Below are 68,043 nucleotides of genomic sequence, written 5' to 3'. Positions count from 1 at the left end.
GCTCAGTAAAATGGGGTGCTTCCATATAATAACCAAGTATTTAATAATGTGTTATATGTTGAAAATGTGAATAAGATCTCATATCACTAACATAGTGGATTGTAGATTTATATATAATGTTTGGTGAGTAATCTTTCTGATATCATATTGTTTTAAGAAATAGCGAACATTATATATACAAGTCAACACTCATTATTCGTGTGTTTCTAAGCCCGAACCCATTTGTGCCCCGTGAGTGTGTCTATATGAGTGGACCCCTAGGGATGATGTCACAAATTGTCACTGCTTAATATGATATTTGAGTTGAATATGGTTCTTGGATATGATGTAGCTCACATATGAGGGTAAGTGTTGGAAATCTTTCACATTGAATGAAGATCCCAAATCACTAAAATAATGGGTTGTAGATTTGCATATAGTATTTGGTGGATAATCCTCTTAATTACCATATATATATATATATATATATATATATATATATATATATATATATATATATATATATATATATATATATATATATATATATATATATATATATATATATATATATATATATATATATATATATATATATATATATATATATATATATATATATATATATATATATATATATATATATAGGGGAGGGATCCATTGAGAAGGGGTTGAAAATGAGAAGGGTAATAAGGACTCTAAACCCTTGATTTCACTAAAATAAAAAAAATCTATAGTCACGATTGAGCCAAAAACTTACAAATGTAAAAGTAACTATGTTACACAGGAAGGTAACTATGAAATAATTTTTAAAAAACAAAATCAAACAAAAATCCTTCTCACCCTTTTCTATTTTTAAAATCCTTCTTATTTAATCTTTTATATATATATATATATATATATATATATATATGTATATATATATATATATGTATATATATATATATATATATATACATATATACATATATAGATACATATATATATATATACATATATATATATATATATATATACATATATATATATATATATATATATATATATATATATATATATATATATATATATATAGAGAGAGAGAGAGAGAGAGAGAGTGGAAAAGAATCATGTAAAAACCTCTAAATTTTGTAATTTGATGGGTTAAGAAGATGATTATTTTATTTTATTTTATAAATTTATTTTATTTTATTTATTTATCTATTTACTTATTTACTTATTTGTTATTTATCATTATTTACTTTTTATTTATTTATTTATTTATTTTTATTATATTTAATTTATTTACTTTTTATATGATTATTTATTATTTTAATAGTTTATTTATTTTATTTATTGATTTTTATACTTTGTTTTATTATTATTTTTTATTTTATTGTTTATATTATTTATTTATTTTATTTTCTGTAGTTATTTATTTATTCTTTATTATTTATTATTTTTTATTATTTTAATTTTTTTGTTATTTATTTATTTTTATATTTTTTTACTTTTTAATTATTATTTTTATTTATTTTTTATATTTTATTTTTTTCTTTTTTTCTTTTTTTACTTATTTATTTATTTATTTTTATTTATTTATTTATTTAGTTATTTATTTTTATTTTTAGTATTAGTTTTTCTTATTGTAGGAATATTTATGTACCAATGAATAACAATTATGTATTACTTATAAAAAATATATGTACCTCTTAAAATAATAATATGTACCCCTAAAATACAAACAATAATAATTATGTAAATATGTAAATAGTAATACATAATGAATAACAATTATGTATTACTTTTTGAATGATACATAATTGTTTTTAACCGATACGTAAATATGTATCCTTAAAATAATAATATGTACACCTAAAACAATAATAATTGTTTCGGTGATGAAACGAGGAAGTGCAAAAGACACTTAAATACCTGGAGATAGGTGTAATCGGGTACAACTCTCAATATGCTGAAAGTGTTTATGATCCTTCCGCTGATGAGACCTCAAATCCTGCAATACAACGTTAGCCTTGTCCGGGGGTGATTTCCCGGAAAACCCCTCCGACGCTCAAGTCAGATCGGGAGACAGAAAGTAATGAAAATATGATAATGAATGAATACAAGATTAACGGATTGTAGGATGAGTTCAGATCAATTGAAGGAATATTTGGTTCAGTATAGATTGTACGTAGGAGGGTGAATATTTATTGTGGTGTAACGATAGCAATATAAAAGCTTAGTTTTTTGTGCAAATGATGTACGCGACATGTATTTATCATGGTAGAATAGAGGTTAAATGGTGAATAATGTGGGAATCATGGGGATGATGGGTGAGTGGTAGATTATGGTGAGTAATGGGTAGTTATTTTAAGAAGTTATTGGACCGAGTTGGGTGGTTAGGGTTTGACTAAATAAATTACGGGTTTATTTATTTGACCCCATAACAATAATAATAATAATAATAATAATAATAATAATAATAATAATAATAACATTTACACCTAAAATAAATATATGTATCCTTAAAGAAATAATAATATGTACCCGTAAAATGCAACTATATGAGGTACATAATTGTTCTTGAATGGAACAGAGTAATTGTTTGTCATTTGTACGTAAATATTCCATAATATATGTACACTCTATTAAAAATATATGTACCCCATATTATTAATAAAATAAAAAAATACTAAATAAATGAATAAAAATAAATTTTAAAATAATAAAAAAATAAATAATAAATAAATAAATAACATAATAAGTACAAAAAATAATTATAAAATAAAATAAAATAATAATATAAAAAAATAAATATATAAAAAATAATATTATTAATAAAAAATATAATTAAAAAATATATATACAAAAATGATAATAAAATAAAAAAATAAAAAAATAAAAAATAAAAAATAAATTTAAAGAAAAATAAAAACAAAATAAATTAAAATAAAAATTAAAAAATAATAAATAATAAAACAATTAATAAATAATAATAAAAAAATCAGTAAAATATAAATAAGAAATAAAAATATATAAATAAATAAAATAATAAAATACTAAAATAAATAAAGTAAAATAAAATAAAAATTAAAAAATAATAAAAATTTTAAAAAATAAATAAAAAAGTAAAAAATATAAATAAACAAATAAATAATTAAAAAACTCAACATAAATAAATAAAAAATATTTTAAAAAAGTAAAAAACTAACAAAAAAATATAAATTAAAAAAAATTTGAAAAATAAATAAAAAGTACACACGTCATTTTTAAATAAAATATGTGTGTGTGTGTGGAAACGGGTAGTGAACCTCATCAAGTGTATATACAAGTCAACACGCATTACATGTAAGTACAGGTGTTCAGAATCAGGTAGCTGGCATTTCTGGTACTCGAAAAGCCGGGTATCCGATTAATCGGGTACCTATTCTAATTGCCATTGTCCCGATCCGATTTAACCGGATACCCGGATAAATTAGGTCGAGACATCGGGTATTCGAATTTATTTCTGGCAGTTATAATGAAGACATGAAACTGAAAAAGAAGTTGATTTAAATAGGCATAAATAGAGCCAAGAAAAATTAACAAGCTCTTTTTCCTTTATTTTGTTCCAAAAAGTCCCTATTTACAAGTCGCCATCATCATCCGATCTAATTGCTCCCGCTCATAGAAAACTAAGGATAGGATTAGGGAGCGAAACACGGCTACAAGTGTTGTCTTCAAATGCATCTATGCATGCATTGTCATACAACTACAGTTCGATAAATAAATTACTAAGTCTAATTCAGTTATCAAAGTATCACAAATAAAATACCCGGGTCCCAGAAAATAATTCATTAAAACAATAATTTAACCAAAATTTGATGCACAACCCGAAGAATACATGGAGGAAAAAGGTAAGAACTGAAGCTGAAATGGCTTAATTTTAAGGGTTTAAAAGTATGAATTTCAAGAATTTGTAATCTGATTTCAGTTTTACTGAATTGGTGCCTTCTTTAGTAAAAGCTCAGTGAAATGGTGTCTGATCTGCATTGATCTGCAATCAGCATATTATCTGCCAGATGTTGGTAGCACTGGAAAAGGCGTTCAACTATCCATGGGTTACCATTAAATATCGGGAGAAAATATTGAAAATATAATGTAAATACAAATAAACAAACCGATTTATATTTCCCTTGTGTGGATGGCAATGGAACTCTTTGCTTTGTAAATCACCAAATGGACACCATAAAGATAAGGTTGCGACAATTAGAGAAGTCGCTCGGAAACTTGATATGAGTAGAAGGCGTTCATGCACTTTTCTATTGTGATATTTCTCCCACAAAAAGTGCTTGGGTGATAAAATGAAATTCACAATGAGATACAATCTACACAACAAAATTCTAGCATAAGGAAATTGCAATAGTAATTACAAGTGTTGTAGTGAATTATGAACTTTGATGATATTAAGAGTTAATTACTCTCTCAATATTATTTCATGAAAGGAAGAACAAGAATAAGAGTATTCTTAAGAGATAAATCATAAATCATATGAAATTGGGATGGAATGTCCCTTGGCATGCAACCTCTATTTATAGAGCTATGCATCAAACAATACTTCATTTTGAAACAAAAATGTTTCACCAAGCAAAGCTTACGAATCAAAGTAATGTTTCACCAAGCAAAGCTTATGAATCAAAGTAATGATTCATTAAACAAAACTTATGAATCAAAGTAATGATTCATCAAACAAAACTTATGAATCAAAGTAATGATTCATCAAACAAAACTTATGAATCAAAGTAATGATTCATCAAATTCTTTGAGACATTTAATTTGGACTTATAATATATTTATTTAGTCCCACTACTATACTAAGTATGTAGTATATACAAATCTAGGTCTGTATATTCTAAATGTTCAACAATCCTCCCCCATTTAGAGTATAACAAACCTCCTTCTTCCTTTACACATTAAGTATATAATTCCGTTTCATGCATCAACGCTAATGTCCCTACAGATTGAATTAACGCCTAGTATAAAACACTTCACAAGCGATCGAACTAGAATGATGTCCCTATGGATAGAATCAACTAGCCCATCCAACCACTTGAAGGTTAAATACACACAAAACCAATAACACATTGTCATTTACCTTGACACATTATATAGGGCCATGTCCATATCTATTCATAAGTTTATCATAGTCGGATATGCCAATCTTGACTACTTGAAGCGGCCAAAACTTTAAACTTATATAGGTAAGTTCTCACTACGTAAAACATATTCCTGTGATAGGATACCACCAAGAACTCTTCAACCCTTAACCTTGAGAACTTAAGCGACTACCTCGTCATCACGGTCTAAAGCAACTATGGGTCATTCATCTTTGTTGCTTTCAAAGACTTTAAAGGACTTTACCACATTGAATTCAAGACACAATGCTACTTGTGTGTGAATTGGGCCTTTCCTTTAAACTTTATAGACATAAACCGATCTCAATTGATGCTTGTTCAATTGAAACCTTACTCATGGCTTTAGTGAAAAAATCAACCAAATTAAACTTGGTGTTCACATAGTCAAGAGTTATGACCCCATGAATGATAAGATCTTGCACTAAACTATGTCTAAGAGTAATGTGTCTCGACTTACCATTATATACTTGACTATAAGCTCTTCCCAAAGCCGTTGTACAATCCGAATGAATTGCCACCGGTGAAATTGGCTTTGGCAACAAAGGTATCTCAAACATGAGATTCCTTAACCATTCCGCTTCATTTGCCGCTGAGGCGAGTGCAATGAATTCCGCAGACATAGTGGAATCTGCTATTACCATTTGTTTCTTGGAAGCCCATGAAATGACACCTCCCCATAAATAAACACCCAACCACTAGTTGAAGAATTATCCTCTTCATTAGTGATCCAACTAGCATCGGAATAACCTTCCAAAATAGGAGGTTCACCACTATAAGTTATACCATAATTTATGGTTCCTTTCAAGTATCGTAATACTCTCCTTATCGCCAACCAATGTTGGGGACCCGGGTTACTAGTAAATCTACTCAATCTACTCAATTTACTAGTAAATCTTGTAGTATAGTGGTAAGTATTCCCGCCTGTCACGTGGGTGACCCGGGTCCGATCCCCGGCAACGGCGCCAAATTTTGATAGGTCGTTTTGCTACCAAAAATAATTCCTAATTCACCTAACTAGTATAGTTGGGAAAGTAGGGTCGAACCACTGTGGAAGGACAAATAAAGTCACAATTTGAACTAAGTTCACTATTGCTAACGATCAAATGTTGGAGTTTTGTTTATCTAAGTAGAACGCAAAAACAAGAGATGAATAAAATTCAATAATTAAAAACCTAGGGCTAAAAGGATTCACTATGCATCGATCATGATTCATGAACAACAATTGGGATAGGAATGAATATAGGCGAAGGAAGATGTTTCTCTCGCAAACAAATTCGACAATCAAACAATAAAACAAGTTATCGTGATTAAAGCTTAATTGTTCAAAGAAGGAAATCTTTCACTCAAACTCGCAACTCTCGCTTATAGAATTGAGCAAATAAAACTTGCAAATTGGCCAAACATGCAATCAATTTAAAACCCATCAATTGAATCGCCTAGACAAACCAAATTTTAATCCTAAAATCAAACAAGAATCATGACCTTTTGCATAGTTTCACCAAACTCTAGAAATAAAACTACTCACTAAGCATATTAAAATTAACAAGAGATTCAACAATTAAATTCATGGAGAAAATCAAATTCAAATTTAATGGAGAAACAAACATTCAGAGATAACAATGATAAACAAGAACAAGAGATTAGAATTAAAACTAATACCTTCAATATAATTAAAATTACAATGTCCAAGTGTTGATTAACAATCCCCCATGGCAAGTAATATGAGAAATCCCTTCAATATCAAACCCTCAAAACAGAGAAAAAAAACTGTCTCCAATATTTCCCTCTAAAGCTATTTATATCCTCCTTAAAAGAGAAAAAGAGATGAATAAGAATTGAAAACAGAAATCAGAATTACTCCATTCTCCATTTCTCCATCAAAACTTATCAAAACTTCCTCATTTCTCCATTCTTCAACACAACAGAAATCAGAATTACTCCAGTACCCACAAAGATTAAGTGTTTTAACATTAAAAAATGAGAATTGAAAACAGAAATTGATGGGTGAGGTTTGGAAGTGATAGTGTGAATCTGCACATGAAATTATTTGTGATTTTGCTTCAAATTAATGTCTGTTTAAGCTATTTCCTTCAAGATATTGATATTTTCTGCAAGTTTCTTCCAATGTTTACCATCGAATTGTGAATAAAGGCACATTTTAAATTGTGGTTCTTCAACACAATAAAACCTCAAAATACATTGAAATCACTACCAAATTAAAGAAAACCAAAGAAATGGAGTACCTAGAGTCTCGACTGAAGTGGAGAAGACGATTGGCGATGGCGATGGCTAGCGATGGAGGTCGATGGCTGTCGGCTGTCGCAGAGGCGCAGAGGATTAGATGTTAGAGGAGAAAGAAAAATTAGGGTTACTGCCTTTAGGCTTATAAGTTATAATATTGCGGTTGCATCAATTTCAGAATGATATTTTTCATAATATTAGAATAAAGAAATCAGAAATTTAAAATATAAAATTTAAAAGTTTACGGTCCAGGTACGAGTCCGAGTCCGGGTCCGGGTCTTCACCTTAGAACCGGGACCCGGACCTGTCAGATTTTTTTTGGATCCAGACCCGGGTTCGGATCCGATGGGTCTCAAAAATTAAGACCCAGACCCTTAAAAAAGGGGCGGGTCCGGGGCGGGTCCAACAGGGTCCTGGACCCATGACCATCCCTAGTCCCACTACTATACTAAGTATGTAGTACATACAAATCTAGGTCTATATACTCTAAATGTTCAACAGAAAATACCATTTGAGTGAGAAGAGTTGAAGTGAAGAAAGGGAAGCAGAGAATCAAAGATGAGAGACGGAGAGAAACGGCGGGTTCAATTGGAAAAGGATGGTAAATAGACTTGTAGTTACTACTAGAAAATCATAATGCGAAATTTAGTTAGGATTTAGTTTGGTGAATACTGAATTTATATTAATTTATCAATGAGAGGAACATTTCTATTTATACATGAGATTAGGACTAAAAATACGAAAACAAAAAATTAACCTAAACCTAAACAATAGGAAATAACATAACCTTAATATCCTAAATATTAACAAAGACCTTAACTTCCTAAAAATATAATATTCTGAAATAATAATATCTTTATTTTAATTTACTTTTTATTTTCCTACATGGCATTGTTGGGTCTACTGGCAGAAAAAAAAAATCTCACTTTTAATAAATAATTTTTCCTCTATAATTTAATAAACGGGTTTGCAGGTACCGGAATAATATTATTTTGCGGCCCATGACCCGACCCGATTAAGACGGGTTGGGTAAATTATGCCTTATGAGCATTCCATTATTTTTGAGAGAAATTTTGTATAGATATAATCTGTGTTACGCGTCAACATAATAATAACAATTATTTTTCACTTATTATACCTAATTATACTTGTTAAATAAACTTACTTAAAAATTACCTAATTGTACTTGTTAAATAAAATTACTTAAAAATTAATTCACGCTTGTGTGATAAGATTCAGACTTGCGGAGTTAGCTTCAGCTTCACTCCATCCGATTAGTTACAAAAACTTTTCTTATTTTTTCTCGAGTTTAGGGGACTTTTTGGCCCGCGCTCTCCTTTATGGGTATGAATTGTTGCCATTCTTCCTTCTTCAAATCTTCACCATAGTTTTTTATGAGCGAAATATATTGAATATAATCGGAGTTAGGAGTGAAAATAAAAGAAATTCCGGCTTGAAAAAAAAAACAGGTAATAAAGTGCTATAAAATGAGTAAGTGCAGTCTTATCTGACAGATGGTCCGAACTTAATGAAGATTCTTCTTAACAGAAGGAGTAGGTAATGTAAAGGCAACACTTTGAGTTGTAAATGGGGCTCATTTTATTTTTACTCTTATTTACTCTTAACTTGTGTTTTGAATACATACCTACACGTTATCCTACATTTTCTGAGCGTAACTCACTATATGTCATGGCCCGTTACGTAGCCGTCGTCTACGCCAGTCGATACTAGGGCTGCACACGGTCCGTTCTGGTCTGGTTTGACAGAAAAATCAGACCAGACCAGAAATTCCGGTCTGGAAATTTTTCAGACCAGACCAGACCAATCAAGAGACCAGACCAGACCAGACCAGACCGTTCTAGAACGGTCTGGTCTGGTCTGGTCTACGGTTTTTTTTTTTTTTTTTTCTATTTTTTTAATTGAGTGAGAATCTAAGATAAACGATAATCTGTAAACAAAATACATCATCAACATATTAACATTCAACATATCAAACGAGTAATACCAACATATTAACATTCAACATATCAAACGAGTAATACCAACATATTAACATTCAACATTCAACATAATTAGCAATTTAACATTCAGAATTTCAGAATGTTGATTCTTCCAATACTAGAAATCTACAATCAAACAAAATGGTGATTCTTCCAAATTCCAATCAAACCCTAAAACTGAAAATTAAGCAATTACACATGTTAAACATAAAACAGAAGTCAACAAACGGTTAGATTTAATATCAGTTGCTATATCATGTTCACGGGAATTGACTGTGAAATATATGTGAATTATATTCTTGTATGATTGCTTAGTAATTGTCAAGATTGCTTAGATTTAATATCAGTAATACCAACATAGTCAAGATTGCTTAGTCAAGTTGTAACACAGGCCACCAATTATTAACATAAAATGCCAAATTGTCAATGGAGGATGAAATGGAGGATGCCAAACAAAAACCCTAAAAATTAAAAACTGATAAAAAAACCCTAAAAATCAAAAAAATCAACCAATATACTTACATTACGAGATTCTACACTTGATTCCGTGGTGAATGGTGAGATTGGAGAATGAAGATTGGAGGACTGTCGACTTTGAAGCTTGAAGGAGGCGTCTTTGAAGGAAGCAGAGGCGTCTGGCGTCTTTGAAGAGAGGTCGATGGGTTGAAGCTTGAAGAGTTGAAGGAAGCTAGGCGTCTTTGAAGGAGGTCGATGGGTTGAAGCTTGAAGAGTTGAAGGAAGCGAGGCGAGGCTGTGCAGGAGGCGAGGTCGAGGAAGAGAGGAGAATGGGAGAAGGCGAGGAATGAGAGAGGAGGCGAGGAATGGGAGAGGCAGCCAGCAGGAATCACGACTAGTTGCCCTAATCCCCTAAAATTTGATTTTATTACGATTTTCCGGTCCGGTCTGGTCTGAAAATTTTAAAACCGGGACCGGACCGTTTCGGATTACGGTCTGAAAAAAAAAACCAGATCAGACCATTTAGACCGTAGACCAGACCAAATATTAAATTTACGGTTTGGTCCGGTTTGGTTTACGGTTTAGACCAAATCGTGTTCAGCCCTAGTCGATACCAATTTTCCTTTCCATTGGGATAAAGAGCTCACCCATCACCAATCGCTTGGTGGGTTGCCTGTGGACGAGTCTATAAGTCTCATGATGTGCAAATTTTAAATTAACCGCAAGCGCACGGTGTACGTGTAGCAATACGGGTCGAACTCAAGAAAGTGAGTTAACTATTTTGTTTGATTTATGACTACGAGACACGGATCGACAAATGGTTGGGTTGAGAACTAATACTACAATGCAACTGGAACTAATAATTAAAACTAAAACAAAGATTGATGCGAGGATAATAATAATTAGATGAATTCTGGGGCGTTCAGATTTACCTAATTCTAACATGGTAGTCAATTACTCTCATAATTGTATGAAATTGAGTCTTTGGCGTAATTAAACGTGATCTAATTAATCTCAAGCTTCCGCTCTATTGATCAATATCGATTTAAGACCTTACTAGTATTAATCCTCAAACTTCCGTTTTATTGGCTAAACTAATAGGAATTTAACTTAAATATACCTCAATCCTAAATAAATCCTAATCTCAAACTTTCGTTTTATTGAAAAGGTTAATAAAGATGTTTAAATTAAAATTCATTAAACATAGGTTTAATCTTAGACCCAAATTTCACACAATTAATCGATAGAATATCATTCCATGTTTTGAATTAGGATTTTTACCCTAACCCTAGAGGAGAAAACTACTCACTATACATAATAACTAAAATGAAATTAATAATAAGCAAAACCCTAATTTAGATGATGAACCTGATGAAAATAATGAATTAAAGACAATTTAATGAATAATTAAAGAACAAGATAGAGAAACTTACAAATTGGAACATAAACAAACTATAGATTGCATAAATAAATGAAAATTGCAATGAAAAACATAAAAAACTAAGCTTAATAAACTAAAAATGAAAACGAGAGTATTAAGGCATCTAACACACTAAAAGCACAAAAAAAGAAATTAACTATGCCTATTTATATTCTAAGGTTACTTGGAGAACAATCTCCCCAAAAATAACTAATTTCTAATAATAAAATAAAGCTAAAATAAATAAAACCACTAAAATAGTGAAAGAAAAACCGTTATATTTTGATATCAACAGCTTGGAGACGAGTCGTGGCTTTCAGACAACGATTCGTCGCTTTGCTTCTGACTGGCAACCTTTAAACAGTCGTCATTTCTTGCTCGATTGTCGGAATTGGACATATAATATACCGTTGGAAAGCTCTTAAAGTCTACTTTCCAATGCCACAAGTATTTATATCAAAAGTCATGACCAAAAGAGTGAGCATATATCAAATTTCACCTCAAAACTTTTGCATTTTAAACACTTTTCAACTCTTTTGCTCATTTTCATTGTAAAAAATCTTGAAACGAGAAATAATCTCCTTAGTAAACTCCGTCATCATTAAAACCATAAGAATTATGCTTGAAAACGATCAAAACCGCTCAAAATCAACATGAATTACCAAAATGGGTAAAGTAGCATAAATTTTTAAAATAAGCACGAAATTACTAACAATAATCATCATTAATGAGTATAAAATGATATGAATAAGTGCAAATAATTGCACTTATCATCTCAAGTCGAGGTGGACAAATTACGGGCTAACTAAAACTCAAGTCATCCAAACAGAGAAGGTTCAGAGCATATTTGATATGTTCGACTGTGACCCCACAAAATTGGGGGTCTCAATAATAAATTATGTAGTATTCGTCAAGTGTTTAAAGTACAAAGTTATTAGTAAAATATCATAATTTTTCTAAATTGCACAGGGCCTTAATTAAATGTATTCGTGAATTTCTGCTCCGCCTTTGCGTCTAAATCATTGTTACCCAAAATGACATTCACTTTGGAAGGGAGAATGATAACGAAATCAAGTAACACTATCTGGCTTGACTCAGAACGATTATATTGAGTACGAGATGAATTATATAAAAAAATTATATTGGAAAACAAAATAAGTTATAATGATTTTTTTTGCTTTAAGAAATTATCTTTTTTTTTCTTTAATTTGTAAATGAAAGCCAAATACTTTTTAAAAAAAAAAAAAAGTCTTTTACATCGGAATGCTAATTTGAACGATTTTAATTGCGTTTCGTGGTGATTTAGGACAAACGTTCTCGGTTCGTGGAACATGACTACGTTCCACGTTCCATGTAACTATGATCCAAATTAAAACTTACCATGAAGAATTGGTTTTAAAATCGGTTCATTTGAATGTACTTTTTTCTATTTAAAATCTATGCATAAACGATCGTATATATACTTCATTCGTTTCAATTTACTTGTAACGTTTGTTTTTTTCACGTAGTTCAATGTACTAATTCAATTCTTAATATCTCTAATTATGTATAATAAAAAATTATAAAAATTTGATATTAATAATCTTTACAATGAGACGAATCAAATAAGATCTCATTTGATTATGTTTTAACTTATAGATTAAAACCAAATCACAAATTAAAAGTGATGAATAAATAGTGTCATTTTATCTAATGTTGCTAATAGAACTACATTATGTTAAATTATATATATATATATATATATATATATATATATATATATATATATATATATATATATATATATATATATATATATATATATATATATATATATGAAAACATTTATTAAGCAATACAATTTTAAAAAAAATTCATAATAGATGTCTAATCTTTCATTTATTAAGCTACTTCTTACCTTTATCATATCTAGAGGTCAAATATAATGTAATCTATACTATATATATCACCACCCACACATGATACATTTTATCTTAAAATAGCACACATCATGAGCATCTTGATATCTTTTAACACATCTTCAACCAAGGTTAATGTCACACACGTATAGGAGCAAATAACAATATTATTGATAAGCTCTATGCTAATCTAAACCCTTAAGTTTTTGAAATTGCAATTGAGCTTTTATGCTTTCTTTGTCAATTATTCCATCCCTTATACTTGATGATAAAAATTAATTTTAAACTCAACCTTTAAACACACTTAAAATGAAATAAAATTTTAAGTTCTTCTAAAATATTAGTTTACTTCAAAACTCTAATTTCAATCATTTTTACAAAAAAAAAAATTCAATTTTATTCTTTATAAGACAATAAATTTAATCCAACGAATGTGAAATGGGTCTTAAGTTCCCTTGATTAAGAATGAATTATTGTTCTTTGTGTAGAAATATGAATACCCAACACTGCAATTTAAGTTGAAGTTGAAATTTTTTTGAAAATAATTAAAGTGATTTACAAATTAAGATAGATGTAAGAAAAAAAACTAAAAATTTGCTTGATAAAATTTATACTATTTTTAAAAAAAATCCAAAAATCTTACTTAGAAAATAATGATAGAGATGTCAAAAAAAAATTTACTAAAAATGAGTTGCTTGAAAAAAATGAAAACTTGTATTCTTTTTATTATAACAAACCCCAAAATCTCAATATTAAAAGAAAACAACATAAAAATTTAAGTTATACCCTTAAATTCAATTTAAAAATATATACCTAGATTTTGTTTTCAAAATCAAAGTAAAAAACTCAACATATATATAGATTAATAAAATGGAATTTAACACACATTAAAAATAATTTCACCAATGCCCTATGGATTTGTTTTGTTCTCAATTGGTACATTTGTTTTATCGCCATTAACACCTTTTGATAAACCCATATTTACATCACCATGGAAATCTTTAATATTTTCATAGTTTTTTCATCAAATTTAATACCCAATATCCAAATCTTGTAGATAAAATATGATAAAAAAACTTGGACATTGAAGACTATTGTAGAAGACAAAAAGAAGCATCAATGGAAAGAATATGAGGAAAAATCAAATATGGGTTAAATTAAGCAAATCAATTAAATAAAATTAAAGTTAAAAAACTACCTAAAATAACTTGAGTAGAATTAGGCTGAAAAATAATGATAGAGATGTCAGAAAAATACGATAAATGAGTTGCTTGGAAAAAAAAATTAAAACTTGTATTCTTTATATTATAACAAATCCCAGAATTTCAATATTAAAAGAAAAAAACAAAAAAAATTAAGTTATACCCTTAAATTCAATTTAACAATATATACCCCGATTTTATTTTCAAAATCAAAGTAAAAAACTCAACATTTATATAGGTTAATAAAATGGAATTTAACACACTAAAAATAATTTCACCAATTCCTATGGGTTTGTTTTGTTCTCAATTGGTACATTTGTTTTATCATCATTAACACCTTTAATAAACCCATATTTACATCACCATGAAGATTTTTAATAATTTCATAGTTTTTTCATCAAATTTAACACCCAATATCAAGATATTGTAGATAAAATATGATAAAAAAACTTGGACATTGAAGACTATTGTAGAAGCGAAAAAAAAGCATCAATGGAAAGAATATGAGGAAAAATCAAATATGGGTTAAATTAAGCAAATCAATTAAATCAAATTAAAGTTAAAAAACTACCTAAATTAGGCGGGAAAATAATTCTTAAAATTGTGATACTTGTCACATTCTTCTATTGCTTTAGTAGAATTTATGATAATTCATCAAATTTAACAACTAATATACAGATATTGTAGATAAAATATGAGAAAAAAAATTAGACATTGAAGACTATTGTATAAGAGTAAAGAAGCATTAAGGGAAAGAATATGAAGAAAATCAAATATGGGTTTAATTAAGCAAATCAATTGAATAAAATTAAAGTTAAAAAACTACCTAAAATAATCAAAGTAAAATTAGGCGGGCAAATAACTCTTAAAATTATGACACTTGTCACATTCTTGTATTACTTTAGAAAAATTTATGATTGCTCTAAGATAAAATTTATTCATTATATGCATTTTTCAAATATATTAAACTTTCTTAATAATTTCTTATTTTCATTAGAATGCAGGTCAAAAATTTGCAAATCAGTCATCCTTAGATGATTAAGATACTAGTTAATTAAACGTATTACTTGATTGTGTATTTTTTTGAAGTATGTTCGTTGATGGTGAATTATAGTGGTAATTGATTTTAAAAGTTGATGTTTATGTTACATGTACTTTTTTTTGTCTCATGATGTAATGATGTTAATTTTATATGTATATTTGTAACAAATGACATCATATATTGTGTGACTATACTATTTTTGGAATGGTGAAATTTGAATAATAAGAATATTAATTATGTTGGTGTTAAACATAAACTCTTTGCATGCAACTCGAACATGAATTTGAATGAGTTAAAACTTCATAAAAGTTCTAGGATTGAAATTGACTCAACAACAATTAGTGTAAATATAAATTTAAAGTATGATATGAATGGATAATTCTTAGCCTATCCTATTAAGGATGAGGAGGCATTAGAAGCTATATGGGAGGATTCAAAGTGTACCTCCATTCCCACTTAGTTGTTGTAACTTGTATGTAGAAAAGGTACCATTAGAGAATGAGTTTATTTTGGGAGCATTTAAAGCTTATTTTGAGAATTTTTAATCCCTTTGTTTTTTAATAAAGTTCACACAAGAAATATTCATGTAAATTAAGAAAAATTAGAATATTTTAAATAGTGAATATATTAATTTATTGAATAATAAATTTGATAGAGGAAAAGTGTGGACTATAAACATAAAAAAAATACTAAAGAAAGTTAATGAAAAAATATGGGGACTACATCTAATAAAAAAATATTTTTATAAAGTTAGTGAAAAACATATAAGGACAATGTTAAAGTGAAGTTAGTGAAAATATGTGGCGACTGTAAGCATTATTAAAATGTTAAAATAAGGATGAACAAGGTTGTTTTGTCCAAAATTTGTAGTATATATAAAAAGATTCTTTATGGGAACAACAAATGAAACACTCAAAAATGACAAATAAGAACTTCTTTAAGAAACATAGGGAGAATTAAACTAAAAATTTGAAGAAAATAAGTTTTTCTTCTAAAAAATTCCCTAAATAATCTTAGACAAATATTATTTCCCAAAATAAGTGTCTCCAAATCCAAGCCTATGGTATGGTAATGTTCGTTGTTTCTAACAACGGACGATTACATAAATTGAGTTAAAAAAAATTGGCCAAGTAATCGCCCGCTCTTACAGGGCAATTGGGTTGAACTTTGTTGACTTTTTGGACTACCGTTGACTGTGGATATTAATGGCCCGCTGTTACTAATAACGGGTGATTGTTATTTTTGGCTGATGTTGTTGATTCAGCTTAAGTAATGACTCGCTGTTAGTAACATCGAACATAACCAAACTTTAGCATTGGACTAAAAGGCTCATATTTTGAAAAAATAAGTTTTTTCAAAGCTTATTTTGGAAATATATTTTTTCCAAATAAGCTTCTTTATTTTAAATTTTCGTATTAAATGAACTTATTTTCAATTTTTCAAATTTTGTGCAGGAGATTTATTGAAAGCCTTGTAAGAGTTAGGAAAATTTGAAAAAAATAAGACCATTTATTAACTTTAGTCAAAAAATAAGATTCGTTCAAACTTTATTCCCAAAATAAGCGTCTTTAACCCCAAAATTAGGCTTGATACATAATCGCTGTTACTAACAACGAGCTTAATGTTGCTGGAATTTTTAAGTCAACAGGTTGTCGCTGCTACTAACAGCGAAATAAGGTTTGACTGGTTAAAGGGGAAGTCACTGTTAGTAACAGCGAGTTATTGCGGCCCTAAATACAACAGTCTTCTTTCTCCTTCCTCATTTTACCCACAATTCAAATCGGTGCCCTAAAGACACGAAACTCTCCCTCTTCTTTCCACCATTAAAATTAATTTCAATCCTTCAACTAATCTCATCAAATTCCAAGTTCCTACTAGTAATTAGTTCAGTCATCTGATCACATTCACTCAGGTAATAATTTTTTAGTTTTTTTTTTTCTTTTTTCGAAAATTTAGTGTTTATATTTCTTCATCAACTTTCACATAAATGCAAGTTCATAAACTTGCAAATTACTACTTATTGGTGATCTACAGCTTATTAAGGAACCTTTTTATTATAAATTTTTTAGTTGTTTTTGTTTTTAAAAAGTGTGTCATTTGTAGTTGTCATTTATACTTAAAATCTATGAATATGTCAAATGTAGTTGTTATTTTCCATAATCTTCATAATGAGGTTGTTTGTTCATGAATTTAAAGTAGAAAATGTTTGAAATTAATGTAGAAAATGTTTGAATGCAAACCCTGATTTTGTAAATTATATATATATTTACGCAATCAATAATCTATGTGCTTTGTTTTTAAATGTTGTTAAAGTTGTGAACTCTAGTTGTGAGGGTTGTTGAACAATGTACTTGCTTTCTTATGAACTTGATGGTGATGTTGATTTTGTATGTATTGTTGTAGAAATGACTTCATTTCGTGTGACTGTTGTATGTTTTTGAAATGGTTCAATTCGATCAAGTAGTAGCAATGTTAAGTATGTTGGGGGAAGACGTAAACTATTTGCATGCAACTCAAACATGGATTTGAATGAATTTAAACATCTTATATGCTCTAAGATTGGGATTGACACTACAAGAAGTACTGTTAATGTAAGTTTTAAATACAATATGAGTGGACAATTGTTAGCTCTTCCGGTTGAGGATAAGGAGGCTATAGATGCAATGTGGGAGTATTCAAGGTCTTCCTCTATTCCTTCGTTGGAGTTATACGTAGAAGAGGTACCCTTAGAATCAAAATGTCAATGTTGTAGCAACAACTACAGTCTTGAACGTAACTTCTTCTGCTCCTTCTCCTACGCCTTTCTCTACCCAAGAAACCCAAAATTCCATTTTGCCATCGTCTTCTTCACCTTCAAATGAACCTAATCAACTTGAACTTCAACTTTCAAATGATGATACACTTAACTTATAAGATACAAATGAGCCTTCGGATGATGTTAATAGTGAGAGTAATGAAATCGTAGAAGCTCCTTTTGAGGACGATGTGGGTGTTGATGAGGAGGCTCTAGCTAATGACATGACCCTAGGCAACATTCCAACACCTTATGCACTAGTTCCCCCTCTAGATGAACACGTTGAGGACAACTCTTAGAGGTCTTGGGCATGTAATACAACCTACACCGATAAAGAAGAGTTTCAAAAGGGTATGATGCTTGATAACGAGGATGCCTTGTTGGACGTTGTTAGATTGTATCATATTCGTAGGAACGTTGAGTACCGAACTGAGATTTCAAATCAAACTGTGCTTACCTTGAAGTGTAAGAGGGGGTGTGCTTAGAGGCTAAGGGATAGGAAGAGCTCTTATTCATGTACATGAGACATTGTCGCATATAAAGGAAAGCATGGGGGTTGTGTATTTAGTATTGAAAATGTGTTAACTGAACACATTCATTTGATATCTTCCGTGATTAACAATGTTATTAGAAATTGTGTTGCTGAAGACCCATCAATTAAGGTCTCTGCGGTGCGAAAAAAGGTAAAAGACCAATTTGGTGTCGAAGTGACCTATAAGTGGGCATGGTGTGCTAAAAAGCAAACCCTTCTCTCCATCTATGGGACATGAGAAGACTCTTATCGTCTCCTTCCACGCTTCTTAAAAGCAATGCAAGTTTCTAACCCTGGGACTGTAGTTGAGTGGTTCTTTAAGGAAGATAATGATGTTGGTGTGTACGTCCGTCCTAGTATTAGAACTTTCCAACGTGTTTTCTGGGCTTTTAAACCTAGTATTGAGGGGTTCAAGTATTGCAAACCCCTTATTGCCATTGACGGAGCACACATGTATGGTAAGTATCGCCATACATTATTGGCTGCGATTGCTCAAGATGGGAATAAGGGAATCTTCCCGCTTGCCTTTGCTTTGGTAGAGAAAGAATACATAGCTGCGTGGTCTTGGTTTATGGCGTGTATTCGTAAGCATGTGATGCATAGTCCAGGTTTATGTGTTATTTCTGATAGACATGCAGGTATACTAGCAACCATGGAGCAGCCGGAATGGCAACCTCCAAATGCCCATCATAGGTTTTACTTGCGGCATTTGTTAAGTAACTTCAACCGTCAAATGGGTAATGTGAAGCTGAAGAAGATGTATGGTAGGACTGCAGAGCAAAGACAACCAAATAAGGTCATCGAAGGATTGAAGGCTATTGGTGTTGCCAAACGAGAAGCTCTTTTTTAGATTGATCAAGTTGGTGATATGTGTAAATGGTCAATATGTCATGATGGAGGTTATAGGTAGGGATGGCAACGGGTCGGATCTGGACCGAGTCCAGGTGGACCCGGATCCATATCCGTTTTCAGGAATAGGATCCAGATCCGGACCCGGATCCGCGGGTCCAGTTTTGCAAGACCCAGATTCGGGTCCAAAACGGGTCTGACTTGTTTTTGCTTTTTTTTTTTTTGTATTTTTGAATGTGTTGAGATTGCAATAAAGGAATGTGCTTTCACATGTTTGGATGGCATATTAAGGGTGTGAGGGAAATGGAGAAAATGGAGAGATTTACAAGAAAGAAAAGACTACAGGTAGTCTTGCATCCAGCAGTTTTTTAAAAATCAGAACATAAATCCTAGCTAGTCCATCAGATACGACTTGGCAGCAACATGTCAAAAAAGTATATTAGAGTTTGCAGTTGTGTCTGTGACAGCAAGACCTTGGCCAAAGAAGGAGCAATGGAAGGATAACAAAATCACTTCGATGCAAGACATCATGGTCCCACGGAGGAAGATCTAAATATTAACAGCTCCCTACTTTTCCTTCGCTCATCTTTTTTTATCCAAAGGAATAGATTTTCTACTTTCCTAAGATCCACCTCCTTGCTGGTCCCTTCTTTTTCCACCAAATTAAGACATTAAACATAATTAGCAACATGGGTATTTACAAAAAATGATGAAAATGGGTATTTACCATTAGAAAACCCTAAGTCTTTGCAGAAAAGGATATAACACAATCAAAAGGGTTTCTACAAGATCAAGTGAATCAGCTTGCAAATTCAACAATTCAACAATTCAAGATCAAGAAGATATTACCATTGAACTCAACAATTCAACATAAATCAACCACTCAACATAAATCAAAAATTACCATTGAACTCAACATAAATCAACCACTAAACTCAAATAAATAAAAAACTACTCAACAATTCAACATAAATCAAAAGTATTGTAGGAAAAAAAAATCAAAATTAGAGTTTATTACCCTCAAATTCGCCAGCCGCGTGTGAGGAGAGAGGAGGAGTAAGCGGTGGCCGCCTCCGGTGGCTGTCGACAGGCAATGAGGGCGCCTATGGGCTGTGGCTATCGAGTCTGGGAGGGAAATGGCAAATGGGATGCGTCGTGACTTCGTGAGGAATGAGGATTGAGGGAAATGGCAGTGAGGAATGAGGCGAGAGGCAGTGACTGTGAGTGTGAGGGAGGGGAATGGGGTTTTAAATTTTAATATATATTTAATATAAAAAAAAACGGGTCCTCCAGATCCGCAGGTCCGGGTCTGGGTATTTTTCTCAGATCCAGATCCGGACCCGTGAAATTTAAACGGATCTGGATCCGACGGGTCCAAATTTTTAGGACCCAGATCCGTGAAAACGGATACGGATCCACGGATCCGGGTAGGGTCCATTACCCATTGCCATCCCTAGTTATAGGTATGGTGTTACTAATACCAACTTAGCCGATGTAACACCCCGAGATTTTAATGATGTAATTATTTAATATTTTAATAGTTTTAAAGATTTTACAAATTATATTCAATTATTTCTGAATTAGTTTTAATAAATTTCTTGCATACATGAATTTAAATGTTAACTTATATATATATATATATATATATATATATATATATATATATATATATATATATATATATATATATATATATATATATATATATATATATATATATATATATATATATATATATATATATATATATATATATATATATTAAAAATATAGTTACGAGTTCTTAAATAAAGAGGTTCGAATCAAAATGATTAATTTATTAAAATGTGTGAGCCCACGAAGGTGAGTCTCTTAGTTGGGTCTCGCAAGAAAATGAATCGAGATAAAAATAAATAAATAAATAAACCTAATAATAAATAAACATAATAATAATAATAATAATAATAATAATAATAATAATAATAATAATAATAATAATAATAAAAAGTATAAAAACCCGTGAAAACCCTAAATGCTCAAGAAGCCGTCACTCCCATCCCCTCTCTTCTCTTCTCTCTTTCTCGCACTCCTTCCTCCCTCCCTGTGAGCAGTCGGTAGCCTCCACGAGCAGTAACAGTAGGCACGCCTCCCTCTACGAGCAGCAGCCGGCAACACCAACCCATTTCCCCTCCCACGAGCAGCAGCCCTGACCTTCTTCTACCCGCACACGCCAGTAGCACCACCACAAGGGCTGTGTCGCCTCTATGCACACCCCAGCCGTGCAAACCACCATCACAAGTCCCTTGTTTTCGCTGCCCTTCTCTAACACTATAATTGTGAGCCATTTGTTCTTTGATTTCTAAGTATTTCTTTGATAAATTGATGTTTACTTGATTATTGAGTTACTACTTTGAATAGTTGAAATGAGTATCGGTTAAAAATGTCATCTTTATCATGTCTAGGGCTCGATTTGGAGATGAAATTACTTATGGTGTGTGTGTATGCTACATTTGGTAGTGAGATGGTTGATTGGATTATGTCCGGTTGATTTAGTAGTCCCCTAGGTGAGGTCCGACGGGACCACCGTAAAGGGGGTATGAGCATGCTTAGGTCATTGGGCACCGGATGGTCGATACCGCCCCTAGATAGAGGTGTTACCATGCGGGCCTTGCAAACCCCAATATGGTGGCCTCTTTACAAGTTTAGTACCCCAGTGTGTTAGTTTTTCCCGAAGGTAAGACCCGAGAGGGTCAGCTGGAGGGGGCATGTGCTCATACTTTGTCACGGGCGCCGGATGGCCGATAACGCCCTTGGCCGTGTCACTATGCCATGAATAGAGAAAGGATCCACTACCTTTGAATATACTCGAGAGATTAGTAGTTTGAAAGAGAAATTATGAGTAAATAGATGTGTTTAGACAGATGAGTAGACTCGTTATTGCCATACTATATCGTTGTTTATAGTTTTGTTAAATGACTTCAATTGTTATAAGTTCATTAATTACTTACGTGTATGTGTTTGTTGTTGTTTGCTCATGACTCTCTATGATGTTCTTTCTATGACACATCTGACTATGGTCATTATGTTGAGCAGCAGGAGGATCATAGCTTGACATGATAGGTATAGGAGCTTCTTTTGCTTTGCATTGGGGGAAAGAACGGAGTACGGTCGTAACAATTGTGTACAAATTGTCTAATGCTTTTAGCTTCTATATTACTTGTAAAGTTTTCTTTTGGGATTGTATAATTTCTTTTGTATGGAGCCATGTAACTCCTTGTATGATCCATAGTTTCCCTGCGTAGTTTTTGGATGTACAGTAGTAAGAATACTCCTTTAGTATCCGTCAGATCGATGTGTTAACACTGGAACCACGATCCTCGTTAGAGTTGATGATTTGAGAAGCCGACGATGATTCTTTCCGTCGTGACGTATTCTTGAAGGCATTAAAGGCCTTAGATTATTTTAGTTATGTTATCCATTTATATATCCTTGTTACATCCTCAGTTTTCAGCAAAGATGCTGCCGAAATTTCCACCTACTCGCCTTTTTAATTAATCTTTAGTGTTATTCTGATTATTCTCCCTTTTCTTTTATGTAACACCCGAACCTCCCTTCCTTCACGATTTCTGAATCCGTTTAAGGGGTTGAAAATTCAAGGGTGTTACAGCCGAAGTATTTAATAACGTGATGAAGGGTGTATGTTTCTTGCCTATAACTACACTTGTGGAGTTTACCTTCTACCGTGTTAATGATTATTTTTTTAAAAGACGCGAGAATGCAAAAGTATGGCTAATTGGGGGAAGTAAGTACACTTTACACGCCACAAGAATTATCACCCGTAACACTGAGAAGACAAACTTCCATGAGATCGTTGCATTTGACTACAGACGAGGCCTTTTTCATGTTAAGACTGGACGTGGTAATAGAGGATCCGCCAAGGGTGGTAAAATACAAAGTGTGGATTTGAGAGAGAGGAAATGCACTTGTAACAAACCCTCTATATATCACTTACCTTGTTCTCATGTTCTTGCCATTTGTATTAAAAGACACTTATCGTATAAGCGTTTTGTGGACTCCTGCTACACTACCCAGAGCTATGTTAATACATATGAATCCATATTCATGCCGTTGATTGATAAGAGGTCATGGCCTCAATACACCGGTGTTGAGGTGATACATGATCCAGATCACATTCGTGGACTAGGAAGACCTAAGTCAAGGAGGATCACCAACGAGATGGACGAAGGGTTAAGGAGACGCAATGCTTGTCGACGGTGTGGTAGTGAAGGTTACATCACTAGAACTTGCACGTCAAGGTAAACAATATCATTATTTGAGTATAGAAACATAAAGACTATGGAAACAAATAAATAACATAAGTAAACAATTTGAGTATTTCTTAAATCTTTACATATAATCATAACTACAACTAAGTTATTATTGAATTACAGTAGAGATGGATGCAGTAGCTCCAGGCCCTCGCGACCCTAGTGTGCTGAAGATGCAGTCGGATCACAGGAGGAGTGTACTATGGGATCTCCAGGTTAGTTAACTTAATTTTTTGAATGTATATGCCTTAATACTTTAAATTTATTCTAATATAATCTTTGCGTTTAGGTGTCCGACACAGAGACCATATACATCAGACATCCCGACTCTGCTCCATGGTAGATTGACGCACGGATCATTCCCTTCATTCAATGAGCGAGGTTGTACGACTTCCACCTCATCGCTTATGGGAGAGTGGATCGGGCTTTAGTCACGACTTTAGTTGAGCGGTGGCGCCAAGAAACACATACCTTCTACCTACCTCTAGGTGAAGTTACTATCACTCGACTTGACGTAGCTATGCTTACACGGCTTCCCATCGAGGGACATGCCGTCTGTACCGTTGGACCCCAACTAGATAGTTGGCGAGATATAGTTCATAGGGTCTTAGGAGTCCGACCTCCCCCAGAGGTATCCAAAGGGAGTGGGTTGCGCATAACATGGCTTGCGCAGAATTTCTCGCACCTCCCTGAAGGTGCTGATGAGGCTACCATTGAGAAGATATGCTAAGGCGTATCTCTTATATCTAATTGGTGCTGTCTTGTTCTCCGACGAGACTGGCAATAATGTACAGCTTTTGCACTTGACATTGCTTGATGCGCCATAGGAGGTCATTTTCGGCTGCAGCTGGGGTTCCGCTGCCCTAGGTTATCTACACAGGAGACTATGTGACACTTCACGGAAGAACGTGAAGGAGATCGCTGGGCCCTTATTTATTCTCCAGGTAATACTAACTTTACATTTTTTGTTTCTTAATTTGTTCTTATGTTTCGTTTACTTACTTATATATGTAATTCATAGCTTTGGGCGTGGGAGCATATTCTCATTGGCCAACCAATAAGGATTGTGGAACGTGGTGGATTTGCGCCACCAATTCTTCCACCATAGATGTGCCATATGGATCGCGATGGTCTTTTGATAGACGTTCAAGGACTCACACAGGATCTGGCGTGGGCTTCTATCGCGATCAATTGGATCTACTTCGAGCTGACCAGGTAAAGGCTTCACTTACTAGTCTTGTAATTATCATGTTGCGTAATTTATTAATTACATTTTCACGTGTAGTTTCGATGGTACCCTTACCCCGCTGAGGCATACGCTGCATTGCCTCAGCACTCAAGGATATTGTTAGGGGCGTGGAGAACATATGTACTTTTGATATGCTTCGACATAGTCGAATTCCATCTCCTTGAGCACATAATGCGCCAATTTGGGATGGTACATGGCATCCCGCCGCCTTGTGACACAAAGGCGGAGCTCCATCACAGCTCACGCAAGGGTCGGGAACCCAAGAACTGGTTAGAGATCAACTAGCGCCATATCGCTTGTTGGGATCACAGGCTAGAGCTGCTGGACCAAGGTGTGTCGATCGATACTGTAGGCGCACCGGCGGATAACATGCCGTGGTTTCTCTCCATCACGAGGTATCATCGCAGCCGCCCAGTACACTCCCGCAGCACCGACAATGACACAGTTTGTAAGTATTCTTCCATGTTGATTATTATCCATAGAACTTACATATTGTAGATCTCATTAACTCCAAATTGAATGCAGGCGTAGGACATTGCAGTTGTCATCAGCTTCAGCCAGGAGGAGCCTGTACGGGAGATTGCCCAATGCATACTACTAGGGACACGGTTTCAGCACTTCATTCCAGAAGTAGCTGTGCCTGACACTACTATGGACGCTTAGGGGTCATCTCCTCATCATGCCGACGTTCATCTTGAGGAGGTAGACTTAACGTGCCCCGACTATGGTGCCGGGTCCTCACAGGGTTCGGGATCATCCCAGTATCAATCACCTCCCCTACCCGAGCGTCATGCGACCTCCTCTTACTATCGTAGGAGGCGTCATAGACCGTCATAGTTAGAGAGGGTACAAGAGGGAGATTAGCATTAGTATACTGTTTTTTATATTAAACATTAGTAACGTTTTGTATATATTGAATATTTGTAACATATGGACTGTTGTGTATATTTTATTATATATATGTAGATATGTATATGTTTATCGTATCATCACATGTTTATTATTTTGGGAATAAAATTTGAACGAATCTTATTTTTTTGACTAAAATTAATAAAAGGTCTTATTTTTTTTCAAATTTTCTAAGAGTTAGATCATCAACGAGGCCCAATTCTATAACTGGGCTTATTCTGATAAATCAACCTACTACATACCAAACCGAACTTAAACGTTGAAAGCTCTTTGTTACTAACACTTGTTTTTGGTTTTAATGGCGTCGCCGGAAATGATCCGGTGGTACGCAATCACATTTACTTTTTGTGTACTTCTTCTTATCTATCCGTCGATCTCTATCTATTGTGATGAAGATGATTGCTATGATTTACTTGGGTATTTTACTCACCTTCCATTTTCTTTTCCAAAATTGATAATTGGAATTGAGGTTTTGGGTTTCTGATTTTTGTGGCATTTTTTTAGGGTTTCTCAGAATGCGAATGCTTCGGAGATTAAGAAAGCTTACTACAAGCTTTCTTTGAAACAGTTGAGTATAATTTCAGTTGTAATTGTTTCAATTTACTCTTTCTATTGGCTTGTTTATTTTTAATTGTGAATAATTTTGTCAAATCATCGATCTGGTTCTAATCAAAGCTAACTTGTTATAAAATTTTAATTGTAGTCATCCTGACAAAAATCCGGACCCTGAATCAAAAAAGTTGTTTGTAAAGATTGCTAATGCGTACGAGGTATGATAAATAATTTGGTCTTTTTCCTTTTGTGCTAGATTGAGCTTGATATGTTATGCATTTAAGATCAAGAATGCCTATTTCTGAAGTATGAAGGTTCTAATCCAAAAGATGTGTTAAATTACCATAGGCTTTTATTTTTAATTGTTTTTCCTCATTAAATGAAAGCTATGTCATTTGACTCTTTGAGTAGTTCTCCTGTGTCAATGAAGGAGTAGGGATTTGTATCAAGTGCAATGAGGAAAGTAAGTTCTTTGGGTAATTGTTTCTTTGGGTAGAGAATCACATTTGATGCCTGGTAGTGCATAATACAGCGTCCTTGTGTGTAAGGACGTGTGCACGTTCTGGTTGCTGAAATACTGTTGTTGGACTTTGGAGAATGAAACATTGTTTTAGAGGCAGGGATGGCTGAGATTGGTTTAAATCTGATTGTTGATTTTTTAATGGTTTGAGAATAGAGTTTTTGGCTCGTTAGAGATGATCTAAAATTTCCCTTTTCTATCCACATGTGTTTTAAGTCCTTTTGAGAAATCCCCTCTTATCAACCAAACCTACTCACCTACTTGTAGTTTGTCTTTGGAGCATAGACTTCCTTTGTTCTGCAGTACCCACAAGTCCCAACTCCCACAAATCTGTGGAAATTTGGGCCCTCCACTTGAACTTCTTTCTTTTTCACTCCTCATAATAGGGCTCTCCCTTATTTAAGATTTCTTCCTCCACTAAAATTTCAACTAGAGTTTGAATAAGAAATCACCTCAAGCTTGCGCACCTTTCTCTAGAATACATGAGTGTAGAAGAATAAATAAGAGAATTTGAAGATTTGAGTCGTGTGTGCCTTACAAGAAAATGAGAGCTTTAAATTGCTGTTTCGTTAGAGGCATTTCTAAGAACATTATAAAGAAGGTAGAACTAATTCACATGTTGCTTTTAGTATTGTGTTTAAACTAGCTTCTAAGTTTGAGGCACAAAACAAAAATCAAATGCATACACTAGTTGTCTCTTCTCTTTAGTTTATCTTGCTAAGGTTCCCTTTGTTGTATGATCTAATTAACATATAATGAGCGTGATCTAGATCATCTTGATTAACTTACGTCTATACTCTGGTATATTTATATCGTAGGCTTTAGCCAAAATCCTATGTTGAATAACATTGAATACTGGCTTTGGAAATATGAGGAGAGGAACTGTTTTTTTTTTTTTTTTTTTTTTTTTTTTTTTTTTTTTTTTAAGAATCAAAGTTACTGGGTTATGAATGAGTTAAATTTAATGGGGTCTAAACTTGAACGAATCTGGGGAGGATTGATTTGTGTAGAAATTAGAGTAGTGACTGTGTTATATGGAGGCTTGCCACTTTCATACATTTCATATTAGAATTAAATCACACACCAATCGGTGCTACACATGTTCAGTTAATGCTAATTGCTTTCACTTTTAAATTCTTATATTTAGTCTATATGTTGTCTTGGAATGATGAAAATGAATTGTTACAGTCCTTTTCATCGGTTAGCACTCTACCGATATCAACATGCTACTGTTTGTATGCTTTTAAGATTGAATATAATAGCCTAACTACTTGCATATATTCGGAAGTAGTAGGTTAGCATAAAAGGCTTTATTTAGAAACTTGATTGTTTTTTTTTTTTTTTTAATTTTTTTTATAATTTGCATAGGTGAAGATTAACTTTTCGTTTTGAAGAAATGAAATTGTTCAATTTAACATGATACCTTATGAACATGAAGCACATATGATTAATGATATGACTCATGAGATTGAAGACTTTGTCATTTCTTTTGTTATTACTAGCTAAAAAGTGAACAAAATAATTTATTTGGAAGCATGTGAGAGAATGCTAACGAGTTGGAATACAAATTGAAACAGAATCAATAAGTTTTCATTAATATTAAGCTCTATCAGCTGTTTGGGTAGTAAACTGAGTATTCTTGGTGCTCACAAGTCATAGCTATCTTTTCTCTGTGCTTGGTCTTCTTTATTTTAAGTTTTAAATGCTGCTGAAACTGCTATTGAGAGCTTGTGTAAGGCCCTGGAAGAATGATACGTCTTTTGAAGATTCTATCACCTTTAATTACCTGTGATATTGACGGAATGACTTTGGTGTTTGCCTTCATCTCTGCAGATTTTGAAGGATGATGAAACGCGTTCACAATATGATTATGCAATAGCACATCCAGAAGAGGTAATTTGTGAAGTATACTATTTCTGAAAGTATAAAGTGCAAAATTTAATGCTTAATCGATAGTTGTGTTGTGGAGAAGGTATATGGCTAATACATGTAATGACTCACTGTTTTGCTCTGTCTGTTTCTTATGATTACATTATGTGTTCACATGATTGTGTATTGTTATGCACACATGGTTAAAACTTAAAAGTAGCCACGGACCTCTAGTACTTGTTCACTGGTTAACTTGAATCATGAATTGCAATGCTTTGCCATGTATTGCTATGCATACATGGTTAAAACCTAGAAGTAGCCAACGGAATTCTAGTAAACTTAATGTATGAATTACAATGCTATGTCATATCTGGTCTAACCACACTTATGGTTGTGCTCAATTGCAGCTACTTCATGCTTATGGAAAATAGTATTTCTACATAGTGATTTTATTATAATTTTACTAGATAAATTATTGTGCACATGTTATTCCTAGTAAATATTTTTAAAAATTTGTTAAATATATTTGATAAAAATTTTCATATTTTTAATTATATTATATTACTAAAAAAAAGTCGGAAAATTACGGTAATGACAATAAAAAATTATGTTTATAAAGAACAAGTATTTATAATTATAAAATTATTAGTTGCATTTGATCATATTTCATATTTGATATTGTAACATAATATAAATATGTTTTCTTTTTTCTATCTTTACACCTTTGGCTTTCCTTTTAAATCAATCAATCAATAATTTAATTTGTTTTATTTTTTCTTTAAAAAAATTAAACAAAAAATTTAACCAATGTTAACATGGCTACTTAATTTATGTTTTAGAATATAGTATAATGTTACTCATAAAAATCGAAAATTTATGATAATGACAGCAAAACATGTTTATAAAGAACAAATATCTATAATTAATTGGGTGCAGTTGATCATATTTTGTATTTTGATATTGTAACATAATATTAATATGTTTAATATTATTAATCCAATTTTTTTTCTAATGTTTTGCTTAATATTCTATTTTCCTTTTTCTATGTTTACACCTTTAACTTTACTTTTTTATTTATTCTTTAAAAATAAACTATAAATAACCAATAGCCACATGGTTAGTTGGTTTCTGTCTTATAATATAGTATGATGATGATACTATGTGCTTACTTCTTGTTCTAGGTCTTCTATAATACAGCAAGATACTATCGAGCTTATTATGGTCACAAAACTGTGAGAATCACATTTCATTCCTTTGCCAATTTGCTGAGGCTAAGTTTTTTCAATGAATATTTATGTAGTAACTTTAGGTTTGATGCGCTACTTTTGAATGACAGGATACCCGTGCTGTTCTTATTGGTCTTCTTCTTATTCTCTCTGGATTTCAGTATGTAAACCAGTGGACAAGGTACACACAGGTATTTGTGATGATTTGATTTCCATTGGTTATTATATATTTTACTTTTTAGTGCTCAATTTAATGTAGCTTAATTGGTTTCATTTTTTTGAGCCTTCTTTTTTTTGTAGAAGTTTGAAAATGCTGTAAATACTTAAAATTGAAAAGAAAAACATATTTTATACATTCTATGGAATGTAGATTTCTTTGAGGTACGTAATTATTTTTTATCATGCTAATGCTTTCAGGTCTACTTAGTATTATCTTTATGGTAAGTCTAACTAGACATTTTTTGATCTACTACAGTGTTTCTTATATTACCTAATCAAATATCTCAATATCAGTCATGAGGCATCCAAAATTTGTACACATACTCCAGTGATTTTTGACAGCCTTTTAGATGCATTCTTCATTCAAGATTTATCACAACCATTATTTTTTTTTTCTTAAGTAACCAAATATCCTCTTGGTGTCCATTGTTGATGAATGAAAAAATTATTGTTAGTTTCGGATTATGATGAACTATATTAAAAGAACTTATCATGTGCACTTATTTATCAAGGGTCAATTGGAAACACTCTCATTGTTTTTACAATTGTAAGGTTGCATACATCCCGCGGCTCACCAAGGTGGGAGCCACTTAGTGGCATAAGGGTAATGTAATAATGCAATGTAATGTAATTAAATATTTTTCTTTAAGCTAGCTTTTATTGGTCCAGGTGTTTGGGTACTGCACAGAGTTCAAGAAGATATTTTCAATTTCTTTTAATGAAATTTGAAGTTAATTTCATATTTTTTGTTTCCATGTATCTTCTATCAACTTTTTTCGACTGTCCTTAGAGAGCACATACCTTGTCAGAAGTTGTGCTGTTTTTCGTGGAGCATTAGTTGTGTATGATTAATTTGTTTACATTATTACATAATAAATTTTTTTGTGTATATGATTTCATAGATCTCTTTTTGACAGGCTATAGAAATGGTGAAGAAGACACCTGCTTACAAAAATAAATTGCGGGCATTAGAGCTTGAACGCTCAGGAGGAGTAACTAATAAGAAAAAGAATAACAAGATGGATAAGTGAGTACATCCTTATTCTGTTCAATTTCTTTTGCTTTATAGATCTGATGGAGTTTTACCTATGATGATAAGAATGGAATATATTGCAGGAAAATACAGGAGGATCTGAGTGAAGAACTTGAGTTGCAGATTAAGGGAGCTGAAAAGCCATCTGTATGGGGCTTACTTGGTGTTCGTTTTGTACTTCTGCCATACACTCTCAGCAAGGTCAACTATATCTATCCAGCTTGCGAATAGAATCAATCAAAGGTTTCTTTTAAGTTTACTGATTTATTAATTTTCTTGATTGCAACATTATTTGGTCCCACAGCTTCTTTTATGGAATGGCTGTTGGTTGTGGAGATATAAAGTTAAGAAAGCTCCATATTCTTGGGAAGATGCCTCCTACCTCACACAGAGATCACTTGGTGCGTCTGCAGATGCCTGGAGAAATCTAGGTAATTTGTTGCTAGCTTATACGACATGACGTACTATAAACTGATGAGGTGTTTGGTTTTCCAATATATCTCAATAAAGTCTGCCACTGTAAGGATAGTTGATTGCTGTCCTATGAAAATCAAACTTCCCAGTGAAATCATAAACCACCCCTATGTTTTTACAAGGGTAAAGTTGCATACATTGCTCAAGCCTCACCTAAGTGAGAGTGTAGGTGATAGCCAATTGAATGACATTAGGGGTGAGGGCGGGGATGATATTGGCACTTTATTTTTACATATTGTAGAAACGGTTAGAGACGGTTAGATATAACAAGAGGGGGTGAAATGTTGTTTGATAAGTTTAAGTATTTTTGCCTTGTTTTTGCGGAATTAGATTGTGAAATTAAAACTTAAACTTGATGCGAAAAATAGAAAGAGACAACACAATTTTTACGTGGAAACCTTCTAGGCCTAAATAGAAGGAAAAGCTATGATCCCCGGGATTTCAAATTCTCTACTATGCTTTAGGCAATTAGTTACAATTACATAAAATAAATAAACAAATATAGGCCAACTTCTCTTTCTCCTTCTCTTGCTTCACACGAAGCTTCTCTCTTCTCCTCTAGACTTCCCCCAGTCTAATTACAACAATTCTCTTAAAAATCTTTACAAAGGCCAAATACCTAAGGATAAAATTAATGAGTTGCACAAGAAAATATTTTTAAGTTAATTGGCAATTTTTAGAGCAAAAATATTTCTTGTTAATTTTTCAATCTCACGCATGGACACGCAAAACAACCGGTTAAAAAATCACTCCTTTTATATAGGAGCTTTACGTAGCTATGTGAAAGAAATAACTACCCATTACATCCTTAATCTTAAAATCAAGGAAGAGTAAGTGGAATTTGATTTGCAAGTAAAAAAGCCATGGATTATTTTTCTAAAATTAGGCAAGTTAGTTTTTCTTAATTAAGCCCATAATTCAAGCCTATTTATGTAGAGAAAAATTAGGAGAAGTTTTCTCCATCTCTTAAAAAATGTGCCAATTAATTTTAAGGAAGTTATAAAATATTTTGCCAACTAACTTAACAAATTAATGATGCAACAAATTAATCTCACTTATACATCAACTAAAAAATTAGAAAAATATTTTCTACATAATTTTTAGCTGACGTAAATTCTTCCAAACTTGAGTCTTGGGAACAAGGCATTGTCTCTATTCATCAACAAGTATCGTCAGATTATCAACTTAGGAACAGTTAACCTCCTGTCTACATTTGACATTTTAAGGATTTTCCTTATCTAATTTCCTTAGATATATTTGACATATACAATGTTTATAGGCCAAGTCATAGGCACTAACAACGATCTCTAATAAGACCGGATATCGACCTGCACACAATCTCTAAAATACAATCGTTTATATTAAGTGTAGTTATCATCAAAACCTAAAAGAGCCAACACATACATCGCTTAAGCCTCACCTCGGTGAGAGTATTGGTGATAGCCAATTGAATGACATTGGGGTAATGTAACGTTTTACCACATATATACTGCTTAAATAAGACAGTTTGTGTTGCTCTTCTATAGATGAAGCCACCAAGGATGATCTTATTCAAAGACAACTGTGGGTAAAACCGAACATGGAGAGCTACTTATCGGAGATGCGGAGAGAATCAAAGCGTCGAAGATAGATGATTTTGTACCATTGATGACAATTTTGTTTCAGAATTTGCTGAAATGAATTCTTTTCATTTACTGATGAAATTTATACCCAGTTGGCCAGTTGCAACTCTTGAGTGTAGATCTAGAGCATGTATTCAATTTTATTTATATATAGGGTTGTTCCATTGAGGAAATGTAGAAGGGCTCAAAGGACATTTATAGGCTTTTAATTCACAAGTTATACACAATTAGGTTTCCGATTTTGATCGAAGCACGCTATACACAGACATTTAATATGCTGAGAATGAGATCAACTTTTTATTTTATAGTCAAGTTACGCCTTGCGAGTGGACAATGGACATGCCGAAGTCTTAACAATATTAATTCTTTTCCATTTAATTACTGATCTTTATATTCCCATAGAAGTATTGAATAATATTAATACACTATTTAAACCAAGTTTTTTTGATGAAATACTTAAACAAGTTTTGTTTTGAAAAGATAGTAAAGTTAGTGTATAGAGATACTACATAGGACTGGAGTATGAATGAAGAACGATAATGAAATACATAATTTTTGTGTACAACTGCTACCACAATAGCAATTTTTTTCGATTACTGGATGCCAGTTTACCAAAAGCTATGTGCCAAGCAATTAAATTTATATTCTTTATTAGTAGTGTAATACTTTTTTTTCTTACTTTTGCTAAACTTTTTATTTTTAAATTTTTACATTTAATTTGATTTTCATTTTGGTTTTTGAATTTTCTATGTTATGTTTGGAAATGGTGATTTCATTTGAAAATATAAATTTGATTAAAATATAGTGTTTGACAAATAAAGAATATTTAAATTTGCATTTGAGTTAAATTTACGATAGTTATAAAAGTGGTTAAACAATGTGAATTTGATAATGACCTCTCTAATTTTGTCATTTTCAAATTTTTTATTATAAATTTATAATTATAATCTATAATTTGAAATAAAATATATATTTCTAAATGCAATTATAATTTCATCTACATAAATTTTTGACATGAGATATTAATATTTTCGGATATTTCATGATATACCACCACTGAGTTTCTTCGAAATTCACCATATACCACACGAAATTTTCTAATTCACGATATACCATTGAGTTTATGTCCAATAGCACAGAATACCATTAATGACAACTGCCGTTAGTGTGCCGTTTGTGGTAAATTAATAATTCACCATATACCATTTACTTTTTTTATTTTCATCAAATACCATTTTTTTTAAAAATATACCCGTTGGAATTATGATAAACATAGTGCAAAATTTTTATAGAATGTACAGTAACACATGCTACTCTCTTTATAGAAAACTCTGACAATCAAACAAGAGAAAACTCTGTCACTCATCAGCAACCAAAGTGCAAATCTAGCTTAAGCAAATGAATGCATAGCTGATACCTATTAACTGTAGGAGTTAACAAGTCGACGCAATTTCTATAAGAGAGCAAAATTTGGAAAACAGAATCCAATAGAGTATCAATTAGGAAGAGATAATAATGAAGCTTTCCATCTCCGGGCCCAAATTTGAGCTCCTTCAGGAATGTGTCATTCTCCATGACATCCAGGGCATTAAAAACATCGTAGTCCTTGGTCTTTGCTATAATGAGAGCATCATTCATGAGCTGAATCAATGGGGTTTTTGTAGCCACATTGTAGTAAGAATAGGCAGCCTTCAGAGTAGAATAATTTGCATTGCCAAGGATAGTAGAAGGGAGAGTGTAAAAGCTGACAAAATCCGTGATCTCATGGGTCAGAGGACTTTCAACAACATAGCCATCAACTACTTTGTCTTTAGGTAGAAGCCAATGCTCAACATCTTTTTCATCAAAGTCGGGTGCCACAACAAACTGCTTTAAATAACCCCTCAGAAGTCGAGTAACTGCTGGAACATCACGCAGTTCCATCTTCCTAAAATCTGGTGTAACCGTAGAATCGGGTAACTTATAGAGCTTAATAGTACGACTCATAGTCATTCTCGGGCCAAGCCTTGAAAATCCAACATCAATCAACTTCTTAGGATTAAGAGACCTATGCCAATAATGACAGCTTGTTATAGGTGTTGGAATGACAATACCGGCAGTGTAAGCAGCCTGCCATATATTTTCCAGATGAACCCTTCTAGTCACCTTCTTAATCATGACAGGTGCAAGCCTCTTTGACCTGAGCTTCTTATGAACACACAAGATATTAACCTCAGCCATGGTAACAACCTCATCACGAACACGTATCCTTGCTGGCACACCTGTAATAAAAGCAACCAGCTTTTTCGAGGTAAAGTTGAATCACCAAGATCCTTGAATTGTCCAACAGGCCTTGAATCACTAAGAACAATTAAGAGTTCCCCTACTCCCCAAACAAAACACTCATGCAAATTATGTAGGAATGTACAGTAACACATGCTACTCTCTTTATAGAATTATACTAGATTTGCACTAACCACATTAAGTTAGATCTATTATAATTATTAATGCAATAAAAAATAAGATGAAAGATCAAATCTTTAATAAGCAGAAATGGAATTGAGCACTTGCACTACTACTTCACATGCAATTACACAAGTGTCCGGAAAAGACGTGATCTTTATCAACAATTACTAAAAAGAATTAAATTTTTAATCACAAACTTACATTTTTTACACCATAAAATTAAATCAAAGTTACAAATCTAAGAACCCAATTGTACCCTTCCTTCAAGATTCAATAACTTTGAACTCTTTAAGAGTCAATCCCCAAAAATCCAAAATACAAATCAACTAACCAAAAATTAAAAGTCTCAGATTTCAAATAATCATGAGATACAAAATTTTCAATCTAGGTAAAATGCACAAGATTGAAATCACATAAAGAAATGAATATAGCAGCAAAATTTCAAAGAGAGGATGAAGATTTAGAGAGGTTTTACCTATAATTACAATGGTGATTGGAGTAGATCTTAAGCGGGAACAGAGAGATATGTAGAGAAAGGAAGGGAAGGGGAGATATGTTAAAGTGGAAGTATAAGCGGGAGTAATTTACCGCAAACGGCGCCTGTTGAATGCGTAAGGGCATACTGGTAATTTACCACAAACGGCACACTGACGGCAGTTGTCATTAATGGTATCCTGTGCTAACGGATGTAAACTCAATGGTATATCGTGAATTAGAAAATTTCGTATGGTATATGGTGAATTTCGAAGAAACTCAGTGGTATATCATGAAATATCTAAAATATTTTTGTTTTCTGCTAACATTAGTAACGTACGTCGAACAGTGACCACACTGTTGACGACGCAACACAACCACAGTCTATGCGGTTACTTTTTTATTTTTTTCAACAAAGCTTCCCACCGCAACAGCAACTTTCTGTTAATTCGACGATCGGAAATTGCACTCTTGATCAACTGAATCTCCACTTTCTCTCTCCTCCTTTCGCATGCATCTCAAGCTTTGTCAATGGCGTCTTCGCAGGTCTTTTTCTTAATTCTACTCTTCTGTCTTTCAAATTCTATCTCCTCGTAATTTCGATCCTCTTTTGACATTTTTCTGTGTCTGAATTTTGTGTGAAGGTAGGATTTTTGGTTCCGTTGAATAAGAGATTGGAGAAGGAGAACTCGTTGCCTGAATGTCCTATTTCTGAAGGTGATAATGTTATAGGGCGTCATATTGTTTCAGTTACTGATAAGAGACTAAGTCGCAAGCACATTATTCTGTCTGCTTCATCTTCTGATGGCTCTGCTGATTTGTTTGTGGTAAAATTTCTCAACTTATTATTTTTTTCAAGTTTTTGTTTGTTTCATGCTTGCATAATGTTCCATTTAGCGCGTGTTTTTGCTTGTGAGTCAAATTTGAAGTGTTATTTGTGATTAAATTATTGTTTAATAGTTTGAGAGTTTTGCGTTCTAGAATTGGAAAAACTACTATCACTTTTTAAAATTTTGGTTTGTTTTGCACAGAGTTGATAATTGATTTGCCTCTCATATGAGTAAATTTCAGTGAAAAGATTTTGTTGTTATCCACCCAGAAATTTCTTGTAAGTTCGTTTTTAATTTTGAGAAAGTTTTTGATGTGTGATGTTTTCAGGTCATTTCCAACTTTCAAGGACTTTGTTAATGTACTTTTATTTTCCCTAATATGGCATGTCTTAGAGTCTTGATAAATCCTTGTTGTGTTAGGATTAGGCATCATTAGTTTATTACTATAAATTAATCAAAAGTGTATAGTTTGAGCAACATTGTTTCTCATCAGCTTGGAATCTTTGATTAATGTCACGACAGAAAGGAATGAATCCTGTGGTGGTTAATTCCGGCGGCCAGAGAAATATACTTCATTTTGGAGAAAAAGCTACCTTAAAAAATGGTGATGTGTTGGAGTTGATTCCAGGGAGTCACTATTTCAAGTACGTAGCTTTGTGTAGTCTGAGAAATTCTGATGTTAGCAAAGGGAACACAGGTGGTTGTGAAAATTCAGATGTTAGAGTTGGTCGGAAGAGAGCACGAGAACATTTGAACTCTCAGGTCTCTGTGGAACACTCAATGGTACTACCTCCTAATCAAATTTCTACAAGTTACTCAGTATACATGTTCACTTCCTTTCTTTGTTTCTCAGTTTCTTCACGTGGATGTGTATTTCTTTAATTTTCTTTGACAGTTGAAAGTTGCCGCCACCTTATCCTTGCCTTAGTGGCTGGGAAAAAAATGACAAAAGGCAAAAATAATTTTTACTTTGGGAAAGATAAATAAGAAAGGAAGAAAGCTATGGTCATTTGTTTTTTTTCTTGGACTTTTAAGTTTAAGTTTTGGCATTTGGGTAATCAATTTTGGCTTGTTTCTGACTCCTCCCCCTTCTGAATAATAGATAGTGCTTTTTTGTCAGCAAATATAATGTTTTGGGCTTTGTTTTCTTAGGTTTTGCTGTCTTCAGATGCTTTGGCATAATAGTAATTGTCATGGAATAGCTTGATCTATGCAAAAGATAGATGCTATGATGAACAATCTTTGAATTTCTCCACTTGCACTTATCATGCCCATGTAGTGGTTGCCTGTTACATGCTATTTTGTTCTGCTTATATGAGCAGGTTGAGCATGGAGGCGGGAGAAAAGTAAAACCAAGTATAAATAATGCAAATGCTGTATCAAAAGAGCAAAGTCTTTCAGTCTCCAAGAATATTGAGGAGCAGCTAGGCCATTTTCATGTAGCTGATGATAAACTGCCTTTAACATTTCGCCTTATGAAAGTGAGAGGGTTGCCAGAATGGGCTAACACCTCCTGCGTATCTATAGATGATGTCATTGAGGTAATATTTGATTGTGAACTTCATACTTCTCTATATGTTTGTCTTGCTATCCCTTTGGCGCAAGCTACACTGTTTAAAGGATTCCAGAAAAGCATTAAAGACGTGCCATCTCTGGAATTTTTTATGATCAAGCTTAACATTTAGGTGTGAATTTTCGTTATTTTCCAATGTTTGAAGAAATAAAGTGAACCTTGGAAAAAGGCCCTCAATATTTTCTGTGTTTTAGTGAGATTATCTTTCAAAGATGTTGATAACTTGGGAAGGAATAGTTAGTTCAACTCAACAATTAACACTTTATGAATTGAATGCTGTTCGTGTATTACAAGCGACAAAAAAAAAAAGAAGAGAATTCTGGCATTCCGTGCTTAGAAAATAAATGAACTAGTCAGTGGCCGATCATCCTTCCTTGAGGTTTGAGAAGCACTTCAAAGACTTGAACTTGGTAAAATAAAATAGTTGAATATTTCTATATTTCTGATTTCTACTTGGGAGAACTTCATTGTTAGATGAAAGTGTACTATTGTTTTCCCTTCTGTTCATTAAACTTGACTACCATGCTTCTTGCATCATACGATCACTTCCCGGAATGGGCTCGTTATAGGAAAGAATTACTTCACAAGGGCTGTTCCCTTCATTCTATGCATGGAGGAGCATTTGAAAATTTATTCAGCTATGTCAGTTCACGATTCATTTTTGCTACTGTTTCAGTATCTTAGCATGCAAGAGACTGGATCATGAAGTTGGATAATATTCTTTCTGAGCTAATATGAGTTGATCATTGTTATTACCTGCAGGGGGATGTGCTTGTTGCTGTACTTTCGAATTACATGGTGGATATAGACTGGTTGCTATCTGGTAATTGCTTCGAGAAGTTAACATCAGTGTAGTTTCTCAATTATCGTGTTTGAAGGATAAGACTTAAATAATTTGTCAAGAAAGTTTGTGATTAGTTTAAGTTGTTATAGGTAGGACTAGGATGGGATCAATAGAGCATATGCTGTGTGAAGAACTGTGACTTTGGATTGGTTCTGCTTCTCTATATTCTTTAGTCAACAATTCATGAGTTTCATTAGATAATTCTTCCACAGCTTTTATTTTTTTGGGTAGCTATCTCATGTGGGTTTTAAGAAGGGTGGGTAATAGTTCAGCTTCCCCGTCTTTTCAGTGACAATAGATTCTCTGTTGTGTTACAGTCTGCATTTTCCTTTTTTTTTATATACAGATCAAATTCTTAAAGCCCTCATGTTGTTGTGAAATTGAGTATGGTTAAGCAATTCATGCCTTTTGGAATAAGTATTTCATAAGATTTATTTTAAAACACTGGAGCTTCCATTAGAGAATGATATGTTACTGCAGCTAATCTGTCACCTGGCACTTGTATATCGACATAGTGAAAATTGTAGTTTAGGCTCATCTTACTGTTGTAAGTGCTTACAGCCACTTGTTATAACAAGCTGAGGTAATCAATGGTATATTTGCATATTTTAAATTTTTTAATAGCTTGATATCTGGTTTACAATAGAAGTTTTTGTTGTTCGATTTAAAATGCAAAATGAACACCTGTAAAATGACCATACTGCAGTCATGATTGCAATTGCAGCTTTTACTATACTTGTCACCCAATTAGCTTTTGTATATCTCCATATTTAAGCGAAATGTTTCTTTATCTGCAGGCTGGGCTTAATGTTAATATTATGGCATTAGTCCTTATTCCTTAGATACACTTGTTTTGGCTGTTGTATATCTTAGCTTGACTATTTACTTCATCTATCTTTTGATTTCTACTGTAGCTTGTCCATTGCTTAGAAAGGTTCCTCACGTGCTGGTTGTACATGGGGAAAGTGATGGAACTGTTGAATACATGAAGGTTTGTTGCATAGATTAATCCTTCAAAATAAGTATCTTTTTCATGCCCTGGATCTTGAATTTAAGTATCTAATAGACCGTCTTACTCTGAATCAGTTAGCTGTCATTATTTTGTAGAGAAACAAGCCTAGCAACTGGATATTGCATAAACCACCTTTGCCTATCTCATATGGGACACATCATTCAAAGGCTATGCTTCTTGTGTATTCTCGAGGAGTGAGGGTCATTGTGCATACAGCGAACTTGATTAATGTTGATTGGAATAATAAAAGTCAAGGCTTGTGGATGCAAGATTTTCCTTGGAAAGATCAAAATGGGACAAACAAGGGATGCCCATTTGAAAGTGACCTTATTTACTATCTCCAGGCTTTAAAGGTATTGATGTTTGGTGCATTTAGCATGCTTCATGAAAGATTTATTTAACTTGCATAAATACTTATCTGTGATTTATGTGTCCATCTTTGACCACTCACCCTCTTAGTTTACATGTTTTATAAATTTGGACAACGGACTATCAAGCAATTGGGTTATTTCTTAATTTGCTTGATATCCTTGTCCGATTTCTTCTCATTTTGCCTTGCAAAGCATCATGCAAACGTGCGGTAACAGAATAGTGATGCGGTCACAGGAGTGATGCGACTATCGTAACGCCTAAATATCGGCCAAAAGCATGAGTTATCTCTTGATAGGGGCCAAAAAGTGATTTTTTTTTGAAATCCTTTACAGTATGACCGAGGTGATGTAGTGCAACCTTGTTTTTGCACTATGTTACCTCAGTTCATTCTTATTGACCAAGAAGGAAAAAACACGGTGTCATGTAGGGTTGGATGGTTTTTGTGGGGGTACAATGTAGGTGGATGGAAATTGAAAGGAGGGACCATGTGAGTGGTTGATATTTGAAGGGATGGACCATGTGTGTGAGTGGTGTTAGAAGGGGTGGGGTCATGGAAAATATATCACCAAAAATAGACAAAAGGAAAGCGGAATGAACTTTACAATACAGTGAAATATTCTGGTTGTAAGTAGCAATGCTCGAACCTAGGATCTAGAGGCTGGAAAAGTTCTTCCTGCTACTAGTCCAGCAAGAAGAATATCTCGAGTTGATTGTTCATTGTTCATTATACTATTTTAGTAAGGGTTGGGTTTGGGTTTGCATTGGGCTTGTGTACGTAGGGTTGGGTTTAGAATTGTTTATTCAGGTCATCGGGTCGATTTCAGATCAGACGTTTTGGATTGGTTTAAAATCAGGTCCTTTGATCTACGTTGATTTTTACGTAATTTCAAATTCACTTTGAAGACAGGTTAAAGTCGGATATGATTATAATGTCAGGTGAATGTTAGATCGTCGTAATTCTTTTGAACACCACTAGTTGGGTCTATTTTGGGTCTGATACTCGAGTCATGTTGCGTGGTGTTAGACTGCATTTAGATTAGTTAGGATCAACTTGGATCAGGTATGTTTGGATCAATTAATACTTGAATTATTTCAAACTAATTATATGAATTTTAAGTTAATGATTGTAAAAATTGAATACTATATAACAATAAATTAAGTAGAAATACATTTTAAGTGGATTTATGTTACTCGTACATAGCACAAGTCAGACCCGACACCCAACCTTGTTATCTCTATCTATTACCTTGGATTTTGACGCAAATGAACAATACTATCTCTATAATTTATTCATTTCAAGTTTCAGAATAACAATGCCATAACCTTAATATTAGTTCCAATGGTTGTCCATAAGGATTCTTTTTTTTTTGTTTTTCGTATGCTATGATTTTCTACCATCTCAATTTGTAAGTCTAGATCATTCATATCCTTTTCCACTCATGTCCTCCAAGTCATCTTCATTCTTCCTAGTCCTCCTTTTAAGTCTTTCGAGCTCTAGCTTTCTATCGTCCTTACTAGTTTGCTAATATCCCGTCTTCGCTTATGCCCAAACTATCTTGAACGATTCTCTTTCATCTCTTCCTCAATATTTGCAACTCATAAACCCATTCTTATATCTTCGTTTCGAATTCTATCCTTCAAGGTATGCCCACTCATTCATGGAAGAATTTGCGTTTCCGCTACTTCGATACTTCTCATTCTGATGCATATAGTAGCGCCAGTCTAATGGTCGTTCGATAGAACTTACCACCTCTTAACTTTAAGGGCACCCTTCAATTACATAATATTTCTGTAGTCACTCTCCATTTGCCACCCATACTTAATTCAATGGGTCATATGTTGGATGTCTCCATTACTCTGAAATATAAACCCAATTTATTTGAAAAATCCACTTGAAGCGGTTTCTTTCTCTTCTAGCTTTAGAGGGCCTCTCATTATCTCGTTTGTGCTAAAATTACACTCCATATACTCTGTCTTGCTCTAGCTTAATTTGAAACCTCGTGACTGACTACAACTCTCATCTCAAATAAAGGTTTATTTTCAATTCTTTGTTTATTCAAATAAATAAAGTCCATATTATACTTAAAATTTTAATCAAAGATTTAAATATTGTCGTGTGCCCGTGTCCATGTCTATGAACAAATTTTGGGACGATGTCACCATGTCTTGGCTCTCCTGGCAATGGAAAATTGTGCTCTTGGACATGTGCTATACATGAACTTGGATGTTTGTCCGGTGACGAAAGATTTCATTGTTTTATGGTATAGTTCAGTTCATGCCGTTTTGGATTGGTTTAGGTTGAATCAAATTTGTTTCTGTCTAGTTCGGGTCGACTACAATGTCATTTTCAGGTCTTTCCGTATTGGGTCAACTATAGATCATCACTTTTCAGGTTCCATTTGGGTCTCAGGTTATGTCTTCTCTGCCAAGTCTTGTTAGACGTATTTTAACTCCTTTTAGCTTTCTTATAACCTTTTCTTATTCCTTTGAGTCTAGTATCTTATATACCTCCTTATAACACTTTGCTTTAAAAAATGAGCTTTTGCTTTAACCTTAGCACCTTTGAGTTTGTGGGTGTCTGTTCTTTCAGCATTGCTGTGCTCTACCATACCTATGAATCAAGACATCCACCTGTATCTGCTTTCTTTGCCAAAAAGAATGTATGCGACCTAAAGCTATCCTTATTATCAGATGTGTTAACTGTGAGCAAGTCATATGATTAAGTAAAATCAAAGTGGTCTTTGTTTATCATTTGTTCTTTCGTATCCTATTCCCCCATGGTTCTTATAGAGGTCGGTGTGACCTACCCTCATTTGTATTAAACATTTTTTCAATCTCTTGTTCACATTTCTCATTCAATCATATAAAAATATATCTGCTGACTATATCTTTCCGTGACTTATTTTTTCAGTTGCCTGAATTTTCTGTCGATTTTCCAGCCCTTGGTAGATTGAAAATCGATTATTCCTTCTTTAAGAAGTTTGATTACGGAACTGCAGCGGTACAGTGACTCTATTTCAACCTTTTAGCCTTTTGGTTCTAAATTATTACAAGTTTTTATTTTTTTTGAATGCCTGCTAATGTCCAGAGCTGCTATACTTGATTTGATTTGCTTCTGTTCATAATATGATCTTGCTTTGTGATCTTTTGGATTGTTATTTGTTCTGTAAACTGGCTTGGGGTTGAGTTCATTATTTCTCATATTAACAATGTAATATGGAGTCATGAATTATTTTGAGACTTGAATTCTTTACTTACGCCCCTCAATCAATTTAAATTCTTTTATATTGTCGTCCAAGAGCTACTTAATGATTTTGCATTTCAGTATTCAGTTAGTATAAATTGCGTTGTTGCGTTGTAAAATCAAGCCAAGTGACTGATTTTGTAATGTGTCTTTTAGGTCAGATTGATTGCGTCTGTGCCAGGGTATCATTCTGGGTCTAATTTGAAGAAGTGGGGTCATATGAAGCTACGTTCTGTCCTAGAGAAATGCACTTTTGAAGAAGAATTCAGAAAATCTCCTCTAGTTTATCAGGTATCGCTGGAGTTTTTCTCTTCTTAATGTACTTCTTGAAGCTGTAATCCCTGCTAGTGTATTAAGTTTTTGGTTTTCTATTTTTGTTATGGTTCCTGTTTTTGATTATGTTTTGTAAGTGCACTTGGATAAGATTCGGACCAGGTGGAGAGACTTGTGGGGTGACAGTTTCTGTAGATGCATAGTGCAAAAAGTGTGGTTTTGTGGCGAATGGCAAGTGTGGTAAAGGTCACAATGATGCTATAGCTGGGGTGATGTGGTTGTACTGCCAATTATCTGCAAAAACCATGAGATATCCCTTAAACCTGTTTATAATGTGGTTTATAACATCTTGACATTGAAGATAGTATCGGCTTGGTAGTTTGAAAACCTTTACGACTTGGCTATATTACACGATGTGATGTGACCTTGTTTTTGTACTGTGTAGAGGTGATCAGTGTAAGGAGGTGGAACTATGGAAGACTGCAACCTAAAAGTATTGCAAGGACAAGGATTGTTCCCACCCATAGTGCAAAAATGTAGTAACGGCCAATGCGATGTGAGCGACTTTTTTTGCACTATGTTTCCACCTGTAACAATAGTGAAAGCCATGTAATTTTCTGTTTCTCACTTTGATTGGTAAACTCCCTAAAGAAAACTAATAAAATTACTTCTCATTCTTTTCATGCCTCTTTGTTCATGATGTGCTAGACTTATAGCACTAGCATTTGATTCTTTCACAAGCTTGTTGCAAATTCCTGCCTTGTCGAGCTAGCTTCTTCTCAACTGTTTCATCTTTAAAAATCCTCTAATTGCTTCTGCCACACTTCTTTCTATAAAAGCTATTCTAACTGATTGATTTATTGTTACCAATGTGTCTTATTATACTTCCATTCTATGTTATTCGGACCCTCCATTTTTTCCGGCTCACCGGTGTCCGGTTCGGCCGGTACGGATACGTGCCTGGTACGCCGGATTGTCCATGGGTACGGCAACTTCACGTTATCTTTCGCCATTGTAGCTTCATTTGTTCTTCTGTTTTTCTTACTTTTGAAGAAGAAAAGGGATTGAAGAAGATGAAAAGAGGATGAAGATAAAGTTGTTCTAGAGCTGTAAAGTAGTGGAGTACTTTTAAAATAGAAAAAAAAGAATGTTAGGTTTTGAAAGGAAGGATTAGACTTTTATAATTGTACAAGCTTCTGATACAAGCTACTCCACTTGTTTTTACTGTTACATTTATTACTTGTTTTTTCTAACTTTTTACTTTTTCTTACTTTTGTATTTTTCCTTTGCCTTTTCCTTTTCTTTACTTTTTCTTTATTATATTATTTTTCTTTTAGACTTTTTTTTTGAAGATATTATTCTTTTAGACTTAGTGAAACATTTTTTTTTTGTTTTATAATTTTAATTTTGAGCATGAAAAACTAAAAATTTATTGATTATTAAATGTACACAATTTTAATTATATTTATGCTAAGTGGGATTTTTTTTTTTTTTTATTTTGCCGTATCCCGTACCCGTATTCAGTATTAAGACGGTGTTCCAAAACTGTCGTACCGGATCCTAGGTTCCGCACCCGTATCCGATACCTGATTACCTGTACACGAGTCCAAGTAACATAGCTCCATTCCAAGGTCCGTGTGTAGCAGATAGCAGTAAGTACACACTGGCACAAAAAACCAGAGGAAATGAAGGTAAGAGAGTGAGAAAATTGGATGGCTGATTCTCGCTGGGGTACTGGGATTCTTATAATTAGTGGTGGCATGTGGCATCACTAATGATCAGTTTTCTTGTAGAAAGAATTGTGCATATAAAGATCACATTGCTGGGCTTACCCTTAGGATTGGCTCTATAAGTGCTTTATCAACTCTTTTGTAAATGATTGCGCGCTGCACTTGTGGTGTTCTGTGTTCTAGTAAACTCAATTCTTCTGAGGACATTTCATCTATTAATATCCAATGTATGTACTCAATTATTCACTATTCTCTATATTCTGGATGATAATGTACACAATAGTTCATCAAACTATATACTCGTTTATTATTTATAATTCAAACTATTTTGAGAGGAGACTGTCATTGTGGATCACTGGAAACAACATTTTTGTTACCGTAGGTGTAAGCCTCCTTGTTTGTGGGGGTAAGTGCCATAAGGCAGCATATATTGCCCTCCTTGTCTTAACCAGTAGTGTTTATGCTGATGTTGACATTGGATATAATCAGACTTCTTAATCTTTGGTTTCATGTTGAACACTTGAAATTTGGCCACATGGAAATATTCTTGTTTTGATTGAAGTAAATTTGTACAGTTTTCATCTCTTGGTTCATTGGATGAGAAGTGGATGACTGAGCTAAGAACTTCAATGTCATCTGGTGTATGTGCTGATAAATCTCCCCTAGGCTTGGGAGAACCATTAATAATATGGCCTTCTGTAGAAGATGTGAGATGGTCGCTCGAGGTAATATTTATCAGTTTTTTTGTGTATTTGAACTTCTCTGCTTGCTGCAGTGATAATGTGTAATTTGTAGTTCTCTCCTACTGTACTCATAGTTTTATAAGCTAGGAAATTAGTTGATTTTCATTACCCCTTTTCATAGTTTTAGCGTCTACATTGTTTTGTTTTTGCAACAAACTGCACTAATGTGAAGTGATCATGATAAGTATACATGCTTCATGTAGTTTTGATTAGGCCTGTCAAACAAATCAGGTTGGGTCGGGTTCGGGTTCTGGTTCGGGTCATATGTAAACAGGTCTAGACCCTTGACCCAAACCTAACCCATTTAGTTAATTGGGTCGAAAATCATAACCTTGACCCGACCTACAACAAATCAGGTGACCTAATTTCGATCCACTTAACCCGTTTATAATTTCGACCTGCAACGTTCCGTGTATCTATGGTCATACAAGTTTTTTTCAGGTTTAAAATTTTGACCTGAATCTAACCCATTTAATAAACAGATCAGGTCGGGTTGACCCATTTAATTAATTGGGTCAAAAGTCTCAACCCAAACCCACTTATTTCGGGTTAGGTTCAGGTCGGGTTAGTAGATCGGGTCAACTTTTGCCAGCCCTAGTTTCGATTGATATGTGTGAGTGTGGCCAATCATATTTGTTTAAACTTTTATCCATAAAAAATTGGTTTATGTTTCTCCAAAGAAAATTAATTTTGTTTACTGTATGATTCTTTAAGTAAGGTGCATGAAACAGTGGGATTTTACTTGTATTTTTCCAGTTTTATTTTGGGTGCTAGTTGTGGATCCACTTTGTGCTCCCAACATTCAACATGAGAAATCGATTGTAATGAATATTGTATTTTATTAGGATCTATTTAATATTAAGATAAAATTAAAAAAATTAATTCAAATGGTCATCCATATATATTCTCCTTATCTTATTCTTTTCGATGGCCAAATGCTTCTGCAAATCCCAATTCTTTATGTCAAACTTCTCTCCTATCATCTTATTCAGCATAGCTCTTCATTTTCTAATCTTTTCAAAGTTCCAAGTTCCAACCTCTCACTTCTCTTGGTGCATTTTCTCGGTCTTTTTTCAAATTATTAAACAAACATAAACATTGTTTGCTTATTTCGTTTTCAATATCTGTGATCAAGGCCCTTTCTTATGCCTTTCTTTTGAATTCAATCTTTTAGTGTACGTAAATTTCAACTACCAGCATCTTCTTACAATGATCTCTTTTGAAAGCCTAACATTCTTACCCATATAGTAGTACTTGTCTAGTGAAACTCCCGTAGAATTTCCTTTTAGTGGCACGCCTGGGTCGCACAATAATCCGGTCGCTACTCTTCATTCTTCATTTGAGTTGTGTGCACTGAATCCTATGCCTTACATCTTGATCAACATCTTTGTTCTTTGTGAAAAATTGAGCCTTGAAACACACACACACGTGAAGGAAGTCATTCATACCCAACTTTATAATACCTTTGTTATGATCCTCCATGCCAAAACAATATTTCATATTCTTTGTCTTACTGGACGTAGGAGATAAAATTGGACTCCACTGAACCTCAATTGTGGATTCATGGTAGCCGTAGCCGCAAAAAAGCACTGACATGGGATCACTCAAATCCGCTCTGTCACCTTTGTCCTCTCAACAATTGAGTATTAATTCCCCTCTTTTTTCCCTCTCATTATTTCCCATTTACCCATTTTCTTTTCCGCCTCATTTTCTTTCCTGTTTCTGGCACAGTAAGCAAAATCCAGAGGATAACACAGCTTTCTCATCTGAAATTTATGATGACACCATCTCTCTCTCTCTCTCTCTCTCTCTCCAACCATAGTCTTAACTCCAATAAATTAGCTGCAAACTCTTTCATATGAAAAAACTCCAATGCTATCGGCCATCGGGTGCCTTGAAAATCGTCAAACTGTCGTACTTAAGCCAATTTGGCTCCATATCTACTCGGAAAAGGGCTTGAGCTTGATTGAAATATCCAGGCCCTTAAATTTGAGCTTTTGAATGTTCAGCAACAGTTGCTGCTTCTCTGAGTACTTGATGCTATTCTTTCCCTTTTGGAAATGCATTTTTCTGGGTCAGAGATGTGGGCTAGGTTGTTAACAAATCTAGAAGCCCTTTTTTTTTTTTGCTGCTAACTGATTTTGTGAGGATAATGCAGTATTCTAGAAGAATTCTATGAATTTGAATTTGTATTTGAAGGGTTAAGGGTTATGCGTTTTTTGGATACAAAGTAATTATCTTTAGATGCTGTTCGAGTACCACTCAAAAGATTTATTAATTTCTGTAGATCAGCATTCTGGTTTATGGCCAAAATGCTATTCACTAAATTAAGCACAAATGTTCATGTAATTCTTTACTCATTGATACAGGGATATGCAGCTGGGAACGCCATCCCAAGCCCACTTAAAAATGTGGAAAAGGAGTTTTTGAAGAGCTATTGGGCAAAGTGGAAGGCTACCCATTCAGGCCGCTGGTATTTGTCTGTAATTCTATTATGTTTGATTTGCAGCACAAAAATTTACTTTTCTATCAGTTACATACGCACATAGGTTCTCCAATCTTCTGATTGGTGGTTCACATCATTATCCAAGCTAGGGAGATCAGCCATTAATAGGATTATTGATTGTAGCATTCACATCCTCTCCAACAGCAACAGCCAACAAATATATAAAAGAGGAATCAATATGCTTGTGTGAAGTTCCTTTGTAACTCATCAGGCTGATTTAAACAGTTAATGCATCTGTCAGATTCTTCCTTGAACTTTAATATGACATTTTTTATTATGACACTATGTTCAATTGCTTGCTACACTGATTAGATACAGGTGCCTTTAAAATGTGGGAAGGCATGTTGCAGGAATATTATAGTTCTTTCTTGAAATGGAGAAGTGTCTATCTGCTAGGTTCAAATGGGGAAGTAGAATCACCTTTGAACACCCCCCCACCCAATTCAGCTGCCCAAGTTTATTGGGAGCTTATTTGTTAGGTAATAAAAGTGGCTGTATTCTGTTGTTAACACTTAAGCTGTTTTCTTTATCGCAGCCGTGCGATGCCTCATATAAAGACATTTGTTCGTTACAAGGGTCAAAATCTTGCGTAAGAAAATTTTCCACGATGGTTTTCTATGTTTAAATAAAGATATTGTTGAACAAATATTACGCTATAATTTTCTAGAGTCATGCGTCTTTTTTTTCTACACAGTTGGTTTCTGCTAACTTCAGCAAATCTCAGTAAAGCTGCCTGGGGAGCCCTTCAAAAGAATAGTTCTCAGTTAATGATCCGTTCCTATGAGGTATTTTACAATTGATTGAATACCAAGGATATTTTTGTTTAGATACGGTAGTGTTGTGTATACAGGGTTTACCTCCATTTCGTATTTAGGTAATATTCTGGATGACATGCTTTATGTAACTTTGTTGTCATAGGAATTTTTTTTTATTTGATTTTGACCTTGTATATTGAGTTTTGTGATGAAAATCACGGTAAAAGGGAAAATGAGACCTAGGTGATTGAAATTTGATAGTCTTTCCCTCTTATTGCTGTTGTCAAGAACATGTATTCCTTGTTTTTTGGCATAACTGAAAATTCAGTATTTGGCATACACATCATGTTATATTGTTAGGTATGTGTTTTGAAAGTTTTGGCTGCTAAAGATTGATCAATGTATTCATTAGTGCTGGTTTTTGTTTTATAGATTTAAAGAAGGGCTGTTTGCCTGTTTCATTACCTAGAGGCCATTAATAGAGTGTGATTGGCTTTTGACTTGTACAAGGCATATGTTCCATTTTCTCTCTGGAAAACAAAATCATAATACTAATTTTTAGCTGCCAGGACAGTATTCTTGAAGGTGTAGATGTAATCTAAATTCTCCTCCACGTTTTATTTGGATTAAGACCTTCCTTTTTCCTGATATACCAAACTGATAAAGAATGTTGCCTTTCCCCAGGAATTTAGAACTGGTGTTGCTATGTCAGTATATGGCTGAATCTTTAATATGATGTTCTCTATATCATTAGCCAACCCTTTGCTTTGATCTCCATTGGAAGTTACTTGCTCTACTGTTGGCTTTATGTGGTCATCTCATTCCTTGAAAAAAAAAGTGTCATGTTTAACGTCCTTGGTTCTGCTCTGTGACTCTGCTTCTTATTGATCTCCATCCTAGATCTTGGGCCGATGAAATAATGTTCCTGTTGTAGTTCCTGATGTATCACCTGTCTACTGGGATGCACATGTAGGTCATGTTGGGATCCTTGTGTTTGGACGTTGGTGTCATTTTATAATTTCCTGTTGCTGCTCCGATAAACTTATCTTCCAGTCTCTTTTGGTTTTTGTTTGTTGTAATGCTTGGTAATTTTTGAAGTTTAGGCTCTTGATTCCTTGAATTTCAATTGAACTGTATTTAGTTAGATTTTGCCCTTTGAATTATATGTATTATTTAGTTAGGGGCCTGGTATAGGGCCAATTGTATGTCAATATTTTGTGAGAATGAGATACCGCCCTATGAATTTTTGGATTTAAATTTCAAAGACAGTTTTTTAATTTCATTTTTGCTTACATGTCGTATCATTGTAACCTTTTTATTAGCTTTTTGCCTTTTGCATTACATTTCTACTGTCATCTTCCAAATAAGCAGTTCTTTGAGTTTGTAATAGCATGTAAACATTACCCTCTTCCATGTTTATAATTTGAGTAACTATTATCGTCATACAATAATTTGAGTTTATGCCTTTATGGTGATAGTCTTGAAAAGTTTTTTAAATTTGACAATTGATTTGAACTAATCTAGACATCACATTGGTTACGCTCTTACTTTCCCGGTATTTTGTGTGAATGACAGTTGGGGGTGCTGTTTTTGCCTACTGTCATCACAAATGGCTCTAGGTTTTCTTGCACAGATGCTAAGGGCACTCAAACGGTAGTTTTTTTTACCCTGTTCTTTACCATGTTATCTATACCACCTTGTTGTAGTCGAGATGTATTCCGACGTTAGATGATAATGGCAGGATACAAGAGGTTCAGTAGTTAACTATGAAAGTCGAAAAACAAAACTGGTTACTTTGACTTGGCAAAGAAGAGAAGATGATGATTCTGATTCTGAAATAGTTCCTCTGCCTGTGCCGTATGAACTTCCTCCTAAGCTGTACTCATCTGAGGGTCAGTTATTTTTTGTCATCCCATTTTCTGTTGGATGTTTTGTTTCTTTCGGAAAGCCATTTTTATTTCATTAGCAATTCTCTAGATGGGTTCCTTATGCTATTCACGCTCTTATATATCTAATTTTATCTTCAAATACAGACATTCCATGGTCTTGGGATCGCCAATACAGGCAGAAGGATGTCTATGGTCAAGTTTGGCCCAGACAGGTGAAGCTTTACTCCGCTCAAGATGCCTGAGTCAGTAACTACCCACTCTTAAGTGGTGTGAAACTTTGTACATCTATGCTCGAACATTGAGTAAATTTCTAGTGAACCAAGAAAGGTGTGCTTTTTTCTCTCTATTCTTAGTAATAGTTCAATTTGTAAATAGTGGGTTCCTGTGTATTCGCCATTTCAAGTTATATACGTTTAAATATGAATGAAGCAGAATTCACTTTTTTATTTGTGCTTCTTTTTTCCTTTTTCCCGTATTTAAAATACGTGCACTACTTTTTAAGCAATTTGGACTGAGGGATTTCTTCATCCCTTCATGTCTGCCCTTGTCACTCACAACATATGTCCTTAATGGGGAATATAGCAGGATATATTAAGAAAACAATATTAATCCTAAATAACAAGTATACTTTGTGTGCTTATTTTGGAGATTGAAAGCAACGTCCTAACAATTTCCTCAAAGTTGTGAAAGAAAAGGCTACTTTTCCACAGAGGCTGCTGATATTTCATGGTTGTGTGACCAGTTTTTAAATGCAAGAAGACTTTTATTAATTTACTTCATATTTGTATGTCGTAGTCTTGTATATACCTATATATTATATATATATAGGATAGTTTAAATTTAAATAAAACATTTTTTTCTAATTAATAACTGTTTTAGGAGCATTTTCATGGAAGATTATATACTCTGTGTAAAGTACTTGCTTCCATGGGGTAAAAGATTCTAGATTACGAGATGTAAGAGAACATTGCCGTAAAGGTCGTATTTAGGTGACTAAAACTCGAACAATGATTACGTACCTTCTTTAACTATGAAACAATTCTCATTAATATACAACATATATTTAACAAGCGATTTACAAGCGAATTTAAGATTTTCTCCATGCTTGAAAAACGTAGCTGAGGATAAAGTTGGAGTATAGCTATGAACTTATGACATGGATAATTGTTAAGAAATTTCCTTGAAAAACATATGCGTCATCGTCCTACGTAATTTGGATTGATTCAGACATTGACTTCTGCATGTACCTTAGCTTAAAGCACCTGCAAATTGTCATTAATTTTACTAAATAAAAAATCTTGTTTAGGAAACAGAAGATGCGGGAAGGGGAAAATGGAGAATCAAGCCAAGAAATGGCCACTTTTTTCGGAGGAGATCCACTTTCCGATCAACTTCTACCACTGGCCACACCGTCAAAAGTCATTGGATCATCATCTCAACCCGAACCAGGCATGAACCGTTTTCTTAATTGTTTTCTATGGTAGTCATATTTTGTATCAGTGTGTTTGGAAATTTTATTTACGTAAACTTGTGAGGATAATAAACACATTAGAAAAATTAATATTGCATAGTGAAGTCATACTTTTAATTTATTAGTCTTTGGTGTAGAAATTTCATTTTATCACGTAGCCAGGATCTAAATGTCGGATGTATGCAATTTATGATTCTATTTGTGATGATAAAGTGGTTGTTTTTGGCGTTGAAGAAGAATTTTCAATGCATGAATTTACTTTTCATTGTTATAACGTTCCGAAGCTGAAGAGTAGCATATCATAAAATTAAAATGACTTTCATATCTATTTTTTTCAAATGTGTTTTTCATACCTGATATTTTTTTGGTGAATATTATAGAAAACAAATGGTACGAAGCATAGTGGAACAAATACTGGCCTTGGTCAAGTTGTATTATTTCTTGAATTTTGGAATTTCTACAATATTTGTCTCATAATTTAAGAAAGGTTGCGATGGTTTTGTTTTAATTTTAAATAAATTCTACAACTGTTTTAATTCAAAAATTCGTAAAAACGTAATCAAGTGGCAAATTTAAGTAAAAAAATCTGAGGACTTAAATGTTGAACTCTTCACCTTTATTATAGGTGCTTTTGCTAAGTGATTTTAGTGATGTTTTGGTTGATTTTTGACTTTATTTTGGTTGTTGGTCAAAAAGGAAAAAAAAAATATTTGGGTTACTTAGCTTTTGCTTTGACTTTTGGCATGGTAGTCTACTTTTTTCAAAAAATCAACCAATATTAAATACTTGTTTAATAAAATATTTCCTACATAGTTAATATTCAAAATTAGTTTAAAAGTCAATAAAAAAGTCAACACATTCAACTAATTAAGCATGTGAATAACTAATAATTATTTACCAAGCACTCCATGAAATTAAGGAGTTTACCATTAAATCAACAATTATAATATGATTTTCAAAGGTTTCTTTATACATATCATATATCATATATTAGGGAAAAAAATAATCGAAGATGGCACACTTCCACGCTTTAATCTTTGTTATGTTTTAGCATTGGTGGTTTATTCCTTTACGTCAACACATTTACTTTTGTATATTTTTTTTTTCTTTTTACTATTTTATATCTAAATAGCCTTAAGAAGGACTACAAATCAGAAAATTATTTTTTCGTTAACAATTATGAATCGTATTTTTAGAATATTTGCTTACATGTTTTTGTATATAAAAATCAGCTAGTCTCTTAAGAGACCGTCTCTTTGAGAAATGTATGTCAAGCCCAACCCATTAAAGCTTAATGTCTACTTATATTATCCTTAATGCTTATTTATCGTATCCTTAATGTCTATTTTTAATATTTTAAATGTCTATTTATATCATTCTTAATACCTACTTACAATATTTTAAAAAATACATAATAGGCCGACCCAATTAGAAATAAGAATTTGTGCATAAAAATTATATAGAAGTTCTTTCACTATTTTGATTATCTAGTCAACTCTATTTTTTTATAGCAAATAATTCAATCCTTTTCTCCTCTTTTTTGATTTAACTTGGTTGATAGTCAACATAATTTTTAAAAATTAATTCAATGCTTTCTTTTATCTTTTACTATTTAAATTGGTTGAAAATTAAAGCCATATTCTTTTGAAAACTAATTCCCTTCCATTGATCTTTTAAGGTCCATGTTTTAAAGCATTATTAATAATGTTGAAGAAATAGAGAAATGGAGAAACAGTAGATTTTATTTTTCTTACACCATCAAAAATAATTGGAAAACCTAGTTGACAACAAATACTAGTGATATCAAAGAAAAAATTAATTTTTCTATAGTTATATATAAGCTTTTGACAATGATGATTTCATTTTGACTCAAATTTAGTGTTTGGCAAATAAAAAAGAAATTAATTTGGATTGGACTCAAATCCACCATTGTTAAAGGTGAGGATTTAAGAATGACTTTTTAAACCTTTGCCATTCTTAAATTCTTCATTAATGATTTCAGAATTGAAATCTACAATTTGAAATAAAATGCTTATATTTACAAACCCAACCTTATGGGATTGAAATGCTTACAAATAAAATTGGATAATTATAAGACTAGACATCCAGATGAATTAAATTTAATAAGATATATCACATTTGACTAATTTTCAAACTTAAGCGAAAATTTCCTACCACTTATTTTAGACTTGTTCAAATTACTGCTAGGTGATCAACAAAGATTTGTATCCCTATCCTAGATACAACCCTTAGTCATGTGTGCTCTTTGATGGAATTGCAGATAGAAAAAGCATGGAATTCTTAAAGTATGGTGTACGACTATACCAGGCAGTGATGAAAGGTGACTTGCAAACAATAAACAAGATCAAACATCAATCCTCTTCTTGGCTTGAGCAGAAGATTACAAAGGGTGGAGAAACTGCACTTCATATTGCAGCAGCGGCTAAGCATATTGAAGTTGTTCAAGTGCTTGTAAACACTATGTCTTATGATGCTCTTGTTCTTAGAAACAAAGTCGGAAACACCGCACTTTGTTTTGCTGCTGTTTCTGGTGTTGTTGAGAATGCCAAAGCCATGGCCGACAAAAATGGAGCTTTGCCTAATATTAGAGGAAATCAAGGGATGACTCCACTTTACATGGCTGTCTTGCTTGGCCATTGCTAAATGGTATGGTACCTTCTTGGTGTTACTAATGAACAACAGTTGACAGACGAGGACTCTATTGGCTTACTTACAAGCTCTGTTAACACTGATATGTTCGGTAATTCTTCAACCTCATTCTCCAGTCTCCTCTATTGATTAATACAAGATAGTAGTATAGAGTGGGTTGAACACGCTTCAGTCATCTCTACATGTATTTGAACCCAAGCCGTCGATCTTTAGTCTTAGATGTTATAGAATTCGATATTAATTGAGTTTTTGATCAAATGACCCGGGCCAACTAGGATAGCTCAGGCCAAGGCCCAGTGCAAATTTAAAATTATGATATTTTACTAACAATTTTGTATCTTTAAACACTTAATATATACTAAATATTTTAATATTGAGGCCCTTAATTTTTCGAGACCCTGTACAGTTAAACTTGTTGAACATGTTCAGAACCTCCTATGTTAAATATATACATGCCATGATGCCAATGATTCATAAAGAAGGAACTATCATTTAATAGAGATCCATTTCCATGAAACAGATGTGGCTTTGTATATTCTTGGTAAGAATCCCAAGCTGGCCTTTTTACGAGATGCAAAGGAAGAGACTGCATTACATGCGTTGGCTCGCAAACCTCTGCAGCCTGTAGCCAATGAACTGAGCATTTGGAATAGTTTGACAATGCAATGTAAGTTTCCTATAGCTTATAAAATTGTTTTTCTTAATACTTTTATACTTTATGAGCCTTATAATCTTATATAGGGGGTAGCATACAAGAGAAAAGAATAGAACCGCAGCTTGCAATTCAACTAACACAACGACTTTGGAATGAAGTCATCAAGCTGAACGAGAAGGATATATCAAACTTGTTGGGCTATCCATGGCGGCTACTATTCGTTGCAGCAAAAATGGGGAAGGTTGAGTTCTTAACCACTCTGATCCGGTCTTATCCTGATCTGATATGGAAGGTAGATGAAAATCGACGTACTATTTTCCACATTGCTATTAAGCACCGCCATGAAGAGATTTTTCAATTGATATATGAGATTGGAGCAATCAAGGACTTAATAGCAACCTATAAAGATGATTGTGGAAATAATATGTTGCACTTGGCTGGCAAGTTAGCACCTTCTCATCGACTTAACTATGTTTCTGGGGCAGCTTTGCAAATGCAACGTGAAATTTTATGGTTCAAGGTAATGTCGTAATGATATTGGTAAATATAACCTTTTGTTAGCTTCAACTATACATTAACATGTCATTATCACAATGTCAATTGGCTCTTTTAGGCGGGTTTTGTGCTCTGATGTACGCATAACGTATCATTATCTTTAAAATAGCCAAAAATAGGTAGTTTTCTATTCCAATAGATAAAATTGAAATCAAAATAATGTTACTATGTATTATTTGCTTGGTTGCAGGCGGTGAAAAAGATAGTGAGACCAGAGTATGCTGAAGCCAAAAACTGCGATAAAAAGACTCCTCAAGCGTTGTTCACCGAAGAACATGAAAACTTAAGGGTTAAAGGTGAAGCATGGATGAAAAAGACTGCAGAATCATGTGCTCTTGTAGCTACTTTAATAGCTACAGTCGTATTTTCAGCCGCCTTCCAACTACCCGGAGGTGTTGATGACAAAGGAAGTGCTGTCTTACTGAAGAGGCCAAGCTTTGTAGTATTTGCCACATTTAATGCAATATCATTGTTCTCCTCCACCGCTTCTGTTCTGATGTTCCTATCAATCCTAACTTCTCGATATGCAGAAAGCGATTTTCTCATATCGTTACCTTTAAAGCTCATGACAGGTCTTATGTTACTTTTTGTGTCAATAGCAACCATGATAATAGCCTTTACTGCTACATTCTTCATAACATTTCATGAAGCAGTGAAATGGACTCCTATACCTATTGCACTTATCGCTTCTGTTCCAGTTGCCCTTTTCGTCTTCCAACATTATCCTTTGTTAGTAGACATATACCGCACAACTTACAAATCTCATCAGTTTTTATTTCAGTCCGGGAAAAAATATAAATTATTTGACATTTCCTCTCAGGATGATTATATGAGCCGACATTCAGGTAGGATAAACGATGCAATCTCTTCTCCGATCTTGGTTTGCCAAAAATCTTCACATCGCCAAACAGCCTCACAGATAGTTGCACCTTGTGCATCAGAGCCCAATACTCCTATGCATGGTTCCCTTAATGATAATCTTTTTAAGTACTGCAAATAGTATGTACAAATTATATTTACGCGAGTACTATTATATGACAAGTATGAAGGATCTTAGATCACACTAAAATAAATTTGTGTATAACACTTGATAATGCATTGTACAGTTTCTTGATACAGAAATTAGAAAAACAAATTTTCATGGTAGTTATGATATACTTGAATAATACATGATCACAATCAAACGCACTGCACGCTTTGTTTATGTATAGCTCCAATGGATATGATTCAAACAATGCGTTGTTTCAAAGTGTCCATCCATTTCATCGAACGCGCTCTTATCAAAGAACACAATATACGTTATGTTTGATATTAGAGGTGTTCATTGAGTCGGGACTCGGGTCTGATCAAGCCAGATCAAATAAAAAAGTTTGTCGGATTGGGCCAGGTTAACAGCCCGTTTGGTTATAAATCTAAATAGCCTAATAGAATGAACGAACACATTATATGAAAATTAATCTTCCCATAAGTGGTGGGAATCAAACCACTATCACAATGGTGAAAGGAAAAATCTTCAACAATTAGAACCAATTCATGATTCTAGAAATAAATTGTCATGGTAGTTATGATATACTTGTATAACACATGATCACAATCAAACGCACTACACATTTTGTTTATGTATAGTTCCAATTCCAATGGATATGATTCAAACAATGCGTTGTTTCAAAGTGCCCATCCATTTCATAGAACACGCTCTTATGAAAGAACACAATATACGACATGCTTGACACTAGAGGTATTTATTGGGCCGAATTGGGCACACAAATAAAAAAGCTTGTCAGATTAGGCTAGATCAACAACCCATTTGGTTAAAAAACCTAAACAGCCTTAAAGAATGAACGGACACACTATGAAAATTTATCTTCCAATGGTGAGAATCGGACCGCTATTACAATGGTGAAAGTAAAATATCACAGATTCTAGAATTAGAGTTCAATACTAGTCCTTAATAGCAGGACAATAATTATCACAGGACAGACTAACTAAAAGAAAGAATGCAATGTTTAGCATTATAAAACAAATTAAATAGCCTGAAAGTTAATTAGAGAACTAGCTGAATAGTGAGTAGAAGCTAATAATCCATTTACGAACAAAAAAACAGAACTGATGTAAGACGGAGTATACAGGAAATTCCATAGACCCACTAAAGACGACCATTGAGGGAACCGTATACAGGAGTATTGGGTTCTGATGCACAAGGTGCTACTATCTGCGAGGCTGTTGGGCGATGTGAAGATTTGTGTCGAACCAAGATAGAAGATTTTGAGGTTTCTGAGAGTATCCTGGTCGGATATCTGCACACAAAATCATCCTGAGAGGAAATGTCAAATAATTTATATTTTTTCCCGGATTGAAATAAAAACTGATGAGATTTGTAAGTTGTGCGGTATATGTCTACTAACAAAGGATATTGTTGGAAGACGAAAAGGGCAACTGGAACAGAAGCGATAAGTGCAATAGGTATAGGAGTCCATTTCACTGCTTCATAAAATGTTATGAAGAATGTAGCAGTGAAGGCTATTATCATGGTTGCTATTGACACAAAAAGTAACGTAAGACCTGTCATGAGCTTTAGAGGTAACGATATGAGAAAATCGCTTTCTGCATATCGAGAAGTTAGGATTGATAGGAACATCAGAACAGAAGCGGTGGAGGAGAACAATGATATTGCATTTAATGTGGCAAATACTACAAAGCTTGGCCTCTTCAGTAAGACAGCACTTCCTTTGTCATTAACACCTCCGGGTAGTTGGAAGGCGGCTGAAAATACGACTGTAGCTATTAAAGTAGCTACAAGAGCACATGATTCTGCAGTCTTTTTCATCCATGCTTCACCTTTAACCCTTAAGTTTTCATGTTCTTCGGTGAACAACGCTTGAGGAGTTTTTTTATCGCAGTTTTTGGCTTCAGCATACTCTGGTCTCACTATCTTTTTCACTGCCTGCAACCAAGCAAATAATACATAGTAACATATTATTTTGATTTCAACGTAGTTTGTCTATCAGACTCGAGATAACATCTAAAGAATAATTTTGCATACATCAAATGATCAAACACAAAACCCATCTAAAAAAGAGTCAATTGGCATTGGGGTGATCGATGGCATATGTATAGTCATATAGTTGAAGCTAAGAAAGGCTTATATTACCAAGATCATTACCTTGAACCACAAAATTTCGCGTTGCATTTGTAATGCTGCCCCAGACACATAGTTAAGTCGATGAGAAGGTGCTAACTTGCCAGCCAAATGGAGCATGTTATTTCCATAATCATCTTTATAGGTTGCTATTAAGTCTTTGATCGCCCCAATCTCATATATCAACTGAAAAATCTCTTCATGGCGGTGCTTAATAGCAATGTGGAAGATAGTACGTCTGTTGTCATCTACCTTCCATATCAGATCAGGATATGATCGGATTAGAGTGGTTAAGAACTCGACCTTCCCCATTTTTGCTGCAACGAACAATAGTCGCCAAGGGGAGCCCAACAAGTTAGATATATCCTCCTCCTTCAGTTTAATGACTTCACTCCAAAGTCCTTGGGTTAGTTGAATTGCAAGCTGTGGCTCTACCCTTTTCTCTTGTATGCTACCCCCTGATGAAGAGTATAACTGTATAAGGTTCATTAAGCATAGCAGATACTACATAGGAGAAGAATTTTATAAGCTAGTGAACTTACGTTGCATTGTCATACTCTTCCAAATGTTCAGTTCATTGGCTACAGGCTGCAGAGGTTTGCGAGCCAACGCATGTAATGCAGTCTCTTCCTTTGCATCTCGTAAAAAGGCCAGCTTTGGATTCTTTCGAAGAATATACAAGGCCACATCTGTTTCATGGAAATGATCTCTATCCATTTAGAATCCCTTCTTTATGAATCATTGGTATGTATATACAATAAGATTAAAGTAGAAAAAAACACGCTATTATATAATATATCCTGGGGCCTCAACCATCAGTTTAAGTTCTTGTTGAGTTGGTTCCTTGACATGGTATCAGAAGTCAACGTAACAAGAGCTCATGGTTTCGAATCGCAACCACCTTTCAAATTCAAGTGGAATATTTTGCAGTAGGTTAGAAAAGGGCCCGTGCTGCATATACACTTCTAACCCAATAGCTCTCATGTGAGGGAGCGTGTTAGAATATATCACATATCATGGGGCTTTAACCATCGGCTTAAACTTTTCGTTGAGTTGATTTCTTGACGTTATAGTCACAATATTAATCATAAACATGGGATCTAAGCCTGAGCTTGTCTAGGCTATAGCCTGACTCATTAGATTAAAAACTCGATTAATAATAAGTAGATAAAGATGGACTACTTGGATTTAAATACAATTAAAAATGAGTGTTTGACCCATCGTATACTAGCTAGCTAGTATACAGATTCACCCCTGCTTATACATTACCAAGCCTATAGAGGAGAGTGAGGTTGAAGAATTACCGAACATATCAGTGTTAATAGAGCTTGTAAGTAAGCCAATATAGTCCTCGTCTGTCAACTGTTGTTCATCAGTAACACCAAGAAGGTACCATACCATTTGGCAATGGCCAAGCAAGACAGCCATGTAAAGAGGAGTCATCCCTTGATTTCCTCTAATATTAGGCAAAGCTCCATTTTTGTCGACCATGGCTTTGGCATTCTCAACAACACCAGAAACAGCAGCAAAACAAAGTGCGGTGTTTCCGACTTTGTTTCTAAGAACAAGAGCATCATAAGACATAGTGTTTACAAGCACTTGAACAACTTCAATATGCTTGGCCGCTGCTGCAATATGAAGTGCAGTTTCTCCACCCTTTGTAATCTTCTGCTCAAGCCAAGAAGAGGATTGATGTTTGATCGTGTTTATTGTTTGCAAGTCACCTTTCATCACTGCCTGGTATAGTCGTACACCATACTTTAAGAATTCCATGCTTTCTGTATCTGCACTCCAATAAAGAGCACACGACTTATTTTGTTGCAAGTTTCCATATCAATACTTGTAAACAAATTCATGATCATCTATCATACGTATCTGTATATCTGACTCATAGACCCTCTAATTAGGGTCTTAAATAAAAAAAAACAATCTATTAAATTATGTGGATAATATTAATATAGATAAGAATAAAAGAAGGATAATTTACGTGGTAAATTAAAGGTATTATGTATTTCATGTCCATACGATAATATTGAGGTTTACCCAATTAAACTCCCTAACTTTTTTACTAAAAAAAAAATATTTGTAAACTTTAATTCTCCTTCTGTCTACTGTTGGTTGTACCCCTAGCTCAGCTCTTTCCTTTACTAGCAAGTGCTCTTTACAAAAATTAAAATTATCCCCCAAACGCAAACCCTAGTTTTACAATTCTCCTTCTACTATCAAATTGGAATTTCTTCTTCAAACGCTTTAAACTTGATCAATACCTTCAAATTAGAATTAGAAAAATTAGGGAAATTAGGATTTGGGAATTATGGAAATAAGGGTTAAGGAAATTATGGGTTTGGAAATTAGAGAAGTTGGGAAATTAGAGTCAGGGAGAAATTAGGGAAATTTGGGAGAAATGTGATCTTTTGGATCCTTTTAGCTGTATTCAATCTCACAAAAACTCGCCTTTCTTACTTATTAACTTTCCCAAACATTTTTTTTAGTAAAAAAGTCCTAGAGATAGTATTTGAGTAAACCTTAAGTTATCATGTGGATTTTAAAAAATATTTTTCTAGCACGTGAAATTTAATTTCACAAACTTATCACATGAAATTTTTCATAAAAGAATACAAAGAAAATTAAATTCAAATAAAAAAATGATACAACATGACAGTAGGAACAAATAATTCAAATTGATATGCTAGGTTGCACTAAAACGGATACGGACACGGACACGGACACGACATGGGTACGGGAAAACGCCAACTTAAAAATGGCGGACACGGGGACACGTAAATGGTAATATAATAAATATATCAAATTAAAGATAATTTTACAATCTTTCATTTGATATTTGTAAATAAACACTTTAAAAATATAAAACTCACATAACATTCAAATAAGTACCAAATAAACAACAGGAGTATTTAAATATTTGGGAAAAAATAAGAGTTATGAAAAGAAGCAGCCTTGAAATAGCATTTCAGAAGGTATGGGCTACTTGCTCTTCCCAGTTCCCACTAGCCAATTAGCCTGGCAGCAAACCTCAAAAACAAGATTAAATAAAAACAACACACGTGTCCTTGCCGTGTCCGTCGCGTGTCCTTGCCGTGTCCACGTGTCCGAAAAAATATTAAAATATTGGACACTTCATTTGGCGTGTCGGACACGGATTTTCGCGTGTCCGTCGCGTGTCCGTGTCCGACACGGGACACGCCAGTGAGGTGCCGTGTCCGTGTTTCCTAGTTGATATGTAAGGAAGTAAGGAACTAGTAAGTTTTTAAACACTTAAATTTATTTCACAAAATTAGAAACATAATACTCTCTGCGATTCACAATAATTTTTCCATTTAGTTTTTGTACTCTATTAAATACAATAATTCAATCTTAAACATTTCAAATTGTGCATAATTAAATATTACAAAAACTTAATATAAATAAAATTTACGTAAAGACGAATGAAGTAAGATGTTGTACTTGCTTATATTTTGACATCTGAATTAAAATTAAAATACAAATTAATAATAATCGATGAACGTTGTCAAAAAAATCAATAGGGCATTGCTCTAAATTGGAGGGTCTAGAGTTTAGAAAATAATTCTTAACAACTCAAGCAAGAAGTAGCGGAGATAACCAAATACAAATTCAAAAAATCTTCACTACTAGAATCAATTGGAATTAGTAGTAGCAGGATATTAGGAGTTACTGATTGAGAGTATAAAATGACATATTCCGACATGAGATAACTCACGTGTCAACTTTAAAAAAATGAAACGGGTCTTACCTGGTTCGGGTTGAAATGGAGCTCCAATGACTCTTGACGGTGTCGGTAAAGATAGAAGTTGATCGGGAAGAGGATATTCTTCCAATAAAGTGGCCATTTCTTGGCTTAATTCTTTTTTTTCCATTTTCTAATTACTAAAATATTTTGACATTTTGCACTGTTTTAAGCTTATGGTACATACAAGAGTCAACTGCTTAAGTCAATCGAAATTACTTTGTATGCTTCGACGTAGTCCGTGTGTTCTTTCCTAAGAGTAAATACTACTACCTCTTATTCAACCTGATTGTCATATTTTTTTTAGACATTATTTACTTATTATTCTTAATTTGTATTTTGCTCTTAATCTATAAGTTAAAATATAATCATGTGAGATCTTGTTTGATTCGTCTCAATACAAGGATTCTTAATATCAACTTTTTATAACTTTTAATTAAGAACATTTTGAGATATTAAGAGTTAAAGTTGCCTCAACAAGTGTAAAAAGTTAAATGAGACAGTTAGGCTGGATAGGAGAGAGTGCTATTTTATTCTTATTTTTCATTTTGAGATGTTTTAATTGTTGTTATAACGAATTTTTGTATTTATATTATAGTTTTTTAGACATAATTAGTATTAGTCTATTTAATTTTAAAATGTTTTAAATGTTTACAGTCTCTACATATTTTTCGCAATTTTTATTTTAACTTATTTATAATACTTATGGCGTCCACATGATTCCTACTAATTTTATTTTAATTTTTTTTATTCGTTCTAGTTCTCATATTTTATCTACTAATTTTATTTCAATACTTTTTAAAATGCTTAAGGTAATTCTGTATTTTTTTATTACTTTTTAAACTATCGACTTTATCATTAGTACTATTTCTAAATTTCATATTTTTTAATTCTAGTGAACATACCAAATGAGGACTTCAATACTAGAGAACGAAGGAAATAATATTTATTCCTGCAATTACTATATAAGAAACTAGTATAGACACACAAGATGAATTCATTAATGCGAAATATATAAATATACATAGCAAGTCTTGTATGAGACCGTCTCATTGTGAGACGGGCTCATACAAGCAGACCACTAGTAAAAAAAAATAAAATTTAAATTCACACTTGTATGGAAAAAAATTTCTTTTTTTTAATAATTTGAATTGACAAAATTAAAATCGTCTCATGGTGAAATGGTCTCAATTAAAAAAAAACCAGTAATGATGAAATGGTCCACACACGATATCAAATTTGATTAAATCATAGCTTATGAACCTTCTATGATAATGTTTCAAATAGTACAATATATTATTATGAAGAAAGTGACTTTAGTCAACAGTCTTGTAGAATTTAACTAGAGGCAGTTACATATAGCAGCCACCACCGTGAAATACTTCCTCTCTTGCAAATTAGTTCTAACATTATCAAAAATAATACTATCCATTTATTATTTTTAATTTGTGATTATTTATTAATTTATAACCTATAGTCAAGTGAGATCTTGTTTAATTTGTCTCATTGCAAAGATTATGAATAACAAATTTTTATAATTTTTTATTATACATAATTAGAGATATTAAAAATTAAATTAATACATTAGACTACGTAAAAAAGCAAACGTTGAAGTAAATTGAAATAGAAGTAGTAGTCGTTCTTTCTCGAGAAATTGTTTGAGCGTTGTTTCCACAAAGATACTAGGCATCATTTAGAACATAAATTAAAATTAAAATCTTTGAAAATAGAAGAAAAAAAATTTGTACTTTTAAAATTAAAATTTTCTTTTTTTATTTATTGCTGGAATAAAATTAGAGAATTCAATAGCCATTCTCCTGCCCGCCCCCTGAGATTTGGATATATATTTAATTTAAAATGCATTATTTCACTTTAGCCGAGTTGGTCGTTTTGTGTGCGTCTATTAAAAAAGGGCAGGGGTTCGATTCCCTTGATGACTAACTGTTTGTCCAACATCGCTATTTTAGAGTAACAAATCCAGTAACATTATTACATAACTAACTCTTTTACATTTTTTTATAATAAAAAATGAGACAGAGTTCAGCCGAATAGAATTCCCTTGATGACTATACTTAGCCTAATTACAATAATACTATATGTCAATAATTCCTAATTAATAATCGTAATTTGACCATAAAAAGAAAAAAAATAATAATAAAATAAAAAAATTTAAAAAAGATAAATTAAAATTAAAAAACTCTCACACTATCAAATCCTACCAAATAAGGGTAATTTGCTAATTTTACAAATCATTGTTATTTACTAAGATCTCCTTTTAGACTAATACTTCCTCCGTCTTAAATCATATTTCTATGCAACATTTATTTTTTGTTGCTTTAGTAAGAATTTATTTTTATTTGTTTGTGGTGGTAAAATGAATAACTAAGTTTAAGTGAAATAAAATTGCATGTGAAATAAATGGTTAAGGGTCTTTGTTAATAGTAAGTGAATGGTAGAGTGTACACCCAAAAAAATATAGCTTATTTAAACACTAAGACAACACAAAGTAAAAAATGTAGTTTATATATTGGAACAGATTAAATATAATCTCTAAGATAAATTTATTTAATTAATTAATATTAAGTTTAACAGTACTTTGACTTAGATAATTTTTTATGAGGTAAAAGTTACTCTTACAAAAACAGATTTTGAGTGGTTTCTCAATTTGGTCACCCTACTCAAGCCTCCTATTATTCACGCAACTTGGCCCCTCAATATTTTCAGTCAAGATTTGCCACTGAGAGAATTCTTAATTACCACCTACTGATTAGATATTGAAAAATTTTTTTTTTTTTTTTTTGTAATAATAAAAATCAAATTGTATCATAAGAGTTGACAGAAGTTAACTATTCTTAGTTCTATATATTAATATTAATGTATGCACATTTTTAATCATTTAAGAGATTCTCAAATTTTGTTTTGTAATGGTAATTAATTATTTGATATATCTCAAATTAATTATTTTTTAGTCTTAAAATATATTTTATTTGACTAGCACTAATGATTATCATAAAATAAGCACCAAAATAAGTAAATGAATGAATAAATGTACATATATATAATCAAAATTAAAACTCAAAAAGATGAATGCTGATATTTTGCTTGAAAACTTTAGTAATAGATACGAGTTCAAAAAGACATAATTAACTATGTTCTTAGAGCATCCACAACTTAACGCTATTTGTACCATTATATATTCATTTACGGATGTTATAATTAAAATGCAAGTAATGTTAAAAAAATTGTAATAGCGTGCCATAAAATTATTTATTAATGAATTATTAATCTCAAGCATAATATTAAAATTAATGAAATCTGGTGTATAAAATCGACTTAACCAAGATTTAAATAATTACTTTAAAAAATACCATTATATAATTGTAAATATTTTTATTACATTACATAAATCAAAATAAGGATCCATTCTAATCACATTCTACCATTTTGATTCAAAAATCTTCATCTCGATTTTTCAAGACAATATTTAGTTTCTACATTATAACATGCAATTTTAGAAATAAAACAACTCGTTTAAAAATTAAAACCCATAG

At 33.1% G+C, this 68,043-nt stretch overlaps 4 protein-coding genes and 1 pseudogene across 7 annotated transcripts; 3 read left to right on the top strand and 2 right to left on the bottom strand.

Annotated features, from left to right (window-relative positions):
* The first annotated feature begins 26,270 nt into the window (after positions 1 to 26,270).
* On the top strand, positions 26,271 to 33,785 carry LOC130814650 (chaperone protein dnaJ 50). Its single transcript, XM_057680783.1, has 10 exons — positions 26,271 to 26,448; positions 26,536 to 26,598; positions 26,735 to 26,801; positions 28,937 to 28,996; positions 30,154 to 30,204; positions 30,309 to 30,389; positions 31,335 to 31,444; positions 31,534 to 31,651; positions 31,755 to 31,881; positions 33,451 to 33,785. Exons 1-10 carry the CDS (start codon positions 26,330 to 26,332, stop codon positions 33,552 to 33,554), a joined length of 900 nt encoding a protein of 299 aa, XP_057536766.1. The 5' UTR covers positions 26,271 to 26,329; the 3' UTR covers positions 33,555 to 33,785.
* Positions 33,786 to 34,911: 1,126 nt separating this feature from the next.
* On the bottom strand, positions 34,912 to 35,835 carry LOC130815760 (glycylpeptide N-tetradecanoyltransferase 1-like; the record flags this gene model as incomplete). The annotated part of the gene is made up of 1 exon (XM_057682242.1): positions 34,912 to 35,835. A coding segment is annotated over one exon (924 nt), but the record flags the coding sequence as incomplete, so codon positions are not given.
* Positions 35,836 to 36,800: 965 nt separating this feature from the next.
* Positions 36,801 to 53,482, top strand: LOC130814647 (tyrosyl-DNA phosphodiesterase 1). Of its 2 annotated transcripts, none has more exons than XM_057680778.1 (16): positions 36,801 to 37,011; positions 37,110 to 37,292; positions 37,818 to 38,078; positions 38,618 to 38,836; positions 39,631 to 39,691; positions 40,627 to 40,703; positions 40,820 to 41,077; positions 44,008 to 44,097; positions 44,497 to 44,631; positions 46,919 to 47,068; positions 49,456 to 49,559; positions 50,128 to 50,181; positions 50,287 to 50,377; positions 51,923 to 52,000; positions 52,089 to 52,239; positions 52,381 to 53,477. In XM_057680778.1, exons 1-16 carry the CDS (start codon positions 36,997 to 36,999, stop codon positions 52,476 to 52,478), a joined length of 2,025 nt encoding a protein of 674 aa, XP_057536761.1. In that variant the 5' UTR covers positions 36,801 to 36,996; the 3' UTR covers positions 52,479 to 53,477. The 2 variants fall into 2 exon arrangements, with proteins under 2 accessions (XP_057536761.1, XP_057536760.1); XM_057680777.1 differs by having other exon boundaries at positions 36,803 to 37,011; positions 37,114 to 37,292; positions 52,381 to 53,482.
* LOC130814648 (ankyrin repeat-containing protein ITN1-like) lies at positions 52,557 to 58,682 on the top strand (annotated as a pseudogene).
* A 735-nt stretch (positions 58,683 to 59,417) lies between these two features.
* LOC130814649 (ankyrin repeat-containing protein ITN1-like) lies at positions 59,418 to 64,631 on the bottom strand. Of its 3 annotated transcripts, none has more exons than XM_057680780.1 (5): positions 64,499 to 64,631; positions 62,031 to 62,510; positions 61,269 to 61,415; positions 60,751 to 61,184; positions 59,418 to 60,531 (listed from the first exon to the last, which is right to left on the bottom strand). In XM_057680780.1, exons 1-5 carry the CDS (start codon positions 64,620 to 64,622, stop codon positions 59,734 to 59,736), a joined length of 1,983 nt encoding a protein of 660 aa, XP_057536763.1. In that variant the 5' UTR covers positions 64,623 to 64,631; the 3' UTR covers positions 59,418 to 59,733. The 3 variants fall into 3 exon arrangements, with proteins under 3 accessions (XP_057536763.1, XP_057536764.1, XP_057536765.1); XM_057680781.1 differs by lacking the exon at positions 64,499 to 64,631 and adding an exon at positions 62,714 to 63,422; XM_057680782.1 differs by lacking the exon at positions 64,499 to 64,631 and adding an exon at positions 62,994 to 63,422.
* Between the last annotated feature and the right edge of the window lie 3,412 nt (positions 64,632 to 68,043).

Source organism: Amaranthus tricolor, chromosome 6 (assembly GCF_026212465.1).
Source record: "Amaranthus tricolor cultivar Red isolate AtriRed21 chromosome 6, ASM2621246v1, whole genome shotgun sequence".
Taxonomy (NCBI): Eukaryota; Viridiplantae; Streptophyta; class Magnoliopsida; order Caryophyllales; family Amaranthaceae; genus Amaranthus; species Amaranthus tricolor.
The sequence above is the reverse complement of the archived record's forward strand: the minus strand, read 5'-3'. Positions and strand labels throughout refer to the sequence as shown.

Excerpts from the sequence above, each read along its gene's own strand:
- LOC130814649 (XM_057680780.1), bottom strand. The coding sequence starts at position 64,622 with ATGGAAAAAAAAGAATTAAGCCAAGAAATGGCCACTTTATTGGAAGAA. Across the intron at positions 62,511-64,498 it reads TCCATTTCAACCCGAACCAG|ATACAGAAAGCATGGAATTC; the intron begins GTAAGACCCGTT and ends ATTGGAGTGCAG. Across the intron at positions 61,185-61,268 it reads GAAGAGTATGACAATGCAAC|GGGGTAGCATACAAGAGAAA; the intron begins GTAAGTTCACTA and ends ACTCTTCATCAG.
- LOC130814647 (XM_057680777.1), top strand. The coding sequence starts at position 36,852 with ATGCGGTTACTTTTTTATTTTTTTCAACAAAGCTTCCCACCGCAACAG. Across the intron at positions 38,837-39,630 it reads CTATAGATGATGTCATTGAG|GGGGATGTGCTTGTTGCTGT; the intron begins GTAATATTTGAT and ends TATTACCTGCAG. Across the intron at positions 47,069-49,455 it reads ATGTGAGATGGTCGCTCGAG|GGATATGCAGCTGGGAACGC; the intron begins GTAATATTTATC and ends TCATTGATACAG.
- LOC130814650 (XM_057680783.1), top strand. The coding sequence starts at position 26,330 with ATGGCGTCGCCGGAAATGATCCGGTGGTACGCAATCACATTTACTTTT. Across the intron at positions 26,449-26,535 it reads GATTGCTATGATTTACTTGG|GGTTTCTCAGAATGCGAATG; the intron begins GTATTTTACTCA and ends GCATTTTTTTAG. Across the intron at positions 28,997-30,153 it reads CAATAGCACATCCAGAAGAG|GTCTTCTATAATACAGCAAG; the intron begins GTAATTTGTGAA and ends TTCTTGTTCTAG.